This window comes from Magallana gigas, chromosome 4 (genome assembly GCF_963853765.1).
Source record: "Magallana gigas chromosome 4, xbMagGiga1.1, whole genome shotgun sequence".
Taxonomy (NCBI): domain Eukaryota; kingdom Metazoa; phylum Mollusca; class Bivalvia; order Ostreida; family Ostreidae; genus Magallana; species Magallana gigas.
In genome coordinates this window covers 3,625,022-3,697,110 of record NC_088856.1, presented here as the reverse complement: position 1 = coordinate 3,697,110, position 72,089 = coordinate 3,625,022, and the positions used below count along the sequence as shown (strand labels likewise).

The 72,089-nt window shown below is 32.3% G+C and overlaps 3 protein-coding genes across 3 annotated transcripts in view; all 3 read right to left on the bottom strand.

Annotated features, from left to right (window-relative positions):
- LOC117683127 (scavenger receptor class F member 1-like) overlaps window positions 1-22,470 on the bottom strand; it is a 38,285-nt gene extending 15,815 nt beyond the window's left edge. Inside the window, exons 1-5 of the mRNA XM_034451977.2 lie at window positions 22,275-22,470; window positions 20,196-20,330; window positions 18,960-19,097; window positions 18,335-18,475; window positions 15,598-15,735 (exon numbers count right to left, since the gene is read on the bottom strand). Coding sequence (XP_034307868.2) covers window positions 15,598-15,735; window positions 18,335-18,475; window positions 18,960-19,097; window positions 20,196-20,330; window positions 22,275-22,470 — 748 coding nt within the window. The remainder of the gene's footprint in view (window positions 1-15,597; window positions 15,736-18,334; window positions 18,476-18,959; window positions 19,098-20,195; window positions 20,331-22,274) is intronic.
- A 23,935-nt stretch (window positions 22,471-46,405) lies between these two features.
- LOC105340184 (uncharacterized) lies at window positions 46,406-49,419 on the bottom strand. The gene is made up of 4 exons (XM_011446113.4): window positions 49,259-49,419; window positions 48,801-48,909; window positions 47,574-47,728; window positions 46,406-46,733 (listed from the first exon to the last, which is right to left on the bottom strand). The coding sequence occupies exons 1-4, from the start codon at window positions 49,308-49,310 to the stop codon at window positions 46,606-46,608; spliced, it is 444 nt and encodes a 147-aa protein (XP_011444415.3). The 5' UTR covers window positions 49,311-49,419; the 3' UTR covers window positions 46,406-46,605.
- A 4,036-nt stretch (window positions 49,420-53,455) lies between these two features.
- On the bottom strand, window positions 53,456-66,727 carry LOC105340241 (ubiquitin-like modifier-activating enzyme ATG7). The gene is made up of 19 exons (XM_034449877.2): window positions 66,541-66,727; window positions 65,122-65,176; window positions 64,900-65,017; window positions 64,653-64,730; window positions 64,207-64,323; window positions 63,614-63,754; window positions 63,129-63,217; window positions 62,880-63,001; window positions 62,620-62,710; window positions 61,852-61,996; window positions 61,354-61,512; window positions 60,961-61,012; window positions 60,580-60,716; window positions 60,107-60,271; window positions 59,650-59,765; window positions 58,783-58,867; window positions 58,281-58,361; window positions 54,134-54,253; window positions 53,456-53,737 (listed from the first exon to the last, which is right to left on the bottom strand). Exons 1-19 carry the CDS (start codon window positions 66,710-66,712, stop codon window positions 53,681-53,683), a joined length of 2,100 nt encoding a protein of 699 aa, XP_034305768.2. The 5' UTR covers window positions 66,713-66,727; the 3' UTR covers window positions 53,456-53,680.
- Between the last annotated feature and the right edge of the window lie 5,362 nt (window positions 66,728-72,089).

Here is a 72,089-nt window from a genome sequence, read left to right as displayed (position 1 = left end):
CTTTGACGCTTAATTTCTCGAGAATGCCTTGATCGATTCTAAAACTAATTACATATTCTTAATCAGTAAAAGGGTCACTATAAGGTGTAAAAATTTCAAAGAAAAATATTAAAAAATAAAAAAGTCGAAAAATTTAATTTTTCAAATTTCCTTCCGGTGACGACCGGAAGTGACGGCGGACCTTCTCTTGACCGAGGTACATTAGAAAAACGGTAGATCTATAATCTCTGAAAATTTCAGCTCAATATCTTTGCTCGTTTTTGAGAAACCCGACAGACAAAATTGACTTTTTAAAATCGTAAACGGACGATAACTTTCGACCGGAAGTGTATTTTCAAAAATGGATATAAAACAATAAACTTCAGATAAAATCGCGTTAATGTGGAAAATTTGAATGAAATCGGTTGAGCCATCTCTGAGAAATCGTCTGCACAAAATCGGTAAGAAAAAAAAAGAATAATAATAATAACTAGATTCGATCTCGTTGCGAGCAACGAGTGGGTCTTCCGTCCAATTTTTGAATAGATAAGATTAAACTTATCAATTCAAAGATAAAATCATAGATCTTAGCGAAAAAAAGAGAAAAATTTTTTGCGGCACTCGAGGCTTGAACCCGGGTCGCCTGGGCCATGTCCACGACTATAACGACTGAGCTACTCGGACTCCGCTTCAGAACTTTGACGCTTAATTTCTCGAGAATGCCTTGATCGATTTTAAAACTAATTACATATTCTTAATCAGTAAAAGGGTCACTATAAGGTGTAAAAATTTCAAAGAAAAATATTAAAAAATAAAAAAGTCGAAAAATTTAATTTTTCAAATTTCCTTCCGGTGACGACCGGAAGTGACGGCGGACCTTCTCTTGACCGAGGTACATTAGAAAAACGGTAGATCTATAATCTCTGAAAATTTCAGCTCAATATCTTTGCTCGTTTTTGAGAAACCCGACAGACAAAATTGACTTTTTAAAATCGTAAACGGACGATAACTTTCGACCGGAAGTGTATTTTCAAAAATGGATATAAAACAATAAACTTCAGATAAAATCGCGTTAATGTGGAAAATTTGAATGAAATCGGTTGAGCCATCTCTGAGAAATCGTCTGCACAAAATCGGTAAGAAAAAAAAAGAATAATAACTAGATTCGATCTCGTTGCGAGCAACGAGTGGGTCTTCCGTTCGATTTTTGAATAGATAAGATCAAACTTATCAATTCAAAGATAAAAACGTAGATATAAGCGAAAAATAGAAAAAAAAAATTGGCGGCACTCGAGGCTTGAACCCGGGTCGCTTGGGCCATGTCCACGACTCTATCGACTGAGCTACTCGGACTCTCGCTTCAGAACTTTGACGCTTAATTTCTCAAGACTGCCTTGATCGCTTTTTAAACAAATTACATATTCTGAATCAGTGAAAGGGTCACTATAAGGTGTAAAAATTTCAAAAAAAAATATTAAAAAATAAAAAAGTCGAAAAAATCAATTTTTGAAATTTTCTTCCAATAACGACAGAAGGTGACGGGGGACATTTTGGTGAGTGTGTTGCACCAGAAAAACGGTAGATCTATCATCTCTAAAAAATTTCAGCTCTCTATCTTTTCTTGGTTTTGAGAAACGTCGCAGACAAAATTAACTTTTTAAAATCGTAAACGGACGATAACTTCCGACCGGAAGTGTATTTTTAGAAATTGATAAAAAACAATAAACTTCAGATAAAAACACGTTAATCCTGAAAATTTGAATGAAATCGATCGAGCCATCTCCGAGAAATCGTCTGCACAAAATCGGTAAGAAAAAAAAGAATTATAATAATAACAATAAGAAAAGTGAAAAAGAAACAATAGAATAATAGAAGGGTCTTCCGCTGAAGACGGAAGACCCTAATAATAACTAGATTCGATCTCGTTGCGAGCAACGAGTGGGTCTTCCGTCCAATTTTTGAATAGATAAAATTAAACTTATCAATTTAAAGATAAAATCATAGATCTTAGCGAAAAAAAGAGAAATTTTTTTTGCGGCACTCGAGGCTTGAACCCGGGTCGCCTTGGCCATGTCCACGACTATAACGACTGAGCTACTCGGACTCCGCTTCAGAACTTTGACGCTTAATTTCTCGAGAATGCCTTGATCGATTTTAAAACTAATTACATATTCTTAATCAGTAAAAGGGTCACTATAAGGTGTAAAAATTTCAAAGAAAAATATTAAAAAATAAAAAAGTCGAAAAATTCAATTTTTCAAATTTCCTTCCGATGACGACCGCAAGTGACGGCGGACATTCGCTATACCGAGGTACATTAGAAAAACGGTAGATCTATCATCTCTGAAAATTTCAGCTCTATATCTTTGCTCGTTTTTGAGAAACCCGACAGACAAAACTGACTTTTAAAAATCGTAAACGGACGATAACTTCCGACCGGAAGTGTATTTTCAAAAATGGATAAAAAACAATAAACTTCAGATAAAGTCGCGTTAATCTTGAAAATTTGAATGAAATCGGTTGAGCCATCTCTGAGAAATCGTCTGCACAAAATCGGTAAGAAAAAAAAAGAATAATAATAATAACTAGATTCGATCTCGTTGCGAGCAACGAGTGGGTCTTCCGCCCGATTTTTGAATAGATTAGATCAACCTTATCAAATCAAAAGATAAAACCGTAGATCTAAGCGAAAAATAGTGAAAAAAAATTTGCGGCACTCGGGGCTTGAACCCTGGCCGCCAGGGCCATGTCCACGACTCTATCGACTGAGCTACTCGGACTCTCGCTTCAGAACTTTGACGCTTAGTTTCTCGAGAATACCTTGATCGATTTTAAAACAAATTACATATTCTGAATCAGTGAAAGGGTCACTATAAGGTGTAAAAATTTCAAAGAAAAATATTAAAAAATAAAAAAGTCGAAAAAATCGATTTTTGCAATTTTTTTCCAATTACAAGATGAAGTGACGACGGACATTTTGGTGAGTGTGTTGCACCAGAAAAACGGTAGAGCTATCATCTCAGAAAATTTTAGCCCTATATCTTTTCTCGTTTTTGAGAAACGTCGCAGACAAAATTGACTTTTTAAAATCGTAAACGGACGATAACTTCCGACCGGAAGTGTATTTTCAGAAATGGATAAAAAACAATAAACTTCAGATAAAAACACGTTAATCTTGAAAATTTCATTGAAATCGATCGAGCCATCTCTGAGAAATCGTCTGCACAAAATCGGTAAGAAAAAAAAGAATTATAATAATAACAATAAGAAAAGTGAAAAAGAAACAATAGAATAATAGAAGGGTCTTCCGCTGAAGACGGAAGACCCTAATAATAAGAATAAGAAAAGTGAAAAAGAAACCGAAGAATAATAGAAGGGTCTTCCGCTGAAGACGGAAGACCCTAATAATAAGAATAAGAAAAGTGAAAAAGAAACAATAGAATAATAGAAGGGTCTTCCGCTGAAGACGGAAGACCCTAATAATAAGAATAAGAAAAGTGAAAAAGAAACAATAGAATAATAGAAGGGTCTTCCGCTGAAGACGGAAGACCCTAATAATAACTTGATTCGATCTCGTTGCGAGCAACGAGTGGGTCTTCCGTTCGATTTTTGAATAGATTAGATTAAACTTATCAATTCAAAGATAAAATCGTAGATCTAAGCGAAAATTTTGAGAAAAAAAAATTGCGTCACTCCAGGCTTGAACCCGGGTCGCCTGGGCCATGTCCACGACTATATCGACTGAGCTACTCGGACTCTCGCTTCAGGACTTTGACGCTTAATTTCTCGAGAACGCCTTGATCGATTTTGAAACAAATTACATATTCTGCATCAGTAAAAGGGTCACTATCATCTTATTGGAAAAAATATATAAAAATAAAAAGTTGAAAATTTTCATTTTTTAATTTTGCTTCCTGTGACGACCGGAAGTGACGGCCAACATTTTAGTGACCGAGGTACACGAGGATATTGCTAGATCTATCATCTCTGAAAATTTCAGTTCTCTATCTTTACTCGTTTTTGAGAAACATCGCCGACAAAATCGACTTTTAAAAATCGGAAAACGACTATAACTTCCGACCGGAAGTGAATTTTTAAAAATTGTTCCGGGGGTATAAAATTCATATGACTAGGCATCAGCCCTGCAAATTTGAAGGAAATCGAACGAGTCATCTCCGAGAAATCGCCTGCACAAAATTTGTAAGACAAAAAAAGAATAATAACTAGATTCGATCTCGTTGCGAGCAACGAGTGGGTCTTCCGTTCGATTATTGAATAGATTAGATCAAAATTATCAATTCAAAGATAAAAACGTAAATCTAAGCGAAAAATAGTTAAAAAAAAATTTGCGGCACTCGAGGCTTGAACCCGGGTCGCCTTGGCCATGTCCACGACTCTATCGACTGAGCTACTCAGACTCTCGCTTCAGAACTTTGACGCTTAATTTCTCGAGAATGCCTTGATCGATTTTAAAACAAATTACATATTCTGAATCAGTAAAAGGGTTACTATAAGGTGTAAAAATTTCAAAGAAATATATTAAAAAATAGAAAAGTCGAAAAATTCAATTTTTGAAATTTCTTTCCGGTGACGACCGGAAGTGACGGCGGACATTCTCTATACCGAGGTGCACCAGAAAAACGGTAGTTCTATCATCTCTGAAAATTTCAGTTCTCTATCTTTACTCGTTTTTGTGAAACCCGACCGACAAAATTGGCTTTTAAAAATCGTAAAACGACGATAACTTCCGACCGGAAGTGAATTTTGAAAAATTGTCGCGGCGGTACAAACTTCAGATGACGTGGCATAATCCCTGAAAATTTGACCCAAATCGAGCGGGCCATCTCCGAGAAATCGCCTGCACAAAATTTGTAAGAAAAAAAAAAAGAATAATAAGAAAAGTGAAAAAGAAACAATAGAATAATAGAAGGGTCTTCCGCTGAAGACGGAAGACCCTAATAATAACTAGATTCGATCTCGTTGCGAGCAACGAGTGGGTCTTCCGTTCGATTTTTGAATAGATTAGATTAAACTTATCAATTCAAAGATAAAATCGTAGATCTAAGCGAAAAAAATGAAAAAAAAATTTGCGGCACTCCAGGCTTGAACCCGGGTCGCCTGGGCCATGTCCACGACTATATCGACTGAGCTACTCGGACTCTCGCTTCAGGACTTTGACGCTTAATTTCTCGAGAACGCCTTGATCGATTTTGAAACAAATTACATATTCTGAATCAGTAAAAGGGTCACTATCATCTTATTGGAAAAAATATATAAAAATAAAAAGTTGAAAATTTTCATTTTTTAATTTTCCTTCCGGTGACGACCGGAAGTGACGGCCAACATTCTCGTGACCGAGGTACACGAGGATATTGCTAGATCTATCATCTCTGAAAATTTCAGTTCTCTATCTTTACTCGTTTTTGAGAAACATCGCCGACAAAATTGACTTTTAAAAATTGTAAAACGACGATAACTTCCGACCGGAAGTGAATTTTTCAAAATTGTTCCGGGGGTATAAAATTCATATGACAAGGCATCAGCCCTGCAAATTTGAAGGAAATCGAACGAGTCATCTCTGAGAAATCGCCTGCACAAAATTTGTAAGACAAAAAAAGAATAATAACTAGATTCGATCTCGTTGCGAGCAACGAGTGGGTCTTCCGTTCGATTATTGAATAGATTAGATCAAAATTATCAATTCAAAGATAAAAACGTAAATCTAAGCGAAAAATAGTTAAAAAAAAATTTGCGGCACTCGAGGCTTGAACCCGGGTCGCCTTGGCCATGTCCACGACTCTATCGACTGAGCTACTCGGACTCTCGCTTCAGAACTTTGACGCTTAATTTCTCGAGAATGCCTTGATCGATTTTAAAACAAATTACATATTCTGAATCAGTGAAAGGGTCACTATAAGGTGTAAAAATTTCAAAGAAATATATTAAAAAATAAAAAAGTCGAAAAATTCAATTTTTGAAATTTCTTTCCGGTGACGACCGGAAGTGACGGCGGACATTCTCTATACCGAGGTGCACCAGAAAAACGGTAGTTCTATCATCTCTGAAAATTTCAGTTCTCTATCTTTACTCGTTTTTGTGAAACCCGACCGACAAAATTAACTTTAAAAAATCGTAAAACGACGATAACTTCCGACCGGAAGTGAATTTTGAAAAAATTGTCGCGGCGGTACAAACTTCAGATGACGTGGCATCATCCCTGAAAATTTGACCCAAATCGAGCGGGCCATCTCCGAGAAATCGCCTGCACAAAATTTGTAAGAAAAAAAAAAAAGAATAATAAGAAAAGTGAAAAAGAAACAATAGAATAATAGAAGGGTCTTCCGCTGAAGACGGAAGACCCTAATAATAAGAAAAGTGAAAAAGAAACATTACAATAATAGAAGGGTCTTCCGCTGAAGACGGAAGACCCTAATAATAAAAGGCTGTTTTTGTCTAAATCTTAAAGGAAGAGTGTTTTTCAACATGTACTACATTCAAACAGCCCCTTTATGTTGAATATTTTAGTTAGAAAATCTCCCCCCAAAAAAAAAATGGAAAGAAAGAAATAGAGAGAAAGAAGAAATCTTAGCTCCGGCGAGGCCTTTGCAGGTGTCATAGCAGTATTTCAGCAAAGGTTCACGTCAAAACATGGCTGACGCGAAATAATTCCCGAATTTCTCTTTGAATTTGGGGCGTTTCCGCCCGGGAGAGGAGCTGAATTTTTGTATGAGATGAGGAACGATGTGTGAGATGTCTGACCACACAGGTTTGGTAACAGTGCGATGTCATTTGAAATATTGATGCGTGTTTTTGTCTGGAGGGGGGTGAAAAGACCCGAGCTTGATTTTCGTCGTAAATAAATCGAAAGTAGAATTTTGAGGTGTGGATCTCGGATTCGGTTAACGACAATTAGGGGAAGTAAAGTCCTAAAACAATGACTGATGCATTTTACACATTTATTTCAGTGTTGAGATTTTTTTTCGTGTCGTTTATTATTGTGTTTGACTGTTTTATTTCAACAGGATTGGTAAAAATAATTATAAATGGAGAAATAATGAAATCAGTAACACGTAATTTTATTCGGTAAAAATTTGATGACAGTAATTTCCACAGTTCTAACATTCATAAGTAGTTCACACGCTATCGTAGATACAGACTAAACGGAAAACAAGAAATATACATGCAACAGAAATATTACGCGGCTGCTTACATCCCTTGTACTGTGTAAATTTTAAGTCCTTGTACAGGCTATACTTGCCGCTTGATCTCAGGAATTTCTTCTTAATTGATCAATCCGCTGCATATTTGGCAGATAATAAGAATGGGGTCCGAGGTACATTTACACAAAATTTCATTAGGATTGAGTGAAGGGCTCGGGAATTAGAATTTTTTTCTACAGTACATGTACATGTCAAGTACGCCAATCGAAACTCAAATGTCCAAAAATTCATAACTCTCTTAAAAGTGAACGAATTGGTCTGGTAATTAGTACAGTAATCTTGAATGGTACTAGGTTGAAAATAAAGGTTCAAGATGAAAGATTCAGTAAAATCAGTCCAGAAAAACTTAATGATTTTGTGAAATGGGGTGGGTGGGGGGGGGGGGGGGTGTCGGTGTGTGTAGTGTGTAAATTTTATTTCCGCGTATAGGCTATACGCGCCGTTTGATTCTTTTTAATTGTTCAATCCGCTGCATATTTGACAGATAATAAGAATGGAGTCCGAGGTTTATTTTCACGAATTTTCATTAGAATTGAGTGAAGGGCTCGGGAGTTAGAATTTTTTTGTACAGTACACGTCAAACACGACGATTGAAACTCAAATGCCAAAAAGTTCATAATTCTGTTAATAATGAACGAATTGTTCTGGTATTTAGTACAGTAATCTAGAATGGAGCTAAGTTGGAATTAATGGTCCAAGATCAAAGATCAAGTAAAATCGGGTCAGAAAAACTAAATGATTTTATGAATTGGGGGGGGGGGGGGGGGGGGGTCGGTCAGTGACTTCTATATGAAACGGAGAATATTAAATTCTAAATATCAAATATTATGCAATTTCTATATAAAATACATACGTCAGAACAATGTATAAGCGTTGTTTTAAAGATGTAACTATTGATTTTTTTCAACATGTTAACTTTATTTCAGTATGAATACATAGCTATGGATCTCAATACACAAATACGGGGAAAAGCGCTATTATTGTAATTTCTTTACAAAATCAAAACGGAAAAGAAGAGAATCCATCATTTTTAAGATAAAAAATCAAATCTTAGCAAAAAGTAGTTAAAAAAAATTTGCGGCACTCGGGGCTTGAACCCGGGTCGCCTGTGCCATGTCCACGACTCTATCGACTGAGCTACTCAGACTCTCGCTTCAGAACTTTGACGCTTAATTTCTCGAGAAAGCCTTGATCGATTTTAAAACAAATTACATATTCTGAATCAGTGAAAGGGTCACTATCATCTAATTTGAAAAAATATATCAAAACAAAAAGTTGAAAATTTTCATTTTTTAAATTTGCTTCCGGTGACGACCGGAAGTGACGGCCAACATTCTCTTGACCGAGGTGCACGAGGATATTGCTAGATCTATCATCTCTGAAAATTTCAGTTCTCTATCTTTACTCGTTTTTGAGAAACATCGCCAACAAAATTGACTTTTAAAAATCGTAAAACGACGATAACTTCCGACTGGAAGTGAATTTTTAAAAATTGTTCCGGCGGTATAAAATTCATATGACTAGGCATCAGCCCTGAAAATTTGAAGGAAATCGAACGAGACATCTTCGAGAAATCGCCTGCACAAAATTTGTAAGACAAAAAAAGAATAATAATAATAACTAGAGCAAAGCTCGTTGCAAAGCAACGAGTGGGTCTTCCGTTAATGTCGAGAGAAAAGCTAGAAGTACCTGTAAGAAGCAGTGATCTTAAGCCAAGAACAAGAGTAACTAAAACAATAAGAAAAAAATCGAATAATTCTTGGAACGACTTAACAAAAATCCGAATGATTTTTAGTACGGCTTAACAAAAACCTTTCCGATTTCAAGAATGACTTAACAAAATAAACCCGAATGTGTTCATGTACGACTTGACACGATTATTTTTGGTACGAATTATTTTTTAAACCAAGAACGCGGAATCAAAATTTTCGGAAAAATCAAATTTCAAACCCCAATTTCTCTGTAGTGCATGGTCAGATTTTAAAACGAATTTCAGCGTTAGATTAAGCTTAAAAAGTTCCTTGTTTTTGCTAAATGAAAAATATCAAATTATTGCTTATAAAAAAGTTATCATAAAAAGACTTACTAGCCCTTTTAGTCCCTAATTAGAGGGGCGAGCCCTTTTTTTCTTTATATCAAATAAAAGGATAAACAGCTGTACAGTGAACATTTTTGCTTTTATAATTTATAACAAATTTTTGTTCAGTAAAGAGTTATTGTAAGAAGATTTTAGAGCCCTCTTGGCCCCTAATTTGAGGGGCCAGCCCCTTTTTCTTGATATCAAATTAAAGGTCTTGCAAATATAAACATATTTAGTTCAACAAGTGTTCACAAAGTGTTAACCGTTCTCGAGATATCTGTATAAATGTGTTTAAGGGGCCAACCCTTAAAATCCTTAGTTGGGCCATCATCAAAAATTTAAGGTGGCATATTGTACAGAACATCATTTTGAGCAAATTTTGTTCTACATTGCTTTTCAAAATGTTTCTCTTTTTTTCCGATATAAATGATCAAAGTTTTGAACTTCTGGCCCCTTGAAACCTCTAATTACGTCATATATGACTAAGCTATGGTACTGTACAGATAAACAGTTGTACGATTAACATTTTTGCTTCTATGATTGATAACAAATTGTTGTTCAGTAAAAGGTTATTGTAAGAAGACTTTAGAGCCCTCTAGGCCCCTAATTTGAGGGGCCAGCCCCTTTTCCTTTATATCAAATTAAAGGTCTTGCAAGAATAAAATCTTTTGCATTACATTTTTTCACAAAATATGTATACATGAAAAGATATTTCAGAAAATGTTCAAAAATTTCGTGGAAAAATTTGGTGCTTATTTTCAGGTTCAGGCGAGCTTCGAAGCCTAACACAATTTTCATAAGTGAAGTCAATGGGGTACATCTACATACATTTATCTACAATCCCTGAAAATTTCAAGCTTCTATCTTGATTAGTTTCGGAGGAGATGCGTGGACAAAATGACCCTTAAAATTTTACAAAATCGTCAATTTCTGAAACCGGAAGTGACTTCATAAGTTTAGATTTTAATAACCTCGAGTGTTTACGATACCAAATAAGTTCTGAAAATTTCATGGAAATCGGTTGAATAGTTTTTGAGATATAAGCCACAAAAAAAGTCAGAGGAAGAATAATAATAATGAAAAAGAATCCGAAGAAAAACAATAGGGTCTTCCGTTGGAAACGGAAGACCCTAACTAGATTCGATCTCGTTGCGAGCAACGAGTGGGTCTTCCGTTCGATTATTGAATAGATAAGATCAAAATTATCAATTCAAAGATAAAAACGTAAATCTAAGCGAAAAATAGTTTTAAAAAATTTGCGGCACTCGAGGCTTGAACCCGGGTCGCCTTGGCCATGTCCACGACTCTATCGACTGAGCTACTCGGACTCTCGCTTCAGAACTTTGACGCTTAATTTCTCGAGAATGCCTTGATCGATTTTAAAACAAATTGCATATTCTAAATCAGTGAAAGGGTCACTATAAGGTGTAAAAATTTCAAAGAAATATATTAAAAAATAAAAAAATCGAAAAATTCAATTTTTGAAATTTCTTTCCGGTGACGACCGGAAGTGACGGTGGACATTCTCTATACCAAGGTGCACCAGAAAAACGGTAGTTCTATCATCTCTGAAAATTTCAGTTCTCTATCTTTACTCGTTTTTGTGAAACCCGACCGACAAAATTGGCTTTTAAAAATCGTAAAACGACGATAACTTCCGACCGGAAGTATATTTTTAAAAATTGTCGCGGCGGTACAAACTTCAGATGACGTGGCATCATCCCTGAAAAGTTGACTCAAATCGAGCGGGCCATCTCCGAGAAATCGCCTGCACAAAATTTGTAAGAAAAAAAAAAAGAATAATAAGAAAAGTGAAAAAGAAACAATAGAATAATAGAAGGGTCTTCCGCTGAAGACGGAAGACCCTAATAATAAGAAAAGTGAAAAAGAAACATTACAATAATAGAAGGGTCTTCCGCTGAAGACGGAAGACCCTAATAATAAGAAAAGTGAAAAAGAAACATTACAATAATAGAAGGGTCTTCCGCTGAAGACGGAAGACCCTAATAATAACTAGACACGATCTCGTTGCGAGCAACGAGGAGGTCTTCCGTCCGATTTTTAGAACAGGAAATGACCTTGCCTTTTATCTTCATCAACGAAACATATCAGGAAATGCAGATGTGATCTAAAAGAGCGATGGATGAAGGATTATACACCTGTAGGATCCTTAATTTTAAGGACCAGTCCCATTTTATTTCATATTAAATAAGAGGTCTATTGACTTAATAACAGGTCTGATAACCTGTAATAAAAAGAAACCGAAGAAAAAAAGAGGGCCTTCCTTTGTAAACGGAAGACCCTAATAACAATAAGAATAGAAGTGTCTTCCGCTGAAGACGGAAGACCCTAATAATAAAAGACTGTATTTGTCTAAATCTTAATTGAAGAGTGTTTTTCAACTTGTACTACAGTCCAACAACCCTTTTATGTTGATTATTTTAGTTAGAAAATTAAATAAAAAGCAGAGAAAGAAATAGAGAGAAAGAACAAATCTTGGCTCCGGCGAGATTAGAACACACAGCCTTTGCAGTTGTCTCAAAACATGGCTGACGCCATATAATTCCCGAATTTGTGTTTGAATTTGGGGCGTTTTCGCCCGGGAGAAGAGCTGAGTTTTTGTATGAGATGAAAAACAAAGTGTAAGATGTCTGACTATTTAGGTTTGGTAACAGTGCGAGGTCATTTGAAATATTGACGCGTTTTTGTCTGGAGGGGGGTGAAAAGACCCGAGCTTGATTTTCGTCGTAAATAAATCGAAAATAGAATTTTGAGGTGTGGATCTCGGGTTCGTGTAACAACTATTAGGGGAAGTCCTAAAACAATGACTGATGCAGTTTACCCATGTATTTCAGTGTTGAGAATTTTTGTTCGTGTCGTTTACTATTATCTTTGACTGTTTTATTTCAGCAGGATTGATAGAATCTTTATAAATGTAGAAATAACGAAATTAGTAACACGTAAATTTATTCGGTAAAAATTTGATGCAGTAATTTCCACAGTTCTTACATTCATAAGTAGTTCACACGCTATCGTAGATTCAGACTAAACGGAAAAAAAGAAATATACATGCAACAGAAATATTTCGTGGCTGCACAGGGGCCACGCCCATTTCAACATTAATTTCAATGAAACCATACATAAAGAAAGAGGTCGAACTCTGACCCAGATAGAAAACTATCAGCTCGCTTCAAAATCCTAAAAAATCAATTAATCTTTAAAAACACTCGCAACGTGCATGTATTTTTCATAAAAGTAATGTTTGAGATACACTCCTGCCGAATTTTAAGTTGATGGGTCTTACAATAGGGGAGATATACGCATTATTCTCTCGAAGTCGCCAGTTTATTTTTACTTGGACATTTACCGGTCCAGAGCTCACGATGGGATTTTGCCTATGACAACAGCAGTATTGCTCAAACGCAATTTATGGATTTACTTTTTACTTTTAAAGTTTTCAGAAATAAAATATATAAAATGCCATAACATTTACATGCTACACACTACATATGTATGATGAGAGAGAGAGAGAGAGAGAGAGAGAGAGAGAGAGAGAGAGATTAATCAGAAATCGATTTGATCAGAGACATAAATAACATTTACGTCTCTGATTTGATAAAGAAATTTATAATTGTTTTATCTGCTTTTTCATATGTATTATATTTCTTTTTGTCTCAAGTTTTTCTTTGCCGACAATAACTGCATAACAAAAAATTCTGGTAAGTCAGCAAATAAAATAACCTACATCATTAGAAATATAGTATGATTATTTATTCCCCATTTTCCCGAATCCAAACGATACCCAAGTGTTATGTCTAAATGACCAATGTTAAGCATTCAGTTGATAATAAAAATCGTTTTTTTTTAATCCCAGACAGTCAATAGATTTGTTATTAAATCATTGAACAGTGAATTTCAAAAAATAACATCCGTAGACAATATCCCGTAACTAGAAAAAAATACGTATTTACTTTTTTGGACGTCAAATGTACATTAGCCTCTAGCCTCATTACTCCATGTTACCTGTAGTAGATCTTTTAGAGAGAGAGAGAGAGAGAGAGAGAGAGAGAGAGAGAGAGAGAGAGAGAGAGAGGGAGAGAGAGAGAGAGAGAGATTTTAGTGTTCAGGAATTCAATATAAACGCAACATTTGTCAATAAACGCATGTATACATGCATACATGTACATATCTAAATGTTTGAATAAATACAAAACAACCTTTCTTTTTAAGCTATGTAAAATACTAAAAACGTTGGTGCATTGCTAAATGTTGTGTGTATACAATCATTGAAATGGCGGCATTTCTTTGATGCCGGCAAAGCGATCCAGTGAACTCTAATGCGGTCGAACTGCAGGGGTGCTTCGGCGGCATGTCTTTGATGCCGGCAATGCGACAATCGTCCGAATTTAGCGAGCAGTTGACAGAAAAGAGCTCTATATTTGTACTGAAAAAAAGCCGCTATTATTTTTATTTATGACAAAAAGAAAACGGAAAACATTCAAATCCATCATTATAAAGATAAAATCGTTAAACAAAACACAGTTAAGCAAGAACAAATAATCGGCACTCGGGGACTGAACCCGGGTCGCCTGGACACAAGTCCACCACTCTAACGACTGAGCTACGCGGACTCTCGCTTCAGAACTTTGGAGCCCAAAATCTCGAGAATGCATGGATCGATTTTAAAACAGATTTCATATTCAGAGGTTTTTAGAGTGTCTCTATCGAATAGTAACATAAAAAAAATTCAAGTTCAAAAAATTGAAAAATTAAGGTTTTTCATTTCCTTCCGCTGACGACCGGAAGTGACGGCAGACGTTCGGATATGCGTAGTACACTGCGGCCGTTCACTCTCTACGATCTCTGAAAATTTAAAAGTTCTATCTTAAATACTTTTGGAGAAAACTCGTGAACAAGCAAAAACATAAAATCTTTAATATCTCGGGACCGGAAGTGACGACCAAAAAAATCCCATGTACTTTTCTTACAAATGTTGTCATAAACAAGATCTAAAATTTTTATCAAAATCGACTGAAGCGTTTTCGAGAAAACGTGGGAGAAAAAAAAATAATAATAATAATAGAGGAAAAGAAACAAAGCAAAAACAATAAGGTCTTCCGTTTCCAACGGAAGACCTTAATAAGAAACATTACAATCACTATAAGGTCTTCCGTTGGAAACGGAAGACCTTAATGACCATAAGAATATTAAATACGTCTGTAATCAAAACGTTATCATGATGTAAAATAAATTAAATAAAACAATACAAGTCTTTCAAAAACCTAGGATATTATGCTGGAATCAAGTAATAACTTAGAGTTTAAGCAATATTATAGGATAGGGTTCAATGGGGATAGCTTTCAAGACAATAAATAATCATTGTCTCCCTTATTTTGTAAACAGCTCTCTGTGTAATGTCAATTCAATATGTAGATTGTTAGCTACTTTATGTAAAGAGCTGCCGATGAACGAAAAACTAACAAAGAGCGCTTATGGGTTTAAAGGGGCATGGTAACGATTTTGGCCGAATTCTATGATCAAATGAAATTTGAGAGTCTTTCATGGACTTATAAGAAAGATACAGAGCTCACAATTCTTTGTCATGTAAACAAGGCTCGTGCCCTGTATCTGTTTACATAGGTTCAACATACCAGTTAAAAATATTTTTAAGCTGATTTGGTAAATATTTGTATTCATTTTAATCATAGATAAACAGTTCCTAACGTTTAACACATTCATTTTTGGTCTTAAACAGGAATTTTCACTTCATCATTCAAAATGTAAACAAACACTTTATTTACATAGCGAAGAATGTTATGCGCTCTAACTCGCTTATAACTCAACGAATGACACTAAAATTGTGATTGACTATTAGAAATGCCTTACCAAAGCATTGTTAACATTAAAATCGTACAAATAATTTTTGACCAAAATCGTGACCATGCCCCTTTAATGTTTTAAACCATGACATCTTAACTATTTTGCAAGATTTGAAATAAATGTACAAACAGTTGTTTACTGATCACAGATTGTAATCACTAAATCAATAAACAAAGGCTTTTCAACTTCGTAATTGACCTCTACTTAAAATTGAGCCTGTTATAGAATCATCGATGCGTTATATTAACGCTTGGGTTTATAACAATTTCAGCAGAACTGAATTCATATCACCTAACAGTTCAAAACAAAATTATAATGTTATTAGTAAAAGCATAGCAAACAATTTCATTTTTTGCAGAAGCTTTAAAAGTTTCCTAATCTTATTTGAATGTTTTGAAGATTTCCTCTACGATCAAAATCTTCAATAATAATACTAACTTTCGTTACATGTCACACCCAAGAATCCAGGTGCACATCCAAATTCACAGATCCCATTGATGTTGTTACATTGAGTAATATTGATGCATTCTCCACATTTATGACCACATCCTGGTCCAAATGTTCTATTGTCACACTCTATTTAAAAAGAAAAATCAAATATGGTCACTCAAACCTTAAAGGGTCATGGTCACGATTTGGTTAAATTTTATTTTCTGTTTTTATTATTTACAGTGCTTTAGGAATGCATTTCTAATGACCAAATGAAATTTAGATGCCAGTCGATGAGTTTTAAGCATGATACAGGGCTCACAATTCCTCGTCATGTAAACAAGGCTCATGCCCTGTTTTTGTTTACATAGGTTCAATATACCAGTAAAAAAAACGTTTTCAAGCTTATTTGTCTATCTTTGTATTCATTTTAAGCATAAATAAACAGTTTCTAACGATTAACACATTCATTTGAGGTCTAAAACTGGAATTTTCACTTCAACATTCAAAATGTAAACAAAAGTTTTGTTTACATAGCGAAGAATTGTAAGCTCTAGAACTTGCTTATAACTCAAGAAATGGCAATCAAATTTTGGTTGCCTATTAAAAATGTCTTACTGAAGCATTGTTAACATTAAAATCGAAAGAATAATTTTTGACCAAAATCGTGACCATGCCCCTTTAAGATGCCAATTTAATTCCAACAAATACCGTGAACCATAAATCTTCAGTCTTTTAATTGTGCTGATCTGCGCTAATTTTAAGACTTTTGGATTCAAGATAACTGTCCTGGCGCTCGTAATTTAAACGGTACTTAAGTCAAAGACTGTGTTTAAGAAGGACTTGTTCTTAGTTTTGAGTAAGTAGAAGAGTGTCTTAAGGTGCCTTAAACTTATTTTCAAGTATATATTTTTTATATTTAAGTTTAACACAAATTTAGAAGTTGTGTGTTAATTATTTCAATTCAGCATTTAAATACAGTGTATCAATAACATATCTTAAACACAATTAATATCTTGATATTCACCAATATCAAAGGTTTGATTTAATCAATATAGATAATAACAGTGCTCATATTGAGCTGTAACATTTTCAATATAGTAAGTGAGCGGCCTGCTGAATAGGTTGTTAACACATAATGGTCAGTTTACAAGAAGTACATGTGATTATTTATATAAAATCGTGAAACCTGAGAAAATCATCTGAATTCAGACCAAAAAAAACAACTCTCAGTGATGTTACAGACAAGGGTTGCCTCGGTTAAATATTTCGACTTAATGGACAAATTATTTTCAGAGTATGTGAAATGCTTTATTGATGAGGTAAAATGTAGAACAAACCATAAAAAGAAATTCACTATATTATTCCATCAAGTTCTAACGGCATCACGATATTACGACACGGGCAGTGTTCGAGAACGCCAAAACAAAACAAACAATGGACTGAGGCTCGTAACATAAAGCATGTTAAGCCTTTGACTTAAATTAGGTCATAAGTGGGACTTAGGCGGATTCTTAGGACCTGCCTGAGTCCTACACTAAGTATGTCTTAAGCCCCTTTCACCATTTGCAAATGAACACCTCACCACACTTTGCGATCGGAATTTTTTGGCGTTGCACGAGCTCTCGCGATCGGTGCATGCGTTTTTTTGTGGTCGCATCAATCTCCTTAAAATGTGGACATGCACACTATTCAAATGCGCCCGAATGCGATCCAAATTATTGCACTACAACGCATAGACATTAGTACGAACATTTTACAACGTTTTAAGTACTCGTAAAAGTGATGCACGACTTTTAAAGATCCTAAGATAAATCGCAACTGTTTATGCGTATTCTGTGCGACCATAAGACTGTAGCTCAACGTTTGCCATGTAATTTTGCAACATCTCACTATCATTGCAAGATTAATCCATGCTTTGCGACAATACTGGATATAGGATTTGTTTCGTCCTGTGATATTTTCGCTTCTACTGACGGTTTTGTCTCGTCTTGAATTCGCTCCAACAATGCTGTGGTTACCGTAAAAGAGATATAATACGAGACATTGGAACTCGCCAAGTCTAAATCTGCTAACTGACAAAAAGAACGAAATGAGTAAAAAAAAAACGGTGCGACTAGTTCCCTTATACAGTATACAGGTTATAAGTATATCTGTTTCAGGCCACAATTGCCTTGATTTTGGTTGTTGCTTTTATTATCGTCTTGGGTGGTATCTTCTCTTATATTCAACTATTTCTTTTGAAGAGCATCAAAAACAGGCGGTATATATACCCCCTTCTGACTCGTACGAACATTAGTAGGATGAAACTCGTGATCATTTTATCGCATTGGCGCTCATTCAATCTTCCGATCATCTGGTCTTTCGTGCGATCCTATCGCATTATCTAGCAACACTTGCTTTCATTGTACAACAGTCGCATATAGGTGTCATGTTGTAAATTTTGAATTTACCGGGTTGCGGTAAATACAGAATTTACAACATGATAACTGTCATGTTTCGTACATGTACTCTTCCTTGTGCAATTTTTTGGCAACATTTTTCGAACCATATCTTTTTTTTTTCTGTCGCAAGAATATGTTGTCCCTTCTGCTCGTGCGCCAATTGTGAAAGGGGCTTTATATGGTAACAGGGAGCAAAGTTAGCAATGTCTTAGCTGAGTCATGTTTATGTTAAAAAGTAAAAATTTTAACATAATTGTTCATTTTTTATTAAAGTGAGAGAATAATATGTTAATTTTTCTCACTCTGATCACAATGAAATTCTTTCCATCCAGGCTGACACCCGTCCACACACTCCCCTGTGGTTCTGCTACAGTTGTATAGTGATTTACAGGCTGCACTACAGTTATATTGACAATTGATTCCATATTTACCAAAAGGACATCCTACAATAAATCATATTATGTTTAACTAATTTTTACAACATTTGTCAAAATGTAATAAAATACTATATACTTATTTACTGGCTATTAGGACGATAGCAAGTTCAATTTCCCCCAAGACACCGACTATTTCACGGGGTGAAGCTACCGTCGGAATAGTCAGTAGGTAGGTATTTTATTATACCAAAGAAGGTTTTACTTTTCGGAAATGCCGATTTTTCTTCATGGTAAACAGATTAGAATTATCAGACTTTGACTTAAACGTAGCGATTCAGATTATACCAGAAGTATTCCAGAAGTCAAATGAGGGAAATTAAGTGCCGCCGGTGAATAGTTGCGATGACTGTTCACTGTTGGCATATAGCACTGGAACTAATTCACGGTTAGTTAGAGCCGAATGTGACAAAATATTGGACCAGCCCATGAAGATACGCTTTATTATTGATTTAATTAAATGATGAACCATGTTCAATTGTAATAAACAAACCTTCATCACACTTTCGACCATAAAATCCCGGACCACACCCCTGTAGACAGCTCCCGTTGATGTGGTGACACTGTGTGTTGTTGATACAGACTCCGCAGGTCAGACTACACCCTGGTCCGTACATGCCACTGTCACACTCTTCAATGAAACATAGAATTATGCTTGATAATTTTCAATATATTAGAAAAATATGAGCACAATGAAATATGTATATATTAACTTATAAGTATTGACTGGGATTAGGGCCAATATTGATTATATCTCCATCGCGAGACAATATATTGCCCGATGCGAAACGGAAGGCAATATGTTCGTCCCGAGGGGGGCTTCTATATAATCAAAGTTGCCCGAAAACACAGTCAACATTTGTTATATAAAGAAACAAACCAAAAATCAAAAAGGATTTGAAAGCAAATCGTTATAATTTTTCTGCTGAACAAAAGTTGTACCAGTTTAATTTTGCGTCAAAGCTGATAACAACTCGTATAAAAGGCAATGTCCACCATATTCTCTTTTATCTCCGCTATTCATACAACCCCTATGTAAGCCGCAGGCCTCTTAACAATTTAAATTATCTCGCTGTAGAGGTCTCATCTTTGTGGACGAACAGTTACTCGCTATCAAAATCAACGCACTTTCACCGAGCCAGAAAGATACTAACATCAAATAAACAGGTCAATGAACTATCATTAAACAGAATATACACCAAAAGAGATAATTGCATAACATTCAAAGACCACGAAAGCCTATTTACAAGCGGTGTGGCAACGCACTTTGAAATTTTTTTTATTTCAATAAATCAAATCCACTGCACCGAAAACTAACTATTTGTATTACAATACGGTACAGACTCAGAAATGACATCACACAACATAAAGGATATGATATTCATATATTCATAAAAACTTCTTGATATGCCATCCGTGATTTATGGACCTTGCAGCAGTGTAACGTGACTAAGACAGGTTCAGAAATTTTGAACAAAAGTCTTCACAACCCAAAACATTAAGACAAAAAACTATCACTTTATCTTAAAACAAAATACTTCATTGATCATGATATTGTAACAAACACATAGTGGCTCCTAATGAGGCAATAAAAGCAACAAGATTAGTACTCGGATAATTTAACAAAGATTTTTTTTCTTCAATTTTTAAAGAGATACAATGACTCGTGTAATATAATTTAATAAATCAGTCAGGCATTGGAAATCTTATCATCAATATATTAACTTACCTAAATCACAATGAGGCTCTCTATAGCCAACATCACACTCGAAACACGTTCCTGAATTAATATCACAAGTATCATTTACACAGTTCTCACGGCATTTTTCTGTGCAATTTTCCCCGTATTGTCCTCGAAAGCATCCTTCAAAATTATCGTATAAACCATCATTTATTGTCTACTTTCTATGTATGGTGTGTGTGTTAATTACAAATAAGAAATTTCATGACAGAAATGAAACCAGATTGGAAAAAATGTTTGATACTTATTTTGATACATGTATGAATATGGCCAAATATATTATTAATAGGTTACCGTTAACCTCAAGCTCACATAACTCAATAATTGCTTCGTCTGAATAATAGTGTGGTTGTCCTTCTTTCCGCTCGTTGTAGTATATGACATATCTCCCGTGCATGATACATTCTAATGTTAAGATAGCTGGGATTGTCGTTAAGTTATAGAATGAGTTATCATGGAAACAAAGCCATCCGTCTTCTTTCATTGTCGTATTGGAGATAAAAATGGAGAAACCAAGAAATCGTGAAGTATGACCATTATTCTCACCTACTCCAATAAACGAAAAGTATTTTGAAATCATTTTAAAATAGTCAAGAATGTACATTTATGTGAATAACTCGTCTAGAAAATATATACCATACCACAAAAGTGAATCAACACAAGACTTTCTGTTTTTAACATTGCTAAGTATTTAATTTGCATCTATTTTTTCTTGATAAGAAAAGAAATTAACATTATATTGACAATTACATAATATTTGATACAAAATGCTTAATAACATTTACAGTGTATGCATTTCACGTTGTTTTAATAACAAACGCCACAAATGACAAATGTTAGAAGATCTCGGAACTGCTCATGATTTAGGTTTAGATACGAGGTGATGTGAGTCGATACATTCTTCATTAATTGGTGGCGCTTTGATACGGTAAAGTCACTCTAAACATATTTCATTTTACCCAATCTGTTAGAATTTTATCTCCGGCTTGATACGATCACATACGTTCTGATAGCATTGTCCCAATCGAGTTCACGATTTAAACTCGATCTGCTCCGAACAATTTATTACGATCATCTCTATATTTTGTGTAACTCAATGTGTTTTATGATCTTGTTCTAGTCTTTTTCACACTTTGATGAGCTAGAAGATCAAGCAACGTTCTAAAACAGCAAAATATTTATGCCACAGATTATCCGCTTGGAGATGCCGGAAGCGGGTATGTATTTGTTTGTGGTATGTTTTTGTTTAAATAGAATTGATTTTTCATTTCGTTGAAGTCTAACCCTACCAAAATATTTTTGAAACATTTCACCTATTTGGTTCATGGTGTTTTTAATACATTGTTAATAACATAAATTTTGCTTATAGATTTTGTGTTCCGATTAGGTTTTGTTCCAAGTACTGTGTTCATTGTTATCTTTTTAAATCAGAATCTCTCCCTCTATCTATCTATCTATCTATCTATCTATCTATCTATCTATCTATCTATCTATCTATCTATCATCTATCTATCTATCTATCTATCTATCTATCTATCTATCTATCTATCTATCTATCTCTGTCTGTCTGTCTGTCTGCACAAAGATTCACAGTGTTAAGTAGATAAAGAGTTTAAATGAACAACACTGGTTCATGATCATAATAGCTATACAGACCTGACCACTTTCTGACTGCCAGAAACAAAAACGAAACTTGTTAAAAATATTTAAATTATCTTTATCGTACAAATTTTTTTTGAAATGTTGAACATAATGTTTGCATTTCAACATCTATTAATGTAGTTATATCGTACATTTTCTGAAATATTTTTACTGAACTTAAACGTTCTGTATTGATTTTATATTTTTCTTACAAAACTCATTTCATAATTAGAAGACGATAAGCTAAATCAGAATGCTCTAATGAACACATCTTGATATTGTGTATTCTCTTTAATTTTTCAAATAAAGATTGTGTGATCTCATCTTTAATTACGTTTTGGGGTTCTATATTGAACAAATGAAGACATGGTGATATTTGGAATTTTTTGATAACTTATTGATATACATTTAGATTCATTTGATTACCCCATGGTGAATTCTCCGTCCTAAAGTAGATTGTAATGTTACTGATGCTGCTGAGATTCTCGAGGTCCACCCTCCATTCAACTGTTTTATATCCATGTTTTGATATGGCACACTGACCCCCACTGTATGACAAATCTGTTTTCTGACCGTCCACGGCTTTATTTGAGCTGGTAAAATTACTGAAGGTACTAGACATGTAAGTAGTTTTGTTTAGAGCAATATTTGCTGGGAAAAAAAGAAAAATAGCTAAGATATGAGAATACAAACATGTATCAAACATATTGCAAAAGAACATAATGATAAAGTTAGGAAAATAATATACAGTCATTGAAGTTTAAAGCATTGTTTGATAACGTCCCATCCTATCAATTTTGAATCTAAACGTCTAGATGTCATTAAAAGACAAAACAAATTACAAATGAATTCAAATCAATTCCTATTTAATAAAAACACATTTTTATGTTATCAAAAGATGTCATAAAATCACAAACAATGAAGTCAAGCAACAATAGATCTAGGGCATAGTTTCGATTTGATCTGAAAAATTAATGTGAGAATTTCACTTTTTGATTGTTTATATTTTGGGGTTATTTTTGTTGTTAATGTTTGTGATCACCGTTATAATCATTATTATTATTTCTTAACATATTGAATGCTGAATATAAAATGTTAAGTTTCAAACAAATTTATATAATGTGACAAAACTAAACATAAACTGTTTATTGTGTTCATAACTAACTAGCAATGAGAAAAATTCTTTGAAAACAGACTATCAAAAATGCCACAAGCTTTGCTTGCATACAATTGTAACATTGATTTTTTTAGCTCCGCATTTATTAAATAGCTCGAAAACTGATATTGAAATGTTGACTGACAATCCAAAAGGCTAAAAAAAAGAAAGCGTTATAAGCATTTGAACTAGAAAAATATATTTCAGTTTAAATCATGATCACGTCCATTGATATTTCAATGCAAGTAACATATAAGCCTTAAGACAGAAACGTACAGTCATTTAGAGTATTCAGAATCTCTTTTTTACAATTAGTTTGCAAAATATGTAAAACACTCATTTTTAATTAATTTTTTGGCATTAAGAAAAAGGCGAAAATGTCAAAAAACAGATCGTTGTCATAAAATATTTCTATTTTTGAAGTAGCCTCTTTGACAGGAAATCCTATGACACCACCACTTTAGTGTAATGTTGATCACTTCCGGGTAGCCAAACTGACACAAATCAGGCTGATAAAAAATATTTCTAAAAAATTAGGTTTACTGACCATACAGTCTAAAAAAAAAAGTAGAAAAAAATAACGCTCTATCTACCCATTGCAAAAAATACATATAATATGGCGGTATGTCATTCAGTGTTTATGTGAAATTAAACAACAACAACTCCCTTGTGGAAACAGTCATGTATTACGGAGCAGGGATCTGGGGAACTAAAATCCGCAGTAAAATCGAGTCTGTGCAATATAAGGCCGCTTGATATTTCCTCGGTGTCAAAAGAACGCCTTTGTTATCACAACCCTTGTGGACCTGGGATGGAGTACAGCTCTCACAAAACAATGACTTGAAGTTTTTAGACTCTTTTTGTCATACAGTATACAACATGTTAATGATAACAGGTTGATTAAAAATAAACATGGTGGTCATGTACAGTTAAACCGTCCTAAGAGTATAGAGTTTAAAATATAGAAAAATGTAATTCCAGTACTATAGTTGAATCAAATTATAAGACGAAATTGAGACTTGTTCATATTCAAAAATGGTATTTGAAATTGATGAAAAAGAGGGGCATGAGCAGTAACATAATGATAAGAACAAACCAAATGGTAACAAATTAAAAACTTATCGATTGTATAAAAATAATCTAGTCACATGTTATTAGGCTGGAAATGTACGTAGTAGAAATGAGAAAAATATATTATCAAACTTTTTCAATGGTTCCTTCACTCTAGAGATAGAAAAAGGCAGATATACCAAGCCAGTTACTCCATTAAGTTTTAGATCTTGTAATTTAAAATGTTTTAGAGAATGAAAAACACTTTTTAATACATTTTGAATATCAGTTATACATTGCGATTTGACCTATTTGCACAGTACAACAACTGTTATAATTTACATTTTGGTATACTGTATAAAAAAGAGTTTAAAACTTCAAGCCATTGGCATGTGACTTGTTCGTAAACAATTAATTAGTTATTTTCTAGTCTATGCTTTTGACTACTTTCAATATAAAAAAAACCTATGCATCGCTTTGTATTTGCTATCTGATCAAACACAGAGGAAACTTGAAAAGGCCAGCTTATAAAAAACTCGTCTTTCATGGGTCTGGCATTATACTTTTCATTGCTTTGCATAAACAAAAACAATTCAACAAAAAAATTCAATGATATGTGTGGTAAGCCTTGATTTTTTTGGATGCAGAACACACGTGGTGATTCGATTTACCCAAAGCTGAAGGGGCTGAATATTCATGAATAAGGTCTACATTTAGTAAGTTTTGTTAAAAACATTTACAATTCGTGAAAGCTAATAACATTTTCGATTTATCAATATACTGTTTGTCATTTTTTTTCGATTTTTGAGAGCTGGAGCATAAAATATTGAATAGCGTTTCCACCATGAAAACTTCCTTCATTGAGGTGAGCAGGAACATCAAATGAATCACGAACCATTTTTTCAATGTACGATATTTTCTCTGTATATAAATAGCTTAAAATTTATTTTGACGATTGAAGGGTAGTTTTAGTTATTGATTTTTTTGTACATTTTTGTACATTTCAGCATAAAACTTTGAAAACCGAAACGCAAGGTGATTCGATATACCCTTAATTTCATGTGCATGCAGTCATGTTAATCTGACATACCTTGATGTCAGATTGAAATATGAAATACTAATTATGAAAATAACAGGTGCATAAACTCACAACGTAAAGGTGAACGAATCTTAAAGATTCTGTTCAAACACCATGCATGCATTCACAAAATATATAAGCAATATATAAACACATACAAAATATACTCACGCAATAAAAGCGGAGATATTGGATTAAGCATTATCAACCACAAACTCGTTTGAAAAAACAAAGTCTTCATTTTTGTCTTGTAATTTTGGATCGATTTAAAAGTAAGTGAAATTTCTGATGCTTACAGCAGATAAAAAATATATGATTCAGTTAATAAATCAATTGAAAAATTATTCTAGTTTTACCTTTTTTTATTGTATTATTACTGATTTATTGGCTTTTAGCAAACATAATAAATTTCTTGAATATAAACTGGGAGATATTAAACGGATGCATGTGTCAGAGTTAAAGAATGTTGAAAATGCTGATAAAATTGTGCATAATAACATAAACTTAACTTCACATAATTAAGATTAGAATTGTAAAAACTCATTAAACAATACAACAAATATGTTCGTGATGCTACACGTACATTTGACGATTTGTCGCCAGTTGTTTTTCTATAATGCATGCTTACAAAATTATTCAGAAACTGCAATAAAATTTGCTAAGCCAACAAATTCTGTTTACCTTTCTCTTGAGAATCAACATGAGTAATACTAAATTGGACTAGGAAGTAGGTTTTTTTTTGTTAAAGTTTTTGTTAAATAAACAACACCTGACATCCTTAAGTCTAGGATCTGATATATAGTTACCTAATCAGGAGAAAGAATATAGAAAAAAAATAATGAAGTGACAAACTTGAAAATGTCAAATTCAAATCACACTTTTTAAAACAGAAGTAACGCTGACAATGGCCTTATAAAACAGGACAGAAATGGTCGCACAATCTAAGATATTAATTAACCTCGCTGAATATAAGTGTTACGTCTGTTGAAATGCATTTGTTTTAGCAATAAAATTATTTCTTTAGTGATTCGTATTCAAAACTGTTTTTTTTAAATATTAACGAATTTCTCAAAATTAGTAGGTAAAAATTAACTAAATCATTGTTATTCAATTCAGATGGAAGAAAATGCAGTATAGGGATTTGAGTCTGACGTCATTTCAACATTACGCTAGAATTCCATTTATCTAAGATATGGACGTTGAGTTTTAATGATGAACCTTTTTTTTCAAATGTGAGGCAGGCCCTTGACAAATTTAAATAAAGCATCATAGGTAAAAGTTTTACAAATTCTTCTTACAAACAAATACCCGTTAAATCGGATATAAAAAATATTCTTCATATAAAAATACGATGGTTTAATTTTTAATAATTTGCGGGTATATGGATTGATATATCTAACGGTTTTTTAAAAAGTGTCATCTTTTATTTTCATGTTTTTTAGAACTTAAATGAACATTTTTTCATCGATAGAAACTTAAGATTGTGGAATTATTATAAATGGTTTATTATGACCGGTGTAAATGATTGAATGAAAACCTTTTAACTGAACATTTGTGCTTCTGTGTGCTTTGTAGAACAAATCTTTAAGTCTTGAAACTAGCTTATGAATATGAATTAAAAGGTTTTCTGGAAGTCAACAGTTTTGGATTTAGTAAAAAAGTATATCAGAGGTTAAGGTGTTTACTCTTTTTATTTATTGAAAGTTAACTTTTAAAAAATAATTGTTAGATTGCTATAAAACACATTAAACAGGTCGTACAAATCTAAAAAAAAAAACACAATTGAATGGTTTTTCTTCTACATAATATTTTATAATGTATAACATGTGTTAACAATTTAAACTTGATACAGGTAAACGTAATTAAATTCTGTGTAACTTCAATAAATCGATCGTTCCTATTACAAGAATGAACTTCAACGGAGTTTCCGGGTCATGAATAACAAAATGGTAAGAGGTAGTTTATACTCATTATAAAAAGAATCAGTGAAAGCTACATAGATATTACACAATCTTACAAAGGTATCGAAATTAGTATAACATATATTATGTTATATGTAATTACATAATAACTTAATTATATTTTACATTATCTCAGAAATGTATCTTCAACTGGGTTTAAAATGTTTGATTGTGGGGATTTATACATCCCTTTCATTAGCCCAAAGCAAATTTTTGGGTCTTTGAAATCAACACTGAAACTTTAAGACTGAGGGATATTGTTTGTTTTGTATAAGTACTTTAATTGCATTTTACTACATGTAGCACAGATGAAAACAATAAAACCATTCTTATTATAATCTTGGTTTGATGCAACTTGTAAATCTTTAAACAGATCCTGTAAAACTAATTTCATAAATATGTATTTTTTATGGTTGGTCATGAAATGTAAGTGTTTATAGCAAAACGTGGGCTTTAAAAGAAGTCCAATAAATGAATTATCGAAATATGTTGGTCCGACTTAACGAACAACGATTTATACATTGTATTCTGTTGAAGTCTGTGAGGCCATGAGCAACTTGTTCTTAAGACCTTTTGACTTCTTTTAGTGTTGGAAAATAACTTGTGTTCTTTATTAAACATATCATTACTTTCAAAATAGTTCAATTTGTGATATCTCTATTACACCCCTGTTTATTCAACGGAATGTCTCACTACGGTAATTTTGCTCATTCAAAGTTATAAATGCAACACTTGTAAATGAAGAAATGTTGGCCAATATTATGCTTTAAAAATTGTCAGTGTGATTTACTGCAATGGTAGATCAAAAATGTATCAAAATATTTTAGCAAATTCCTATTTGTTATAAAAGTGCGTCTCCAAATTGACTGATTGTTTGGTATCTCTTTGCTTGCTATTTTATACAAAAAATAACGATGCTAAATACATATAACATGCAAATAAAACAATATCTGAGGTAGATTAAAACAACTTGTGTCAAGCTAACTTACATTCATCAATTTAAAAAAAACCGTTTTGATTTTAGACCTACTAATAAACTACAACATGCGTTATACATTCGTCGTCTATTAAAAGACAGATTAAGAAAACAATAAATAGATTTATCTTACACTTAAATGAAAGAATTACCTATGGATAACAATGGATATGAATGTACACAGAACAACATATGAGGTTTTATTTTCAGGAATGTTACATTCGGAAATTGTCAATATTTTTTATCATGTTATTTTTGACAAATTGTTTAAATAAGAGAACATTAATATTCCATATACATTATCTTTAAAACAATACTGCTTGGCAACTACACACAAGGCGAGCAAAATCACTTAGAATCGTAAAGTACAGTATAGTATTATCAATTGTATTGCTTGTATCTGTTTGAGCTAATTTATCGGAGATTTTAAGTTTCATGGCCTTAAACCTTGTTTATCGAATCTTGAATTTCAAGTAACTTTTTTTCCCACAAACAGTTAACATTAAATAGGTTTTAGACATATATAAAACATGCACACATATAGAAAAAGTCTTTGATAAAATTAGGCAAATTTAGCAAGAAGCTATCTAAAATGGATGTCACTGATCCCTTTGCTTTGCAATACATATGTAAACTATACATATATTGAAAACCGATTTAGATAGAATAAGGTTCTTATCCTGTTTCTGGCAGTTCATTGACATGGTAATACCGGCCTGTCCGCCACCGTCTTACACAATACCAATCCTACTTATCTCCAGTCCGTTTCCTCCCAGGGTGGCCAATTTTCAGTGACAATGCTGGAGACCTTTAGGAATTTTTGTCGATGGCGTGTATAGACTTTATATATTTGATTATTTTTATGTTTTATGAAAAAATTGTGAATAGAAATCAGATCGTTTTCTGTTTGCCTGAACATTCACCATAGCTGTCGTGACAGTGCAAAAAGGGCAAATTAAAAATGTTATTGCTCAGTGGGAAGACTGACGCCCCTATTTTCTTTGTTTTGTAAGTACATCGTGTCAACAGATTTCAAAAGTATGCGTCTCAAACGATTTTTGATACAATAGATGTTTCAATGCAATGAACTTTGGTCATATAATCTTCTAAAATTTTGTTTATACTTTAACTTCATTTTCAGAATAAACATGTTTCCGTGCTGATTTTTTAACCGCCAAATCATAGTCGTGTGCATAAATCTATTAATGAGCAACACATACAATCTACATGCGTTTCATCACATACACGAATTAATAATTAAGTAAATCTGGATTAGACGAGCAGTTTTTGACTGAGTGTTACAAAAGTGGATATGCCCATTTTCAGTTAAGTCGACTGAAAAATTGAACAATTCAGCTTATTCAAAAAATCTATTCTAGCTATAGCTACAAGTGTTCTAAAAATGCTAATTGCTCTAAAGGGAAATGAATGTACAAGATTACAAATGATTTTAATTTTCAAAAATTAGAAAATCTATATCAATCTCTAATGAATTATACATTTACTATTTTTCGAATAGTTGCTATTTATAATTGCCCTTAAGGGTTTTTTTTGTTGACACTTTTTACTTTATTTACTTTATTTTTTATTTTATTTTCTAACTTCTACTATCGATAACGACTTTAAAGGCTGAGAATTATTTCAAAGAGATAATAAAAGATAAATGTAAACAATAAAACAATTTTTACAATTATGTTTTGCATGTATTGTTGAAGGTTATTGAATCGTTTAAGTGTTGTCTGTCCATTTTAAGTCGGTAAAATTCGCTATGAATTATAAAAAAGTGCCTTTTAAATTGTTTTATATTCGCACAGGTGGTGTGAAATTGGCAAGCGGTCGAATGCTTTTTGTCAATATTTTAAAGTGCAAGATATATAACATGTGTCAAATATTTAATCCAAATTTTCTATCCAGGTAAAATGTCATTAAGTTTTTTTTTTTAATTTATAAAATCATTTGCTCCTATGATGTATTTTCGGGTCTTAAATGACAATATCTTGTATAAAATAGGTTACATTTGTTATATAAAAAAACAACTTTGCTTAGATGAATTAAGTTTACATGGGATATTTTTATGACACAGTTTGACAAAGATTTAGATAATTTTTCATTCGTCATCGATGTGATTTTTTTTATATCAGCTCTTAAGTGCCAATACTGAAAGGTCTAAGACTGATTATAATATTTTGTGATGAACAACATTGATAACATTTTAACAAAGCAAACAAAGAACAAAACAAAACATTTTAACATCCTTACCACCTATCAAACCTAATATTCCAACAGTTTCTATAATCTAAACATTGAAATATTATAAAAATGGAAAGGGGAAGAGTTTTGTTGGTTAGCCATGTAATGTACTTGCAAAAAATAAAAATAAATGAGTTCAAATAGTAAATTAAAAATGAACTGTTGAAATATACTGGTCTCCCTTAACAAACCATATTAATTTTTGTTCAAGCATTAAAGATCAGGAGCAAATTGTCCTTGGTCCCTATTGACGTCTTTAGATTTTGAAAATAATTTCTTTTTCACTGAATGTATGATTATCTTCAAAGTAGTTTATTTTTGGATATCTTCATTGTTTCCATGTTTGCTCATATGAATGTCTCGCAATGGTGATTTTGATTGCTTATTCCAAGGAATAACTGTAATTGAAAAAAGGTATAACAGAAATTACGCTTAACATCTTTTTTTATGTAAAAAACCAAAATGGTATATCAGAAATGTAAATAGAATTTATAGCAATTTCCTATTTGATATAAAAGTGAGTCTCCAAAATGTCTGATTAATTAATAGAACTATAAACATCATTCAACCGAATGTTAATGATGTAAAATGATGAAGCAAAAACGCAGACTATTTTTTAACTTGTGTCAAGTTTTCTTGTTTTCATTGGAGAACAAATATGCTGTGCCTATTTAAAAGCACGTTAATAAACGACAAAATTAACATCTATATATATGGAAACAGAATAAGAGAACTACAATTTCTTTCCTCTACTCTTCTAAATTGATTCATTATAAAGGTCAATGATGAAGAAATTGCTAATTACTATAAATATCAGACAAAGTACATAGAACTAATCATTAAGGTGTATTCTCATGATAGATAATACTAGGTCATTTTTGTTTTTTGGTCACAATGTCAAGGTTGTTTCAAATAACAAGGTGTTTAAAAAGCATTAAAAACTCAATTTCTTTCACATTACATACTTTATCACATCTAAAAAATCATGCATTATCTCATTTGATGCGACTTGGTTTACCCATACATGTAACTCAAATATTTTCAGAAATTTACATCATCAATTATTGTCTTTTGCAAAATGAAACTAGAGTCTCAAAAAGTCAATAAAAAAATGGAAATGATAAAATACACCATATATCCGGTTTTTTCGCGTATCACAAAGTTTGCGAAAATGGGGGTAAATCTTTTACATTTTTAATTTGCTTCAGTCATTTTTTGCGATTTAAAAAGTTTCTTATAGAAAATGTTACAGGATATAATATCTGCGTATTCAATTATACATAGGAAAATAAGATCATCGCGAAAATTACCGGATATACGGTACAATAAAAAGCAATGTTATCTTTAGAATGACATTCCAGGAACGACCAGGGTAATACTGTTGTTGAAGATAGGTTAGGACAGGTTTGCAGATCTCCGAAATGTTCTGGTACATCCATAGACTGACATTCATAACAGCCACAGCTGTATTTCAAGCTGTTTTTACGTGACAGGTACATGTACGTGAATATCCACTATTTCTACGTATATAATGCACCGGCTCATATGGTACATCTTACCTGTTAATAGCTAGCATATTAAAAATAAAAAGGTTCAAGGTAAAACTAATCGGTTCATACCTCAATGGAACTAATCAAATATTGTAAAACAGACAAACAATTGAATTTTCTTAATATACTGCTATCGTAAATCTCGACTATAATTGCTCTGTCCAACAAATCTTGCGATGATAGATAAAACCTTTGCAGAATAAAAATATTGAATAGAAATTTTTATCTTTGCGATCTCGGTCTTTATTTTCTGTAGAATATTATTTGAGCTTGAAAGTACAACAACCATATTTCCTGATCATACTTAAGAAAAACCCTTAGTGTGATTTGTCGATTTTCAACGTTTCCTCCTAAACCGACATTGCACAAGTAACTTAATCATCTCTTAAATTATAACACTTTTAACAGTGGAAACAGCAATTCCTTTTTTTTTCTTTTTTCATTCTTTACCTACACTTTTTTAAATAAGATATTTTATATGTTATTATCATCATCATCTTTTTTATTTTTTTTGTATGAATATAGATCGTGAAACAGATGCATCTGCTTTGAACATTTTTAATTATCTTACTGCAAAAAATAAACTCGCAACTGCGTGCATTTTTCAAAATTAATCCTACATGATCTAACATTTTGAAAAATGCATAAAGCATCCTTCTAAATGTCCTCGAAACCCTGTGACCTTTAGTTTAAATGACAGTGCAATAGAACGTTCCGGTTTTAACTCATTATGAATATGTTTCTTTCGCCCAACTTAGCTGTCTGTCTCCGTGGCGCAATGAGAATAGGTTTACACAACCGACACGCAGTCCCTGAGTCCTAATACAGCAAACAATTTTGCTTTTAAGGTTAGAGATATAATTTTTAAAATCTAAATTTTCTCTTTAAAATATCAGTTTGTTATTTGCAAATAGAAAGCAAGATATAATACATAATAAACATACTAGCAGCCGTAAAGGAGAAACGTCAAGAAAACGGTGCAATAGCGTGTTGAAGAAGCGGTGTAAATTAGATGTGGATCCTTAAAAATTCCAAGGAGCTTTTAAATCCAAAATTTACTAAAATCAATACTATTTTTCTACACTTATACAGCCATATCCCACAATACATTAAGGACAATGCTTTTTGATATCATTAATAGCTTTTTTTCAATACAAAGGGGTCGCGTAAATTACCTTGTCATCGGTCATTTGAAAACTATTTCGTTAAAAAATATTCATATTGTGCATACAATTACACTGAAGTTAAAAAGATGCAAGTGTTTCTGATAGACAACATTTATGTAGTAAAAAGAGTTATTGTCACAATTTCTTGGATTCCCATGGGTAACAATGCTACCCCAATGTTAGCAATCCTATTTTTGTATTCAAATGAAGGAGATTTCATTCAAAAATGTGTACGGTAAAAAAGTATATCACTCGCTGTAACCTTCAACTCATTCAGTTATATCGTCTGTTGTGTACATGTGTGCACTGTAGAGCTACTCTGTAAATGTTGAAAAAAGGCCTATTGAATATAAATTGCTGTTTCGAATGTCAACATTTTTTTTTCATTTAGCATGAAAGGAAAAATGGTGTACGAGTGTTTACTCTGATCGTCCATCGTCATTTCATAAAACTAGCTTTGAATTTAAAAGAAATTCTGTCAGATTGCTGATAAACAAATTTAAATGTTTCTTCAAAGCTGACAAACAGCTGAAAAAATTTCTTTAATTATTCAAAAGTGCATGATAGAACATGTGTTAACTAATCAAACTCAATGCAGGTAAAATTTAACTAGTTATATTGAACAATTACTAGTAATCGATCGTTTCTACATGTTCAATAAGAATCCACTTTAATGGTTTTTAGGTCACAAAAAATGTTAAAAGGTAGATAACATTCATTTCAAAAAATAATCAATAAACGCTACATACAAATAACATAACTCGGATTTGACTTATCATACAGCTTGACAAGAGTATAGAAATTTATAAAATATATTTTAGTATCACATTTAATTACATACTTAATCATATTTCTACTTTTTCTCCGAAATGTATCATCAACTGGGTTTGAACGGTTTGATGGTTGGAATTTGAATATCCCTTTCAATATGCCCTGTGATATTCTGTGACTCTTAAATCAACACTTAAAACCATAAGACTTGGTGACAAGTTTGTTTAAGAAAGATTGCATTTTACAGGCACAAAAAAAATTATAACATTTAATCATAATCTATGTTTGATACACGTTTAATTTTTTTTAAACAAATCCTGTATAACAAATTTAATAAATCGAAAAATAACAGGCAATAACTTTTCAGTGTAGTCATGAAGTGGAAATGCAGATAAGAAGAACAGTATACCATTTAAAAAAGTATATAACACAAAATTGAAATATGCTGGTCTGTTTTTACAAATAAAATATATACATTATGTATTATCAAAGCATCAACGGCTATGAACAAATCGAAATCTTTTGACTTCTTTCAATTCTAAAAAATAACTTGTCTTCTCTAAAATATGATACCTTTCAAAGTATTTCAATTCTTATATCTCTATCATAATCATGTTTGCTCAAACACATGTCTCTCTGTGGAAATGTTGATTGCTTTTACAAAGATACAAACATAATATTCGTCACTGATGAAATGTTGACCGAAATAATGCTCAAATTGTCCATGTGAATTACTGAAACGGTTAACCAGAAAGAAATCTATAGCAAAATTTTATTTATTACTACTGCGCCTGCAAATAATCTGATCATTTGGTAAATTTACATATAGCATTTAGTCAAATACAAACGATGTTAAATAATAATGCAAATAATATAAAATTTAAGGCAACATATTTTGAACCTTTTAGGTGAAGTTTACACGGTTTCATGGGAAGACCGCTGTTTCAATTTTAGACCTACAAATGACCAACAAAATGCTTAATACATACGCTGTAAAAAAAACCCCCTATAAATGAAACTACAAAGTGATTCCTTCTACACGTCAATGTTAAGGAAGTAACCAAGAACAATGCACATCTATGTACAAAAAAGAGAGAAATAAGGTGTTTTTTTCTAGCGCATGTTAAAACTTAACAATTGTCATTATTTGATTTTATTTTTAAATGACAAAGTCCTGAAACAAGAAAGTTAAAAATAAAACAGTACATTTAACATATCAACTAATATAATGTTTTAGAAACCATGTGCTGCAAGGAAAACTACACACAGGGGCAAAATCATTCAGATTCCCCAAGGGCTCTCGTTTAATATAATTTACATGTCATGATTTTTTTTATGATGCAAACTTACAAAGTGATATATTTCGAACATATGCTCTAATAGAGGCAAATACATTATGGAAGGCAACAAAGGTTAAATTCATGCTTAATTTGGCAAAAATATAAAGAACATTTTTTTCGCATACGTTAGCTTGAATTTTACCTTCATTCGTATCTGAAATATATACTGAACACTTACTTAAACACAATACATTAAATTCATAAAAATCTTGATAGTAAAAAAGGTTTCGTTTCAAATGATGTCGTGAATATTTTTGAATGGTAAATTGTTATTTTAAGTGAAAAAAGGTCAGATAACATTTGAGCAGATATTTAAAGAGGAACTATTCTTCATCTCTCTATTCAATATGATCATTGTGCATAATTCAATGAAATTCTTGCTCAATTTAAATGTGAGCCGGTTGAAGTATGAGTTTAGGTGCAAGTCAGGTCAAATTAGATGCCCTATACCTCAGAGAGAGAGCACCCACACCCCTTTTGTGTATTGTTCGATAAATTGTGTCAACAGATTTCAATGATTAAAAAAATGATACAACAACTTTGAGTAATGAGATACCTTTAATCCAATGAAAGTCGGTCATTTATACAATACTGTTATAGAAAGTAGCTTTGGGACCAAATGAACACAGAATATTACTCGCAAAATTTTCATTCAATATTAAAAGATACAAATCATCTTTACTTATTTATTTTTGAAAATAAAATCAATATGTTTTTGAAATCATAAAACACATATAGCACTTGATTTCGAATGTATACCTGTTTATTATGCTGACTTATTGTCAAATCAACATAATTTTACATAATGTTATCTATGAGAGACACATACAATTGAAGTGTTATATGGAATCATTAATTAACATGCATTTTTGACAAACAACAGGCGAACCAATCAAGATTATGATTTTCCAATTTTCAGTCATTTATAATAAAGGCTCTGACAATAAAACTCTTTTGATAAATGAACAGGAGGGACTGAATTAAAAAAAACAGCTTAGCTACAAGGATTGTAAAAATGAAATTTGCTCACGATAAAAACAAGCGAGAATTTACCTTATTACATGTAATATATGATAATATATAAAACGATTAATTTTGTTAAATAAAAAAAACCCGAAGGTGTATATCAATATCTTTGTTTTTAAATTCATCGATCTACTTTTGATAGATAGTTTTTATTTTATTTTTTACGCAATCGTTTTGCTGACACTTTTCATGTTAGTATGGATAAACTACATTTCATTTCAGAATTTTTTTCATCGATAATCACGTTCGGGGCTAATATAGAATTAATAACTTAAATGCCGTAAAAGGAGATTATAAAGAATATTAACAATTTGAACAATAATTTTTCTTTATGCATTGTGGAACGAATCTTTAGTATGGAAAAATAGTTCTTTTTCAAGAACTTAAATGCCTTAAAGAAAATTATCAACAGCGGTTTTCAATCTTTTAATAAAATTCACGTAAAAATACATAAATATTTTTTGGAAAAGGTATAAAAGTAAATTTGCTGTTCAAATATTTACTTCATATGTCTTTTATCAGTCGGTATAATAAGCCATCAGTTGGGAAAATCTTTTCAAATTAGCAATATTCACCAAACTGAAAAGCAGATGAATGGGATTAGTATTTAGAAATGCATGATATTTGACATATGTAACTTATTTTAAAACTTGATCCAGGCACAAGAAAATAAATTGTTTTGAACTTTATTCAATCAGTTGTTTTATTCAAGGATAAATTTTTGGGTCTAAAATAGCTTTTTACAATACAAGGCATGTTATATTTTTTATGATGGTTGCTAAGATGTGTATAGCTTTGGTGGTTTTTATCACACTTTGACAACGAGTTAAAAACTTCTTTCATCGTCGTTGATGTGATTAGTATAAATTCTCGACACTTAGAACTTAGGCTGAATATAATTATCTTCATAAAATACTTGCATTTCAAAAAAAGAAAATAGTCTTATGGTTACCCAATTTTTAAACTGTTTCTACAACCTAAGCATCAAAAACATTAATATAATGGAAGGAGGAAGAATATTGCTGGTTAGCAATGCAGAGTAAGTGCACTTAGTTTCTTTCTATGGTGATATTGATTGCTTATACATAATAATATGTTATTTTAGTAATTGCAAAAATCAAACAGATATGATGCTTAACAAATTGTCACTGTGAATTACCAAAATGTAAAGAAAATTATTCCAATTTCCTATTTGATATCAAATTCTCCAAACAGTGTAATCTATTGCTAGAACCATCACATCATTCAACCGTCAAATTATTTTAGTACAAAAAAACCCCACATAATATAATTTCATTAATGATACAAAATATATTCTGCCGGTTTTAGGCCAAACAAAAGAAGACAAAACATGTTGCTCAAACACTTCTTCGATAGAAACGGATTAATGAATAACGAAAAATGTCTTTTTCTACTCTTCTGAAGAGATTCTTCTAAACGTCAATTATACATAAATTACAAAAAAACCTACAAATATCAGTCAATAGTCAGTACTAAGAGCAAAACATAATGTGTATTTTCGTAAACGTTCATGCTCAAACTGTTATTATGTGGTCACATTATCAAGGTTTACTTCACAGAAAAGATCACATCAAAAACTATATCACATTTTATAAACAGCACGTTACTTATCATCTTTTGCGAAATGGAGCCAGAGCTTCAAAAAGTCCATCGATGAATGGAAACGATAGAAGACGGTCAGAGGAAATATTATCTTTAAAATGACATTCCAGGAAGGACCAGTGTAATACTGCTGTTGAAGATAGGTGAAAACTGGTTCTCGGATCTCAGCAATGCTCCCGTACATCCATAGACCGAAATTCATAACAGCAAGAGCGAAACAGCTGTGTTTCAGGCTGTTTTTAGCGTGGCAGGTACATCCACTATCTCTACTAATGTTGTGCACCTGCTCATTTGTTACCTCGTATCTGTTGATTGCCAACAGAAACCAGGTTTGCAAAAACGCAAGACTTAGTCCAAGGATATTTTGACCAAATGTAATCGTTTTATGTGTCAACGAAATTGATTCAAGCTCAACTACTGCAATTGCGTTCAGAAGATGGTATAGATTGTTTCCAAAAGCAGTTACCAACAACGTAAAATTTTCAATATGTATGCTATGATCGTTAGATCTCTTCAACTTGGACATGCGTTTTAAAATAATACAAGCAATAAGAAGCCCGATCATTGCCGCAAATAGAATTGCAACGAGGACTACATAAAATGTAAATTCAAGAGGAACACCATTCGAATCATCAATAAAGGTACATTTCAAAACCACTTGCAAGGAAAATACGAGCACACCAGCCTCATAAATGATCAGAAATGCACTGATCAGGACGGTCATCTTCCAGCTTCGACTGTATCTGACATCTTCCAAAGCCACTGGGAAAAGGAACCCGATAGCCATCATTGTATATTCAATTGTAACGGGTGCAAATATAACTTCCACGATATCTGCATTTTCAAAGCATTTGTCCTCGGTAAGATTGCTCGAAACAGTTTTGTTTTCATTGATGTCGTGTCTTTCAAATATTTCAGAAGACTCAAAAAAGTAAGCATTTAACCAGCTACAAGCATTTGTTATGATGATAATCATTCGCAGTACTTTTCCTCCATTGGAGATCTTTTTGTCATAATATTGTAGAAAAATAAGAACAATCACTTGCGCCCAAATGAAAAATATGGAAACAGCTAAATATGACGTTATAAAAGACGACTTAACTCGATCAGAGTGTAAGTGTTCGGCATACGTAAAAGTGTTGTGTGTGTAACCACTGGCAAAAAGGATGAAAAGAAGAAAGCGTATTATCATTCCCGCATTAGTTTTTGGAATCTGCTTTTGGTATAACTCCTTTATAAACTTCAACATCTGAGAGTCCCCCTTCATCGTGAAATCTACAGCATTTAAAATCAAGTCGACGAAGAAGGCAATGATTGCAATAGATCCAATGGAGAAATAAACAACCATCGTTATTATCACTTCGACATTGTCTTGAAATGCAATGTTGGCCCATCCCGATCCAAATATTACAAGAGGCACGGCAATGAACAACAAGCTCAAAGACATTAAAATAGGTCCACTTCCTGAAAATAAGAATATTATTATTATTTTTAATAACACAAGGATTGTAGATATATAAGACATACATGAAAGATGAAATGTAATATATTTAATACCTGTTGAAGGATCAATACTATTTTTTTCATCATCTTGATGGTCTGTACGTAAACAAAATAAAAGAAATTCAAATGAAATATCAAAGTACGAAATGATATCAATGTAATAATAAGAATTCTTCCCTTTTTGGTATAAACCATATTATCTTTATACGTGTTATACACTGCCCATTTTAAACAATGGGATTGCTTTATTTCACATACCTTTTTCAACAGTCAAATTGTTATTGGAAACAGTATCTCCATCAACAACAGTCATATGAATTGAAGACATCCGGGTGGTCTTTTGGGAATTCAAATCATTATGTGACTGAGACATTCCGTTGCTGTCCACTTTAAAACCAAAAACATTAGAATAAACTGAATTAATTCTTTTTTCCCTCCACATTCTTCTTTTCTCTCCTTAATGCAAATGTATAGCCTTTTAATATTATCAAACATTAAATATAGTCTAAGAGATAATGGGAAAGCGCAATGTAATACATGATTGTATCTATAAAAACAAAAGGACAAAATATTGCAAAATATTCTATTTTCTTTTACACTTAGATGCTTAAATATTGTTAATATGTAATATGGGAAATCGGAAAGCTAGCTTTGATTTCAGATTATCAAAAAAGAAAAGTCTTAATGTGTTTTAATGCTGGCAAGCAGTTTAAAACCGACCAATTGAAATAAATTTGGTCCCTAAAGTATCTTTGTGTTTCATGCAATTATTTAATAAGGTTTTATTGAATTGTTTTAACTGCTTTAATTGAGTTGATTTGTGTTGTCATTGAACATACCATTCTTTTGAAGTTACCTTTTATGAAAACAATAAAAGCTTTTTTGTAATGATATTTCTATGTTAAACTTTATTGGCATATGTTTATCTTACATGTACTCTTTTTCATGTAGATACTCTACACGTTCACATAAAATAATGACATAAAATATATCCATGTTGATCAATATTCAAAAGAGTCGTGAAAAGACTTTATCTAATAACATAGAATTAAATTATGTGGAAGAAATGTTTTTTTTATCTCAAAATATTAAAAAGGAAACCAGATAATTATATTATCAGTAGATGTTTCTGACAGAGGTAAGTTCATCTGTACTTTCGTTGAATTAAATTAATACCTCAATTGTATTTACTAAGGTGAAAAGTTTTCAGTCAAGTATTTTCACAGTAAATACAGGGCATATATTTCCTTTGAATTTATCATATCTCTCTTTATACATTATGGCTTATAGGTAAAACAGGATCTTGAATGCTGGAGGCAAATATGTTTCAGCAGAAACTCAAAAAGGTAGATAAAAGGTAGATAAAAAGAGTCAAGCGCGGTCAAATTGAAAGGTGTATAGATGTCCTACAAAGATTAAAGCTATAATTTAAAGTTATAATTGGAAAAGTTTAATGCCTAAAAACCATTATTTAACAGAAAAGTATTGATTTATCGAATGGCTTTGTACGTCAGAATTAGGAGAACTAGTTGGACTTTATTGTATTGGAATCCAACAAACACGAGGCATGAAATTAGTTTTAAAAAAGACACAATGGACGAGTTTACCATCGTTGTGAGAATGTGTATTTCTATATTGTTCAAACATTGTTTAAGTAGCACAACTGACATCTGGTCTTTTCAAACATCTTAAAATTTCGTGTGTTCTGCGGTGAGAAATTTTTTGAGTTTAAGCGAAATAACATCCAGCTTTACATCATGGATGCTTTATTCAAACTTGATTTCTGTTGTAAAGGTTTTTCTTTTCAACAAAATAAATGCTTACTTTTTATCCTTTTTTTCTACTAAGCCTCATTAATTATTCAAATAGTTGGGTTTTCTTTTTTAATTTTAGTAACAAGACTTAGATTTATAATCTAACGTTCTGAAACCAGGCTCCGATTTCACAAAAAAAAACTTTAGTTTTTACTTAAGTTTAATATCAAATCTTGAGAATTTACTCAGCTAAGATTTTTCTCAAATTGCATTTCACAAATCAAACTTAGTCATATCTCAGCTGAATTGAATTTTTTACTTATCTGAGTCAAGAATGTTCATTGTCACAAGTGGCCCCTTAAAACTTCTCCTGGTTTTTTTTTTAATTTATTCTCAATAAAAACAATCGTCTGCTTATGTTTTCAACAGAGGAAAATCGGAATAAATTAACAAAAGTCATTAAATGTAAATCAGACATGAAATGTTCACTTTGTTATGCTAAGTATAGATGACATATCTACATGATATTTTATATTATATAGCAAACAAAGACCGAATAAATAAATTATGGTTACCTTAAAATCATTAGAAAGTAGAATCACTGCACAGTTATTCCATTTAACACAAACAAGTGAAAAAGTTCCCATTGTTAACATTTTTGTCAAGGGAGATAACTCCGCCAAAATTATTATTTTTTAATGAAAAAAATATTTATCAAACCTGCATGAAATATTGCATATACGTCGATTATTGAGTGGGGCAGATCTAAGAAATGAAGATTACAGACAATATAATACTGTATTAATGATGTTTATGGCATATTCATATTTAAGATTTGACTTTTGTCTGCTATGGAAGTTTTTGCTCAAATAAAGTAAAAAACACGACTGAGATTTTTTTGTGAAATGCAGAGATTTGAGTTTCCTCAAATTTGAAAAAAAAAACTCAAATATTTGAGAAAAAACTCAGACTTAAGTCTGAATTTTAACTTAAGTTTTTTGTTTTTTTTTGTTTTTTTTTTTTTGTAAAATCGGAGACAAATCTGAATAAACTGAAATAAAGGATTTTAATATACGTTATCAAATACCAATTTCCCTGCATAAATATCCATATATTTGGTGATGATGCAAATACATATTAAGTTAGAAATCGTAATATGATACTGTACTAACAATTTATCTTTGATGAGAGAAAAGGGGGAAGATACACTAAACATTCATTTTTCATTTGTTTAAAAAAAGGAAAAGGGTATGTATTCACCCAAAAGTTCAAAAAACGATGGTTGCTTGACTAAAATTATCATTAATTTCTTTCCTTATTAATTTAATTAAGTGCTTTAAATTTCATTCCTAGGTTAAATGTTTACATGCAAATCTTATCTGTTACCCAATGCATCAGAACTTTTAGCTAATTTTTATGTTTTTTGCACTTCAAACATTTTTCAGAAATTAAAAGACGAGTGATCTACAACGAATTGTAAAATATATGATTTCAAAACAATATTTCATAAATATAAACAAATCTTTTCAAATAGCAAGCAAATATTAATAAACAAAATAATTCCTTACTTGTGATATCCATCACTTCCAGAGTAAAGGGACGGGTAATATTGAAGTTCTGATCATTGCAGAATACACATTCTATACTTATACAAAACTAATGTTTGCTCAGTTTGCTAAAAGGGAATAAAAAAAAAAGGCGGCATTTAACAAACCCTTACGTAATCCCAACTGAGAATTAATAAAATCTTGTGGAAATATTAATCCATAAAGTCTCTTATTTTCTTTGGCTATATTATTCTGAGCAACTGTATATCATTGATAATAAAATATACGATTCTTTTTGACAAAGTTGGATTCTCTGTTGGGATCCATTTATTTGGATATAGACTAAAGTTTTTTTTAAAAAATGAAATTTTCTCTTTGCAACATTGGTTTTCGATATTTAAATTACATTTCACAATTCAAAAAACGTGATTAAAGAGCCTAAAGTTGTCTTTATAAAAGGAAGAGGTGGTAACCTCAGCGATAACGCTTCTTGATGAAAACTTTTGAGCAAACAAAAGTTGAAGAAAGAAATTTCTCGATATTTGTAAAATGATTCAAACGGCCTTGAATTCGAGTTATGAGTTTGTGGTAAAAATAAAATTGGCCTACATTCCCACACATAAGAAAATGAAGAAAGATTGAGTACAAGTATTGTTAAAAAAAATCAATCATGTCAATAATAAGATTGATCGAGTTCATATACTTCTCGGTCAATTTATGATAATTGAACCAGCTCTCAATAATGTTGCGAAAGGTTTAAATGCGATTCAACATAGTGGATCGATTACTTTTTAATTATATAAAATCGGGGGGGGGGGGGTTCTCCTGCAAAATATGTTTGTCAATGATGAGCCATGCCTATGGTTATTTGATTTATTATAATAAACTAAGCTTCATACTATGAATAACGCAAATTTTTATGATGTTTTGTACTTGCACCTGCTAATTCTTATTTTGAGTGAGAATACATGTGAAAGAATCAAGTGTAAAATTGTAAACTATTCATTCAAGTTTGCTAATCAAATCATGTAAGACGAATCCTTTTTTCATCAAAATGTCATTTTTGTAGCATTATTTGACAAAATCGTAGCAATCGTTAAAACGATCTTCATGCCATGAGCGTTATATTGCAATTGCAAATATAATTATGTATATAAAACACACCATGATCATGATAATTATGTGCAAATCTGCAAATCTCAATACACTACACATGATATTAAAAGAAAAAAATGGCATTTATTACATTGAAAGGTATTTATAATTTCATGTAAAAAAAAAATCGAATTCATAATAATTTTGTATGCAAATTTTAAAGGCACCTGAACATGAATTGAACTCAAATTTTTCAATTTTTTTCTTTCATTTTTACGATGGTCAATATGGGAGATTTGGTATAAAATTTGCAAGTCGTATATTGAGTTATAATAGGGCTACAGTCTACAGAGGTTACAAGTCTTTGTTTTGTTAACAATGCTCGTCCTGTTACTTTACTTTTGTGTTGTATTGGTATAAAGTTCAATCAAATGTTGCTTTTTTGTTGATGATAAAATTATTTATAAACATATAAAATCAGCTTATCTTGTTTGTCACAGGTTATTTTGTCAAAGAAATGTTAATTTACTTTACAATATTTGTAAACATATGCATGACTCGAGTTCTGTTTACATAACAACGACTTCTTTCCTCTGTATCTCACTTGTAACTTGATTTCTTACATTCCAGTTTTGGTAAATCCTTGAATACACAGGTAATCTGTTATATACATAAGAATAACAAAATAAAGTTTTTATCTCAAATCGTGTTTAAGTCCCTTTGATAACAAAGATTTGCAAAATTTCCCGAGATATATCAAGTTTTAAATCATTCAATATACGTCATTACAATTTATTATTATTTCTGTAAGAAAGACAATAAACTTTTTAAGTATATTAGTATGAATATAAACAGAGTTTATATCTGGGTTTTCTTTTCTGAGTTTTATTTTTATCCCGCAGATTGTTGTTTCTGATTATTTAAAATGTTCAGCATTTATGTTATTTCTCTTGTAACTTTTACAAATTGATAGCTGTAACAGCTACATCACCCAATGTATTTTTATTAAGCTTTCTAAAACATAACTAACCCTTAGATTGCTAAAATACCAAGCTGTGTAAGACTCTAACATCACGTTTAATATCCTATTAAACCTGCTATGATATAAAGCTAATGCTATATACATGTATCATATATACCTATTTAGTAGATATACGGACGATAGCAAGTATATTGTCCCCAAAGACACATCCGAGAGTATAAGTTGATGATGAAGGGAGTTATAAACTTACTACCGTCCAAATAGTCATTAAAAAAGACATTTTCTTACACAAGAGGAATTTACTAATTGGCGATCCGCAGTTTTCCGAATGATAAGCAAATTAAAGTTCTCTAACTTTGAATTTAACTTAGCGACTCGGATAACAACAAAAAATAGAGAAATCAAAAGCTGGAAGTAAACAGTTTTGATGACTAATTACATTGGGCAGATAGCACAGGAAATAGTTCACGGTTAGATAGGATAGTTTGTTCATTCGTTGTAATTATTTTTATAGAAACCGTTTACTGAGGTATAATAAGACCTGGTTATATAATCAGTCTGATGCTATACACGTATCTAACCTGCTATATAATCATGATAATGAAATATATCTAACCTGCTATTGTATTATTATATTACTTGCAATGATATCTAAATATGAAATAAAATCACAGTTGATAGTATCTAAATGATATAATGGATTACACAAGACATATTTGTCCATTAGCTTGAAAAAAGCTACAAATATTACATAAACAAATAAACCGATCAATTTGCACTTTTGTCCATATAATAGAGAACATCAAGATACAAAAGCAATTCCAAAAATCTGCACTCGTGAAAACTTAAAAGGGGAGAGCCACTAAAAATGTACTTTCTAAAAACATTCTTGTTTGTTGGTTTCCAAAATCATCAATGACATGAATTCATTACAACTGAATTACATGTACTAGATAGAAATGATTTCAGGATGAAAATTGCCGTGTTTTGCCTGCAAATTACATATTCAATATTTACATTACAACAAAATTTGACAGCCTTTTGGCAAACAGTTGACTACTTCCATTAAGGAGAGAGGACAAGCGGAATGTATGGGTTATATAATCTATATTTATTGAAAAATAATTTATGTGATGCTAGTATTTAATTTCAAAGAAGCAGAACCATGCTTATAGAGATACATTTATTTGCTGAGTATCATAAGACAGATTAATGTCAAAGTATATTTAAGATTATTACAGAGACCCATTGTAGTCAAAGTATATTCAAGATTATTTCCGAGACCAATTGTAGTCAAAGTATATTTAAGATTATTACCGAGATCCATTGTAGTCAAAGTATATTTAAGATTATTACCGAGACCCATTTTAGTCAAAGTATATTTAAGATTATTACCGAGATCCATTGTAGTCAAAGTATATTTAAGATTATTACAGAAACCCATTATATTAAAGAATTTTGAGGAAATCTCAATTTCTTTCACATATTTCTTAAACTATGACAAAGTTTTCTTTTTTAACTCCAATTATTTGACATCACAATTACAAGCTCTCATCAATCTCTGTTCTGTGCAATGTTGACACTGTGATAGGACCGAAGGCCTCAATGTGTAATCTGTAAGGTAATGACAATTCTTTTGCTTTTCTTGCACAGTTTTTCCCCGTAGGAATTACAATATTGAACAACAAAAAAGGCTTATACTACCATTATGGTAACATTGTTTAATTTAAAAAAAAAACTTTAAGTTTAAGGCTGTGTATTTTCATTTCACAATTTGTATCAGTTAATTACATGTCATAACATATATACGGTTCATCATGCCATCACTTACAACAAAACATAATTAATAAACTTACATAGATGTGAATAGTATACAATTTTATAATTCATTATTTTCATAAAATATATATCATATCGTCATTTTTTTTATTATGCCTCGTTTTCGAACTGTGAGTATTTGACCTTTCCTGATGCTGACGCCATTGATTCCTCGTAAGATGGGGGATATCTTGACATCTCGGTGGCAGACGAACTCAGCGATATGTTTGTCATCCTTTCTGTTAAATGAACGTAGACATAAATGCTTCAAAGTAAAAAAAAAAAGCATATTTACACATACCCCAAAACAATAACTTTGCATATTTGGGGGGTTTTGAGTACACAGTATTTCAATTAGCAGAAAGAAGAAGGTAGAGATTCTTTCAATATTTGCCCTAAAATTCAAAAGTTTTTAATCGTGAGCGCCGGCTGCAGAAACCACTAAGGAACAGGCTCCACCGTAACCATCTTTCCTCAAGTCAATACTCGGTCTTAAGTCTGTGTTTTGATCTCAAATCCATGCACTGTTTCTTTAAGGAATTGAGTTGAGGACTGAGTTGAGGGATTTGTTTATGACTAATCAGGTAACTATCTATAGGTTCTTAATTTATGAGTGTTTTCGTGTAAATAACCTTTCCATTTCAATTTTTGTGATATTTTTAAAAATCAGGGCAAAATATGACCAAAAATTACGTAGTTCTTTCATTAATTTTTTTCCGGTTAGTATAGCGTTAAATGAAGAACGAATGTAAGTCCCAAACTCTCTTATCTATAACTTATGTTCTTTATCACAACATTTCATTATTAAGTTTGAATGGTCAATTTAATCAAAATTAAGATAGAGAATATCAAATTTTTTCTTTAAGTGTTTTTTCGAATGTCCTCTCATTACCCTGCAGTTTACTATTCCAGTTATCATTTCCGTTTTATCATTGCCCCTATAAAACATTATTAACCCGGAGACTGAATTAAAAATTAAAATTGTTATAATTATATGCCTACAAATTTTTGTAGAACTTATTTCTGTAATAAACCTAGGAATCGTGTGGTTCTATGTAATAAACAAAACAATAGCGTACCGTCACTGATGATAGCAATTGTTCTTCCAGATCTTGATGAGTAAACTGGCCGCGATTTGTGGCAGTAATTCCTTACAACATAGATAATTACTAAGACTAGAATAGTGCCGCCCAGAAGGGTTCCAATGACCGCCCCCGCAATCTGGTCACTGTCCCTGAAACAGGTCAAACAATCAAATAATTAATACCTGGTATTAAAAAGCATTTGGAATAAGATTTTTTAAATCAAAAACAAATATTTGTATATACTGTTAAAAAAAGGTCTAAGTGAAGATATTATCAGCTGTTAAGTTTAATATATATTATATCAAAAAAGAATTCAATCAACCTGATAAATTTCAGAAATGAAAATTCAAAAAAACATTCCTACAAAACCCCAAACACACAGCATCAAGTCAACTCATCAATGAGTAAAGTCGTCATATGTTACATATCATTGAGTTAACTCATTATTGATATATCCATTGCATGCGATACAACATTGAGTCAACTCACCAATTAATGTAGTTGTCATACATCATACAACATTGAGTTAACTCACTGATAAAAAAAATCATTATATGCGATATATAACATCGAATCAACTCACCAATGAGTGTAGACGTCATACGCCTCAAAGCATTGAGTTAACTCATTATTTATATAGTCATTATACCAAACACAATGATTCACACAACATTAAGGAACTCACTGATAAAGTTCACGTCACACAACATTGAGTCTACTCACCAATGAGTTTTATCGCCATACGTCTCACAACACTGAGTCAACACACCAATGAGTGTAATCGTCATATGTTACACAACATTAAGTTAAATCACTAATAAACAAATTATACGTCACACAACATTGAGTCTACTCACCAATGAGTTTTATCGCCATACGTCTCACAGCATTGAGTCAACTCACCAATGAGTGTAATCGTCATATGTTACACAACATTAAGTTACATCACTAATATATAAATTATACGTCACACAATATTGAGTCCACTCACCAATGAGTTTTATCGCCATACGTCTCACAACATTGGGTCAACTCATCAATGAGTGTAATCGTCATATGTTACACAACATTAAGTTAAATCACTAATAAATTAATTAATTATACGCCATACAACATTGAGTCAACTCACCAATGAGTGTTATCGTCATATGTTATACAACATTAAGTTAACTCACTAATAAATTAATTAATTATGCGTCATACAACATTGAGTCAACTCACCAATGAGTATAGTCGTCATACGTCACACAACAGTGGTCATCACAGCACCGAGCCTGGCAGAAGAAGGTGTTGCCTGTAGCCTCATTGAAACACAGATCCCCGACAACATCTTAATTTTGAAAAATAGCTTGTCACATTTCAAAGGAAATTCGGAACTTTAAATATAAGTCAATGAAATCAAATGTGAATTAAAAAAAAATCGAAGACTTAAAAAAAGAATGTCATTACATTGTACATTTAAACCTGTGAGCTAATTAAGTTACATAAATATGATGAGGCATAAGGGACATTAAAGGTGTACACTGCACAAAATTTACGTACCATATCTTATCAAAATAAACAAATACACAAGTTGAAATTATACTCATGTTATTTTTAAAACACAATATGAAACTACATGTACATTCATAATCTATTCGTTAAATACAAAAAACCACACAACACCGACGTTCACTTACTTCCTATGTAGAACAATAAGAATAAGAAGACTTCCATTCTAGCATTGAGCATTGCTCATCTCGTCCCGTGGGTACCCGTCAGAGCCTGCTGTCACCAGCTCTTTGTGTTTGTACACGGCCAGTGATAGTAAGATTACCGACCTTATCAGGTAACATGTTGCAATACAGGTGTTATAGTTTGCTCCCGATAAAAGATATCGGGAGCAAACTGGTGCATGAACATTTACATGTAAATATACTAGTACATTTTTTTTTTCGTTTTCAACATCATTACTTTAAAACAACAGTTGGGCTCTTATATTTTTAAAAAGGGGGATTGGATTGGAGAGGTGGTAGTGGGTTAATGACCAGGTCAATTTGCGCTAGAGAGAGAGAGAGAGAGAGAGAGAGAGAGAGAGAGAGAGAGAGAGAGAGAGAGAGAGAGAGAGAGAGAGAAGGTTACACGTGAAATAATATTATCTATTTTCTAGTTCGAAATATCTGACGTTTCCCTGGCTTTTTTGACGATTTGGTTCCGGGTCGAGTATGCCAGTTTTCGTAAAGGCGCCTGTTCCATGGATGTAAAATATCAAAACCGTTAAAAAACCAGGAAAACATCAGATGTTTCGGACTTAAAGTAATCGCTAACAATAGTAATTTAATATTAAATCAACCTTTAATATAAAGTTTCAGTTTGGTAAAAATGCTCATAATTAAATGTATCCACTAATTAATTAGGAACGACATGCAAGCCATAGCTTAACCATAAAAGCCTTTTATACGATTATAAGGCATAGACAATCAAAAACATTTTTATTCAGATCAAACGAAATTAAATCCCCTTCATTTTTATTTCAAAGAATAAATATGATATCGTATTATATGTAGTAATTGTTTACAAAGGAACACGAGGGTGTTTTAATAAAAGTATACAAAAAGATCGTAAAATTTGTCATTCTTTATTGTACAAAAGGGTTCCATATTTTATTGAAATCTTAAATAATTGTGAAATGAGACCTTCGGTACAGTAAGAGACCAAGGTCATTTTTGTAAAGAATGTCCATGGGAAAATCTGTATCTTCTATTTCTTTAGTTAAAAAGAATCCCTCAATGGTAGATTCAGTGGGAGAAAAAGGTTTGACGATAAATACAATGAGAAGAGCTTACAAAGCCTGTCAAATCCCCCGCTCCGATGATATTTAAACGGCTTATGCACATCTCATATAAAGAAATCCTACATTTCAAGGCGTGCATCACTGCATGTATAATATAAAACTAAATTATCTGGCCATTAACAAACATATATCTACTAGACTTTAAACTTTTCTCCTTAATATTATTTTTATGTTTATTTTCTTAACATTACAACATGTTTTCAAACAATCTCTGACTGTGCAAGCACTGTTGTTATTTGACATTATTTGTACTGAGCAAGAACATTATCATGTACTTTTTGTCGCTATCTAAAAGGTTTTCATTATTTTCCAAAATAATTCCATGAAAAAAATGAAAACAAATGTTTAACTTAAAAGGAAGTAAAAGCGTGAAAATGAAAAAGAAAACGCCCACTACGATTTGAACACCCTCCCAGCGAAGAGGGAATGTCGACATTCCTCCTCCTATCACAATGAACTATCTTGACAAACAAAACAAGAACTTTACCGTGAGAAAATTTTATAGTTCGACAATTATATATAAAGTTGGAAGATTGTTTGTGAAAACCACGAATTTTGACCCAATTAAACTGTGTCTAGACTCCACTTTAATAAATTATATGATAATCAAAAAGATTGAAAACTTATCCTTTCAATAAAATTATTTTTGGGTAGAATCTAAAGCTAGACCCGTTCATGCAAAAAAAATTACAAGTTAGCTCAGTAAATGGTCAAGATGGAAATGTCACGTGCCTTATTTTGGAAACTTATATCTCCTTTGTTTACAGAAAGATAATACGTTATTGAAATGCATCGTGAAATAAATAGTGTTCAACAAAGTATAAAAGCCAAAATAAATAGTTTTAATTAGCAACATTTGAAAAAACAAATCTTTATATTGCTCGAAATATTGCTCGGGATATACATGCATTAACACATTGTAGGCCTCTGTCCAAAACAGTTCATGACTATAGTACCATTTACACATCCATCGTGTTTCAATCTCACTAAAGGCGGTGTTCCCTTGATACATATCCAACAGTCTGCATGATGCATGCCAAGAAAAACGTAGGAAGTACGGGTGTACCGATATGCAAAAATGGAATCTTTATTTTCGTAAATGACAAACAGAAAAAGAATTTTGACTTACAAAAATATAATGCTCTCGTGATGTATAAATTGAGAGATTATATTGACGTTCGTTGGAGAAAATTACAAATTAAAGAGATTTATTCAAAATTATTGTTTTTGATCTATCTTTAAATTACTGCATGGTTCCTTAACAATTGAAATCGCTAAACATCTAATAAAAATAGATAAGATTTAAACCCTTTTTTTAATACTTTTAAATGTTAACTCTGATCCTGAAAAAGTTAAGTAAGATAATTTTTTTAACTTTTAAATTAAACTCCTCTTAGTACTTTGTCGGTTTTCATTGTGACATTAAACGAACTAAGAATGTGTCATAACTAAAATAACAATTATATACAATGGGGATAAGAAAAAAAGCCTGATTAAACAAACAGAAATAGAAATGTAATTCAGATGGTGATATTTATCAAGTTTTTATTTCTGAATTTATATATTATTTAAAGCTCGTGGTGTTATCGTTAATTTAAAGAGGGAGGGGGACCGCCATTTTTTTTTATTACCGATCGCCAATCCGTCTAAAATCTTTCTGTTATAATAGCTCTTTTACCTGAACTATGAAATTACTACAGTGCGGAATACTATTCAGATCTTAAGAGAATTTTTTTTTAAGATGTCAAGTGCATTTGCGCCTGCAGTCGCCTACATTTCACACATGAGTGTTGGTAAACCATTGCATTTCTAAAACTGGTAAATAAACAGAGCTTGCCGCACAAATCAATCAGTTGTGTAAAAGATGGGCGTGTCTGTATATTGATTTAGTGTCTGAATGCAAACAGCTAATAGTTGTGAACAAATGCATACGCTATAAATATAGAAAAGGCATTAGTGTGAATTTGAATCTTAATTTTTTTTTTCACTTGCTTGAATTTTCCAGTCTGAGCAAGTAAATATGACATCCACATGATTCAAATATATGTTTGTAAAACACACAAAAGCATTGACAAGCGATTGTCATTCTAATTAAGGGCGCTTTCCATTTACGTTGCCTCGCCGGCGACGTTATCGGGAAACGGCGACGTTAATGGAACGGTTGGCAACGTCACAATGATCTAACGATGACGATTACAGCTTAAAACTGATACCTATCTTAAAATTTGATCCAAAAATGTTGGCTATTTGCAGTTTTAATGTATTTCAATGTAGTACGACAAATTGTAGTTTTAGAAATACTAGTCTTGTAGAATATGATAACATCGACGCCATATTGTTTCCTAATCAGCAACGGTATATTGCGTTGCCACAATCGCTCGCCGGCGACGCGCGTTCCAGCAATCGGCGACGAAGGCAACACCGGCAAATCCGGCGATGCCGTTTAAATGGAAAGCACCCTAAGTCTATGACGTATATCAAATATTTAAAAAAAATTGATTTATATGTATATTTTAAACAATAAAATGCTTTTTTGTTGACTCGTGCAGGATATATATGAAGGTGGCGACATTGCAGAAAATAAATAAATAGCCCGCATTTTAACTTTTTTCTGCAGTGATCGCAACCTTCATGAATCATCAAAGAATGTATTTCATTGTTTATTTTTACATTTCTCTACATGTATTAACAGATTGATAAAATTGATAAAATTGTCGGAAAAAGTCACCAAAAAAACCTAAATTGTTGTTATTTGATGTGCATCAGTACATTATATAAAAGAAACAGCCAAATCGTCTTCTATGGGAAACGGGGCGTTTAGATTTCAGTCCTATCAGTTTCTACTAAGCTATGAATTACGATTAATTTCCGAAAAAAATAGAGGGAATCATACATGGTAGATGTAAATACGTATATATAAACGTACATCCTTTAAATATTAACAAAATATTAGTATTTCAAACATCTAAAAAAAAATCATGTAGTTCTGCTTTCTATTAATAAACATCCACATGTCATTGAATAATATTAAGGATTCGAAAAACAGAGTTAAAGCATTTTTAATGTCATATTACTCAATGTATAATATAATGATTCATAACCTGAATCGGAATATCACAAATTTACGCTACAATGTACTTATTACATGTAATACAAAAGTACATTACATGTAATACCATGAAAAGCTTATAACACTGATAAATGTCTGATTGATAAATAAATAAAATAAAAATGAAAGTCTTCCGTTGGGTCACAATTTAAAACTGGGTCAAGAGCTGGAGACTTCCATGCTGCTACATTCCTCGTCATCACTGAACCCCCACACCTTAAAAGCAGAGCAAACTTAATACTACCATGTTAAATAGTAAACAATAAAGAAAAACAATTTATACAAAAACAGTACAATATGTTCAATGTAAATGTGATTCTACTCCTTTGAACAGACAAACACATCTTCTAGCATTGAAAGAAACTACCGAGGAATTAATGATATTCATTAGAGCTCAACTTTTTGGATATGATGGGTATCCCTTATTCATTAACAGAACAAACATCCCCATCGGTCTTCAGTCATTGTTTACTTTTAAGCTAGTCAACAAAATAACACCCAAATACACATTTAAAAAACTGACACTCAACAAATAATGGCCCCCTGGAATTTAATTGATTTCCCTCCCCCTTGGTCCCTGACAAACACTAACTAGCATTATTTACGCATTACCTCAGCGTCGAGGGTTTCCTGATGCATCTGTGTGAGCCCTGTAAGATCCTCCAGGTAGGACGGGTCATTGAACGCCCGCCTCAGGAAGTCAAAGCCGTCCCGCCGGAACTGTTCTATCACCTACAGAAAGTACACAAGTATTAGCAGCTTATTGTCTAAACTGATGTGTCTCCAATAGAACAATGAAGTTTAACAAGAAAGAGAATAGAAATATAGATTGCGGCAGAACGTAAACCCCTGTCACAATTGAGCTGCGTCCTCAGGGCGATCCCGCTGCGTCCTTAAACAACGTAGAACGCCAAGGTGCACGCAAGATACAGCGCCGTAACAACGCAACGGCATTTGTCGCGGTGGGATCGCTTTGAACATTATAGAACTCCATGCGCTGGCGCGCATTTTGAACATACACAAAGTACGCACCATGGCTCTGCGTTCTGATAAACACGCAGTAGAAACGAAGTGAGGTAGCCGTGACAGCGTCGTAAAGTCTCCAACAGCGCCACGAGTGTTCCGTTGACGCGCTCAGAGAACACAGCTAATCGCAATGTCGATTGCACTTGCACAGAGACCTGTCGGAGGGGACGTACTAAAGACCTGAAATACTAATGACCTGAAAGACCTGAAAGACCTGAAATTTTATATAAATGATACTTTTCTAAGATTTTTATCAAATGAAATTATTTTGTGGGGGTTTAAATCATATTTCCAGGTATAATTTTGTTTAAAAAAATATCATAATGACCAGTTATTCATGCAGAAATATGAAAGACCTGAGAATTTGAATTGACCTGAAATTTTCAAATGACCTGAAATTTTAAATGATTGATACATTTCTATGTTCTGTGTCAATATTAATGTCTATTTGTAAGTTTTTATCATATTTCCAGGTATATAAGTGTTAAAATATATCATACTGATCAATTATTTATGCAGGAGTACGAAAGACTTGAAAATTTGAATTGACCTGAAAATTTCAAATGACCTGAAATTGTATATAATTGATACATTTCTATGTTCTGTGTCAATATTAATGTCTATTTGTAAGTTTTCATCATATTTCCAGGTATATAAGTGTTAAAATATATCATACTGATCAATTATTTATGCAGGAGTACGAAAGACCTTAAAATTTGAATTGACCTGAAAATTTGAGCTGACCTGAAATTATATATAATTGAAACATTTCTAAGTTCTGTGTCAGTTTTAATGTCTATTTGTGAGTTTTTAATCATATTTTCAGGTATATAATTGTTAAAATATATCATACTGATCAATTATTTACGCAGGAATACGAAAGACCTGAAACTCTGGGCTGACCTGAAATTATATATAATTGACACATTCTATATGTTCTGTATCAGTTTTAATGTTTATTTGTGAGTTTTTATTATATTTCCAGGTATATAAGTGTTAAAATATATTATTTACACAGGAATATGAAAAACCTGAATATTTGAATTGACCTGAAAATTTGGGCTGACCTGAAATTTTGTGATGGTGTAGTTTGATGGTTTCAGGTCAATTCAAATTTTCAGGTCTTTCATATTTCTGCGTAAATAACAGCTCATTATAATATTTTTCAACACAATTGGAAATATGATGTAAACCCCCACAAAGTAATTTCATTAGACCAAAATCTTATAAAAGTATCATTTATATCAATTGATCATTTGATATAAAATTTCAGGTCATTTAAAATTTCAGGTCAATTCAAATTTTCAGGTCTTTCATATTTCTGCTTGAATAACTGATCATTATGATATTTTTTTAAACAAAATTATACCTGGAAATATGATTTAAACCCCCACAAAGTAATTTCATTTGACCAAAATCTTATAAAAGTATCATCTATATCAATTATATAAAATTTCAGGTCATTTGAAATTTTCAGGTCAATTCAAATTTTCAGGTCTTTCATATTTCTGCTTGAATAACTGATCATTATGATATTTTTTTAAACAAAATTATACCTGGAAATATGATTTAAACCCCCACAAAATAATTTCATTTGACTAAAATCTTATAAAAGTATCATTTATATAAAATTTCAGGTCTTTCAGGTCTTTCAGGTCATTAGTATTTCAGGTCTTTAGTATGTTCCCTGTCGGAGTCCTTTGTGGCGCCTTAGCGTCCCTGTCACGCTCCCACTGTGTATCCACAGCGTTTGAACCAACAAGTAGTTTTTTTTCATTTGGCTGCATTCACACAGCAAGCCCATTGATAACATTTTGCTGTCGTACATTGTAATACTTACAATCTTACATCAGGCCATACAGTTATCTCATATATTACACTACACTGTTGTAATACAGTCTTTAAACAAGCCATACATAGATTAAACTACATTGTTGTAATACTTGCAGTCTTTGAGCGAACCATACATTTATTTCTCAGATTACACTAAATTGCTGTAGAACTTACCACCTTTGAACAAGCCGTACATCTATCTCATATATTACATTACTATGTTGTAATACTTACAGTCTTTGAACAAGATTTACATTTATCTCATATACAGCTTACTCCACTTATATTGAACTCGCTTATTTTGAAATTCCGCTTATTTTGAAATAGAAATAAATCCCCAGTTTTTACCTCTCATATTCTTTGCATTGATTTCACGGATATAATGAAATCGGTTATTTTGAAATATCGCTTATATTGAAGCCACTGGTCGGTCCCCAAAGGTGATAATTAGTTGTTTTTATAACGGTTATATTGAAGTTCTCCCTGGCGGCTGTCGTCACGGTTGGTGACAGTAATTGTGCCAGACTGACCGGTTGATATACAAAGGTGTGAATTGATAAGTTCTCTTCATGTGTGTTTTTATACTTTTATCAAAAAGTAAAATTTATTCACTGTTTAATTTTTTGTTTTTACGAATACGGATGTATTGAGGCTAGACGTAATATGGAAACCCCACGGAAAATAAAAACCTTATCTCCGGACGCTAAATACAAACAAGTTATGGCTGTTGATGAAAGAACAAAGCCTAAATTCGAAATAGCTAAGGATTTTGAGATTATCGCGTGTACACTGACGATGATATACAAGCAGCGTTCAGCAATATTTGAAGCGTTTGAATGTGGTGATTTTTCTCTAACGTTTTTCTAAAACGTAAAGGAATGCGATCCGAGATTATGATGAGGTTTAAGATAGTAACAAAACGAAACTTACAAAACTTTCGGATATAATTTTATCAAACTTTCAAAGACTAATGTTCCATGTAATCCGTTTATTGTAATAGATAAATGATGATCTAATAATTTGTTCGGGTTTGGTTTTCTATGCTTACATCGGGATTGAACTTTCAAAAATGGCGGCTTCACATCAGTCAATTTCGCTTATATTGAAATACGGATATATTGAAATAATTTGCATGGTCCCCTGAATTTCAATATATCCGGAGTAGGCTGTATTACTCTACACTGTTGGAATAGTTACAGTCTCTGAACAAGGTGTACATTTATATCATTATGTTAGATTACTTAAGAAACAAGAGATGTTTGTTAAACACTTATACCCCCCTCCCTTGGAAACATTCACAAAGAAAATGAACGAAAACTGCAAATATTTCGATTTTTTTATAAGTCCAAGGGGCATAACTCTGTCGAAAATTGCTCTATCATACCCAAAATCATGATAAACCTGTATACCAAATTTCATTTCAATATGTTCATCCTCTGCAAAGGAAATGAACAGAAACTGTTGGTGGACCGACCGACAGAACAACAGACAGCAGCAAAGCATAAGCCCTCCCTTCTTTGAAGGGGGCATAATAAACAGCAATGTTAAAAAGTTCATCAGGATATGAACTTGGTTGGACACATGATCAAATCCTCAGAAGCCCGAAAGGGCTTCTCAGAAGACTTGATCGCCTACCAACAAAGTTCATATTTCAATGAACTTTTTGATATTGCTGTTTATAACTTACATTTACGTTTGAGAATAACAAATTGTTCAAAATCGTCAATATAACAATGTTTTATGTTTATAATAATGCAACCATCCAACGATAAGCGTGTGGGATTATCTTTGGGACGTCATGAAATAGTTCACAAAAAATTGAACATTTTTGCTATCCTATAGGTTCATATAAGGAAGCATATTTGCAAATGTAAATATATTACATTGTTGTAATACTTACAGTCTTTGAACAAGCTGTACATTTATCAAATGCCTTACAGGCCGGTAACACTTGCTGGAAACGGGACACAAAGCATCGAATCTGTAATATATAAACTAGGATAATTGGATCTGAGGAAACAAAATTTGATTCGATTGGTTTTTTTTCATACATATAACATATTAAGTTGGATTAATATTTTGTAAGAGTTAAAAAGAAAGATTTTCTATCAGTTTTCTTTTTAAAAAATTGGTCTAAAAACCAGCAAATACACATGTACATGTAAAATATATATATATTTTTTTTGAATTTTTAAGGAATGAAAATGCTTATTTGTTATTAACTGGTACTGTTAATATTCCATGTAAAAAGGAATGGTAAAATATATGATTTCAAATACTTATTTAAAAGCAATCCATAAAACAAAAATCACATGCTTCATAGAACTTCAGTTACTTTAATCAGTAAGTTAATCAGAGGAATCAGTATGAATCTATTGGAGACAGCAGTACAATGGCCTCACCTGGTGAGGGACCAGCCCTAGGGGGCAAACAAAGTCTTTACTCAGGTGCTCATCACTAGCGCTTGTATCCGCCGGGGCTTTCCCTCTGTCGTAATACAAGAACAACTTTACTGAGTATATACATAGAAGATAACATTATTTCACAAATTAAAAAAAAAAAAAATAGATGTTTCTAAAACACTTATGCCCCCTCCCTTGGAAACATCTGTAAAGAAAATGAACTGAAACTGCAAATAATTGGAATTTTTCTACGTCCAAGAGGCATAACTCTGTCAAAAATTGCTCGTTGTACCCAAAATCAAACTTGACCTAGATATTATTATGATAAACCTGTATACCAAATTCCAATTTCAGTATGTGCATCCTCTGCAAAATAAATAAACGGAAACTGCAAATAATTGGAATTTTTCTTCGTCCAAGGGGCATAACTCTGTCGAAAATTACTCGATCGTACCAAAAATTAAACTTGACCTACATACTATTATGATAAACCTGTATACCAAATTTCATTTCAATAAGTGTATCCTCTGTGAAGAAAATGAATGGAAACTGTTGGTGAACCGACCGACCGACAGACAGCAGCAAAGCAATATGCCCTCCCTTCTTCAAATGGGGGGCATAATAAGTACTAAAAAGAAAAGTATTCCCAAAAATTTGGAAAATGATTTATCTTAAAAATACAAACGTATAGTTATCATTTTTTTGGTGTCATATCTGGAAACTGCTGCTGAGCTTGTAAAATAAATTTAGATTAACATGCAGTTTTAACTGTCTTATCTTCCTAAATCTTTGTGTAAATTTGATTATACACTAACAAATGTAGTTTCCTGAATTGTTAACACTAGGAGAGGATTTGAGTATACATACAGTTCTGGATGCTGGAGCACGGACACAAGGAGTTCTACGGCGAGCGCGGACGCCATGTAGGAGATGCCGGGCCTTGATACTGTACACTGCTGGTCCAGAGTACGGTCCTTCAAAGACTGGTAGAAAATACAAAAGCTGTCAACAGCAATATTCTCGTGCAAATATTTAGGAAATTTTCATAATTTTTGTACTTTTAGCTATTTTATTCAACATAAAAAATTATGAATACATTGACTATAAATTGTTGGTGACACTTTGATGAGAAAGACAACTCTTCCTGAATAAATCTAAATTATTGATTTTAATATATCATTCTTCAATTTTTTATATATATCAAGTTGCAGGTTAATTTGCACCTCAGCGTATGCTGAAATTGCTGAAATCATGTTAAACAGAACTGTTCCATTAAAACCAAATGAAAACCAGCTAAGGAAAAATATAAAAAAAACAAACTCACATTCCCTGGTGCCACTACATCATTGCAGAAGTAGCAGCCTAGCTGATCCCCGGGGATTGAGCTGTAAGAGGACAGGGGGGCGGGGTCAGCTCCCTCTGTGTCTGACCTCACGCCGTGGCGCATCACTAGATATGTGTCAAAGCCCAGGGCAGAGCATATCACTATCTGTAATACAGCAAGAATGATCAAACTAGGCAGAAAAAGACAACTAATGGTCTGTTTGGACAGAAACTTTATGATGAATTATAGATTATTCTGTGTAACTAGTATTATAAGTGCAAAATTGACCTTCCTTTCTTGTTGTAAAATCTGAATACTCCAGATTTTACTTTAAATTCATCAACATCAGATATCAATGAAAACAATAATAATTTTACAGGTTTCACTGAACACATTGTTTTGTATAACCCAGATTTGATTATAATGGAAAAAAGATGCACAGGTATCTGTTATCATCTTCTTTCTGTTCCTACCTTTTGTTTTTCTGCTGCCATCAATGTAGGAAGCCAACGGCTCTCCCGCGTATCCAACAATAAAAACACTGCATCATGAGAATTCACCAGATCCTGGAGGGTTTCAACGTCTTTCTTCACACCATCTATTGCACTCTCTGGAAAAAATTGATGCTTCAAGACAGCAAGATCAAAAACAAAAATCAAGAGTACTCAAGCAAACGATCTAGAATTAAAATCTCTTTAAAATCAAACCTTAATTGTTGAACTTCATTTATAACAGATGATTATACTCAAAACTCTTTTTTTCTCAATAAAACAGATTGTGAGAATGAAGATAAAACAAAAAATATTAATAACTTAATTGATAACAGTGACCAATCTAAGTATTCAGTAATTTACCAGGTACTGCATGGCCAGGCATAGGAATGGATAAACTCAAACCTTTTGCATTCTGAAAGAAAATAACTGACACATCTGTCAAACTCTACAAACATTAGTCACATAAATTCCCAATTCCCTTTTGATAAGCCTAAGGTTATATCTACAATTACATTTATTTATATACTTTTTGTGTATTCCCATATTAATGTGTGTTGTAATAGGATGTGAAAAATAATGAGATAAGAACTGGTTTGAACCCCCCCCCCCCAAGTCTCTGGTCATGTGCTTTGATAGCCTTATGACCACCTAACACTGTCGGGTAGACTTGTCAGACCATCACAGTGTTTTATATGACTGTACACTGTATTTTCCTTTTACCATAAAGAATCCATTGATCATAATTGTTCTCACCACTCCAGGGAATATCTTCTTCATGGCCTCTGCAGCAGCCTCCGCTTTTGGCATACCTCCCTTTACACAGTCTTCAAACTGAAACAAGGACTGGCGTACCGGGTTAGAGTAAGACACGCGACCATTGTCCACCAGAGTTATGGTTCTGACTCCCCAGCCCTAAAAAAAGTCAACAGGATTTTACTATACCAACTATGCTTTTTTTTTTACCCTATTTTACATATGTCAACAGGATTTTACTATACAAACTATTATTTTACATATGTATGTTTTACCTCCTGAAAATGATGGTGAAAAGGAGCAATGATAAAATGAAAGAGTTAATACCAATATAACTCAGTATACAGTAATACACACAGAGCACTGGTATTTGAACTTCATCTTTCATACTAAGATTTATATGTTGACCAAAAAAAAAAAGATATTTAGATAGAAAATTTTAAAATCTGGAAATAATTTATGACTAAGGTTTAATCTGAGATTGAGATAGCTACACACCATCAGGCACCTTGCCACATTACATCCAAGAGTCCCGGCTCCTAGCAGCAGACATTTTGTCCTTGATATAAGGTCAAGGTCAAGCTCTGGGAGCAGCCTCCATCTCATCAGCTTTAGATTGAGGTCAACAGCTGAGGCTGCCAGTCTGGTGAGTAAATCCCAGTAGATAAGATACTTATTACACTATACCATTAAAAAGTTTTTTCCACATACTTAAGTTGTGGGGCTTAGCCTGCTAGTGCTGCTCAATGAATACTGTATATTCCTTTTTTACGTGAGTACTTAATTCTGCAATTAAATGGCAAGAACATAAAATCACAAATGCCAAATTACTATCATAGTAGCATTTAGTTTACATCTGTCCGAAAAATAAAAGAAGAGATTCAAATCTGTGAGATTTTCAAAAATGCAAGATGTTCTTCTGGCGATTATACGTGGATATTAATTCCTCGTGTTTAATTAGGAATCTACAGTAACATAATATTCAATTTATATCTCTAAATAACTTATATATCCTTCCACAAAACTTGTATTTTCTAAAATTCAATTATACCAAGAAAATAAGGCTTTGTAAGTGTCACATGTTTATAAAAAAAATATTGCATTTATTAGCAATTTGTGCATTCATCTTACATGTATACTTAACATTCTAAGCATTCACCAAACTCTGTTATCAAAACCATGCCTACAATATGATCTAGAATTAAACACTTCTATTAAAGGTTTATATTTTTCCTGGTATGTTATGGCTGATTTTAACTGGAATACCTTGTGGGGTCCATGCTAGCACTGAGATTAACAAATCTTGGAGCCAGCTTTTGTTTTTCATTTTTCTCCCAACCTACACACTTTGGACATTCTACAAATAAAATATAAACAAAAAGTCTCCAAAAAAAGCTCTGTATACAAAAATCATTGGAAATATTTTGTGTAAAGTTGATGCTGATAGTTTTTAATCAGTATTCAAAGCAATATTTTTACCACTTTGTCATTTGTACAGCAGGTGAAAGTAGCCAATGATATCTTACCTGGCACATTCTTAATATCCGGGACACAAAGGGACAGCAGAAGACTGTGTGATATATCTCGTGTCCCGTCTCGACTCCTATCTCGCAAACACAGTACATTTACACCTCGCAGGTCTCCCTTCCTACAGAATAAATTAAACAAAATTTAAAGTCTTGTATAAAACAGCTTTTAATTATTACTTTGTAAGGCCCAGTTGTCCTTGTGTCATTCGATAAAACACTTATTTCCTAGATATAACTTTCACCCACCAATGATAGGATATCAACATCAGGAAATTCCTAAGAGGCCAGCCTGGATAGTCCTCAATATTACTGGGATCACAGAATCCAAAGTACACCTGTTGAAAGACATCAATGAAAAATCAAACAATAATATATGATAGGTGTAATTGATTGATCTTAAACTTTTGCTGATTGAAATCTTGACTCAAATTCTACTACAAGTAATTATATATGATTTGTAATACAGTTGAACAAAACTGTATCACAAGAAAGATTTTAGAACATTTCAAGCAAATTTTATAACTCCTACATACAGTTAATATGAAGGTTTTTTTTTAAAAAAAAAACCTTAAAATATTACACCCTATAAGTAAAGACTTCTCCAAATCATGAATAATAATTATGGAAATATTTTTTCCACAGGGCAATAATGTGATAATTAGTTTCGTGACAAATAATACTACAATAACATAAATCACATCCCCTGTATTGTGTAATATACATGCATGTACCTCCTGAGTATTTTCAAACTTGTTCATATGCTTTACATCCTCGATTACAATGTTCCCTTTAGAAAGGACAGCAACAAAGAAACCCTGATATGTTGGATGAGCATCTTGGAATGTGTCATAAGCTTGTAGAAACTGTTCCATCTAGAGGGAAAGAAAACCAGAGACATGTAATATATTGTTTATAAATTGTCACACAAAGTTTGTAAGCAATAGTCTGGTCAAACAACTTAGAATCATTTTGAATATACACAACTTGTTTTTTTACCCGCATTACACTAACCTTGACAATTCATGTTGTCAGATTTTTTTTTGGGGGGGGGGGGGGGAGGGGAGAGGTGGGATGTGATGATGGTAAAAAAAATCAGAATGTGAGTTGTTTGTAATTGATTGCTACTTCTAAACAATTTATATAAGATTGAGATTTATTTCTCTCAATCTCAGTTTCTTGCTTCTTTATTTTCTTTGGTACTAAATTTTATGGATAGAATTATATCATTTTAAGTGAATTCAATATAAAGATAATATTCACATTGACAAATTAAACATGTAAAGAATTTGAGTTCTTCATATAACAAGTATTGAAGTTGAATCACCTCCTCTGCAGTCAACTTGTCCTTGAGTTTCTTTGGTTCTTGGTCAAAGGTGATGTCAGTTGATGGACAGAGACAGGGAAAACAGAACCAGTAATAGTAATGGTACTTCTTTAAGTCCTGAAATAGAAACAGGTGGAATACAACTGGTAATAATTACAGTTGAAGTTCAATATCTCGAACACTGATATCTCGAATACAATGTATATGTCGAAGTGATTTGTAAGTCCCAACCACTTATTTTCTAACATATTTTACCCTCAATATTTCGAATACTTGGATATCTCGAAGTTTTAAAATAGTCCCATCCAGTTCGAGAAAACGAAGTTTGACTGTATAATGGTACTTCTTTAAAAGTAATGTAAAACACATTTTTTAAAAAAGATCAAAACTATGGTAGGGGGATAGATTTCTGTAAATGTATGAATAATGACAACTATTGAGCTTACTGCAAAGGTCAAAAGAAGGAAAGTAGCCAGAAGTTCAGGGGTGTCCAGCGCTTTACCACTTACAATGGAGTCCCATATCTGTAAGGAATGAATGAAGATAAATCACCTACCATAAGGCGTAGAATACCAAGCTATCACTGGATTTCTGTGAATTGCATTTGTATTTTTCGGTACATTTACAGTAACTGTGTGTTTTGTTTCAGTATCTGACTACATGTATTTGTGTGATGTGGCAGGCTATATATACCTTTTTCCCAGCTTCACTGATCATCTCTTTCTTATCACACTCCTTGAATTTGTCCACTGTGTTGGTGTTATGTAACTCTCCCAGCATGGGCAGGCATCGCTGTGGGGTTTTGTCATTTCTGAAAGATGATAAAAAGTCCATGGTGATTTTATTTACATCTACCTGATCAATTAGGCTGAACATATATCACAAGATGTTCAACACATGGTTAGACATACTTACTGGTCAAATGCAGAAAACTCAACATTCATTCTGCATGGCATTCCAACAGGGTCCCCTGAAAGAGGTCAAAGCAAAGTAAAGCTATAAATTATGTAGTAATATGCAGATAAGGGGCACTATGGGACAATGCCTATTGTATTGAACAGTCAGTGCAGTGTTGGCAACTTGACAGTCAGTCTTGTACCCCATCATGGGCATGCAGTCAAGACAGCTTGTGAGTGTAAAGTGATAAACACAAGTTGAATAAAAAGCTTTAAGATTTACTTGTTAAAATCAAATTCCATTGCCCTGAATCATCTAAATATTTGAGTCAATGTTTTCCTTGGTCATTAGCCGAATGAGTTACATGTATCAGGAATGTGATCAAATGGCAGAAGAAGAAAAAGGATCAGAAAATCATTCAATCATGGTTCTGTATTCTGATGTATATAGGTGTTTTATATATTTTAACCACATTAACTATGTTAACTGCGGATGTTATACCGAGCGCAGCGAGAGGCGGGCAAGGCCCGCCTCGCGAAGCGAGGATTAATGGTAACACGTATATATAAGAAAATCAGTGAAAAATGAAAGTTGAATCAGGGGTACTAAGGCCAAATAAATTTCTTCCCACCCTGGGCGCCGCCATATTGGCTGCCATTTTGTTTTTAAAAAGTTAGTTTGATCATTGGTTTACTGGTACTTATCGATGTTTATTGCCCCTAAACTCGATTAAAATGTTCCAGTGTTTCAACAGAAGGTAATTTGAATTAAAGAAAATAAAAGAGAACACCAGATAAGTTTCAATAGTGCTTCAATCAAGAAATACGACTTGTTCTATGTTTGTCTTATCAAATTATCAGAAGGAAAATAACATTAAGAACTGATCTTTTAGATACTGAATAAAGGATTCAATTATATTACCGCAGCATTTATATGAATTAAATTGATAAACAAGAAAAGAAAAAATATAAAAAAAAGTTCCGAATAACGTAATTCTCTTCGGCTATTTCCGAAGACAAAACGTGTACGTTTTACGTCTGAAACATGACGTCATAATGTAGACTGAGCGCGACGTTTAGTTAAACTTTGGCTGATGATTTGACTGGGCAACCAGGCGGATCCTACTGTGTGCGTTTCAAATAAATTTTGTTCTACAAAAATCAAACTCTATTGTGTTAAATCTGGGCTCGGTCCAACGGTCACACCGTTTACATATTACAGACAGACTGATAGATTGTGGGATATATAAAGAATAAAGAGGAGTTGATCATATTGTATATGTTAAAGGAAAGTGCGTCATACAATGGAGGTATCCCATTCTTCGCTAACGTGTAATAATCCCTGACGGTAGACGCACGATATCCGAATAATTTAGCGGTCCCGAATAATGAGGGCGTTTGTGTTAGAGTATCGGATAATGAGTAGTTAATTCGTTACCATTGAAGTAAAATCCTTTGATCTCCTTTTTGCTTTCATCTAAACCATACACATCAAGTTTATTTTCGGAAAGTTTATGCCAAAATCCTGCGTCTAAAAAACTATTGAATGCCACAAACTGCAGTTGTTTACGTTCCATTTTGTTTACAAGGGGCGCAGACATTTTGAACATCACGTGACAAATTGAATGTTTTAGATAATTCATTCCACTGTTTATTCTTGTAAAAAGATAATGCTCCCGATATCAATGTCTTTCCCTCCGTTTAGCAAAAAATTAATCGGAGATATACTCGATAATTTTCTGTAAACTGATTTTAACCAGCCTGAGGATATATTCATATGTACATGCATGTATAGTAAATCAAAACTCGGACAACACAATTTAATCTTATTTTTCCTATAAAACACACAAAGGTCATACCACTCGTTGGTGAGCGTTACACACCATCCAAGTTTACAAATGCTAGCTGGCAAAATGTACAGAGCTAAAATAAAAGAATACGGGGATTTTGAATTGTTTATTAATTCCCTCTTTGCAAAATTTTGAAATTCTCAATTTTCACATGGCCAACGTTTGTAATTTTCCCATCTGAGCAATTATTTACCTGCATTTACCTGTGTATAGTGATAGTCTTTTCTTATTACTAGCACACAAACTTGTAATTATTGATTGAATAATGAGTCGTAGGACAAATGAATGATGAAAAAATTTAAATAATCTCTCTCTCTCTCTCTCTCTCTCTCTCTCTCTATATATATATATTTATCTCTTGAGACTTGTACTAGTGATGCCAGCCACTAATGCCACAAGCGAGCGGACTTTCTCATCACTGCGCCGAGTGAAGACGTACTTACGTTCTACAATGACCCAGGAAAGGCTGAACCACCTGCTTATTCTCCACATTCATCGGGATGCTACAGAAGCTCTGGATCTTTGCGCTATCGGAAACGACTTTGTGTCCGCACGAAATTCAAGGAAATCCATTTTCGGAAGTTTTTAATGTGCATCTTAGACTGATAAGTTGAAGACATTACATCCAAAGTCAGTTAAAGTGCCCCAAAAATTTTCAAAAAACGGCTCAGAACAGATATCGCAAGAAATGTATAAAATTGGATAGAGCAATATCTGAATGACCAGAAAACACATACATGAGCTCTGGAAAATCAGATATTATATTTTTCAGACATATTTAACAAATCCAGTGTAATTTTAGAAGTGAATTACGTAACTTCATGGAATACTATACAAAATGTAAAATAATTTTTTATTGTAGCATTCAAAATAGTGTTTTAAGTAATAATACTTGATGCAGATAGAGTAACTATCCAATTAAAAACCATAGTTCAATGGAAAATTGACTATCAATTCTAAAATAGTCCATTTACCACATAGTATCTGTAAGGTAAAAAGTAAAAAAATGTTGTCTTATAAGAAACTTATTTTACTTATTCTTTTTTAAAACTTACATACTAAATTCAACAGAGAATTATGCATCTGCTTTCATTTGTATACCTTTTACGAAGAGATTTTTAAGTTTTTGTTATGTTGAAACTCAGAGGAAATATTTTTTTGAGACATTTTTTTTTTTGGTCTTCTTTGTAACGTAATTCACATTAATTCTTTAAAGTGCAAATCAATACGTTTTTTTATGATTAAACAGCAGTATTTTTACAAATGAAACTATGGGAAATAAAAAAAATATATTGCAATACCTATGCAAATGATAAAATATATCTCCAAAGTGTTATGATTGTTTCAAATCAGATTATGGCACATTTCACATATCTTGTTAAATATCAGGGGAATTCAAAAGCTGCATGTTCTTAAAGAACATAATAACTACTTACTTACAGATAATATAGCAATATTTTCTTGTGTCCATATAAATTTGATGGGAATGGGCAATGAATTATATTTCAAAATAAGTCTGTAGAATAAAACAAGCAACGTAACGTAATTCACAAACGAAGTTGTAAGAGTCAATATGGAAATAAAAATAAAAAGTAAATAAAGTTAACTTATTGAAGGGATTTTAATAGTTAATCACACAAACTTTGAACTTTTCTTCATATATTTCAGAAAATTTAAGCATATTTCTAGTCTCTTCCTGCTATACTGGATCGTTCAAAGAGCAAAGAACATCACTATTTCTCTGTACTAGGAATCCAAGTTTTGTCTGTCTGTTCGGGCATTTAAAGGACTTTTCCCCACCTATCATAAATGTGATATGATATCCCTGGTCTTATTCGATAATTATTTCAACATACAGTGTACTATAAACCTTCGTACATGGTGGCAACATGCACGCATCTACTTGATACTTGCGTTCACCTAATCACCAACAATATAATTATATGTTCCAGTGCTTGCTTTCTGTAAAACTGTTGGTAGGGGTGTTACCCTCACTGCCTTGCCAAGGAACAGAGCTCATACAACAAGTTACCCACTCTTTGCATGCCACATGGTACCAAATTGACGTTTTTGAAACTTGCGTCCCAGAAACATGATCTGCACGGCTATTACAACTCACAACCCCCCCCCCCCTCCCCCACCCCGTGAAATAACAGCATAATAACCTCTTTTTTGCGATAGTTTTCTCTAACCTTTGGTCTTTTTTGTTCCCAGGATTTCTTTTAAAGCTTTGCATATTTCATTCTAGTCATTATATTAAATTAAAACAGTAGTTATGTTTGTTCGTGAATTACGTTACACTGTTGTAAATTACGTTACACTCTAATATAGACTTATACCTCATTTAAACACCAAACGAATCAATATTCATCACTTTGCTTCCTATATTGGTGCTTTTAGATTATTTTTTTGTACCTAAATACGACCACTCTCGTTTGTGACATCTGGTTTTGATCAAATTTGGCTTATAAATTCTTTATTTTAGTACAGTAAATGGGATTAATACATCGTAATATCTTAGTTCATAAGTCAGTCATACCTAGATATTAAATTTAATCCCCTTAAAAAATTAAAGATGGAGAATTTTGTTTTCAAAAATCGCTTGTGACAACGAAAACTGGTTTTGGGGCACTTTAACTGGCTTTGGATGATTAGTGCTTATATATGTAGTTGAATAGACATTTAGTGCTTATACATGCATGTAAACTTCTTTGATATTAATTTTGTGAGTTGTGTTATCTTATATATATAGTTAATTTTATTGTGATGAAACGAAAATAAACAAACATCACATTCAACTTTGTTTTGTTTATTATAGGGCCATCATATAAACGGCAATATAATAAAATAATATGTTATTAAAGTTTATCTCATACGTGTGGTGTATATTACCCGTGTGATATACCTTTGCTATATCAAACGGGTGATGCTTTATCAAATACTTCCGGTCCGAACTATTTTTGACACAACCCCTCGCTTCAACGCTTCAGTGACCTATTTTCTAAGATTTGCTAGTACTTTCAACATAACTATATCTACTACAAAAATTAATATAAAATTGATTTTGTCAAAGATTTAAATTACAAATATGAAGGAAAACACATAACTGTGTTGCACAGGCGTCGGAACCGGAGGGCTATTGTGAGTGTTTGGGGGGGGGGGGTTAATTAGCCCGTAGCTACGTAGGTTTACAGATTTTAAAGATTCCCTCTATATATTCCTATGTAAAAATTTGACCCCCATTGTGGCCCCACTCTACCCCCAGGGGTCATGATTATCACAACTTTAGTTCTACACTTGCTGAGGATGCTTTTACATAAGTTTCAAATTTTCCTGGCTACTTAGTTTCTGAGAATAAATATTTTTAAAAAATTTACTCTACATATTACTTTAAAAACATTTGACCCCCATTGTGGACTCATTCTATCCTCAGGGTCATGAGTTTAACATTAAGCTTATTAATAATTATACACCGTATCACCAATTCAACCGAAACGGCCCATTACACCTGTCATCATTACAATCACCTCTCATTCTGCATCCTTAGTTTTGCGATAAATGACTTGGTGAGCTTTAAAAAAAAAGACTTCATTTATTTACAAATTTTATTTAATAATTGTAAGAATAATGATTATTATACATGTAGATTAATAGATCAATAATAACTTTTTGAATATAACTGACGTACATTTGATACTTTGGGGTGACAAACTTTGTCTTAAGATGAATATGTAAAAAATATTGAAAGAAGTGTAGAAGATTTAACTAAATTATCGAAATGTATCTGAATAATTTTCTTTTTCAGCATAATTCTAATTCTTGATTTGCACAGTATTACAGGATTTAAAACTAGTAATTTATTTCTATTTTATTAAATGAACTAATACTATAAATGTTATAAATGTTAACTGGCATTGTAATATATTATGTACAACAAGGAGAGGACTATCTAAGTTTTTAGAACTTGTGTCCGATCCTTTTGGCATTATTAGTCAATAAAATATGTTCAACTCATCAATATGAATATAACAATGGCATTATAATCTTGTGACAAAATATGATAAAGACAACTCTCCAAGTTTTCGAGATATTGTGACAGCACTAATTATCACTCGGTATAATTTCTTAATTATTTATACATCAACTTAAGTATGTGCACATGAATAATTATTTTCTCAGTTACATGTACAGTAGCTGGGGTTTTTTTAAAGCATGAAAAATGAATACATTCTTCGGATTATTTATTAACCTTTCCAAATGAAAATGAGGAAATATCTAATTTTTTTTTTTTTTTTTTTTAAGTATTAACATTGACATCGTGTATCTACATGTACACATGACTTAAGTTAAAGCGTAAAATATTTGAAACGTATAATTCTAAGTAAAAAAATATAATTTTAAACAATTTATCAAAACATGACAGCTTATTAAAAACTTGTTTTTATTGGTGTGCGTGTGGACAGGGAGGGGTGCAAATTAACATAAACATGTTTTATTTGCTACATAGGTATCCATGATATCCATAAAATATATTATTAAACTTTGGCTATCTATTTAAAAAAAATATATTAAAATTGTCATGTGAACAACAAAAGTCACATAATTCCCAGTCTCCCCTAATGTATAAACACACTTGGTCCTCTTGTTGTAAGAATGAATCAGAATGTATTTGACAAAGCCGATATAAGTACAAATAATGAAGAATAAGCCCAGCATATTGAAATGTTTACATTGTAAGATGAAATATATAGGTAATAAAAGTATATGTTAAATAACATGAGAATACTCTAGACAACTGCTCAAATACATAAACAAAATAAAACGTACTTTTGAAAGATTGTTAATGAGATAAATCTACATGTATGTCTAATAAGGTTAAAGAATCTTTAAAGACAAGCACATATTAGTTTGACAGAAAACATTACAAACAATTTTATATAAATGTAAATACAAATATCAAAAAGTTAAGAATCAAATAATCTGAATATAGATCATCTGCCAACAAGACAAGATTAATTTTACGCAACATAGAAAAACTTAAACTTTGATTTTTATTTTATATATATATATATATATATATATATATATATATATATATATATATATATATATATATATATATATATATATATCTTAT

Coding starts and splice junctions, on each gene's coding strand:
- LOC105340184 (XM_011446113.4), bottom strand. CDS start 49,310: ATGCTCAATGCTAGAATGGAAGTCTTCTTATTCTTATTGTTCTACATA. Junction 48,910..49,258: donor CTTATTGTTCTACATAGGAA/GTAAGTGAACGT, acceptor TTCAAAATTAAG/ATGTTGTCGGGGATCTGTGT. Junction 47,729..48,800: donor TATGACGACTATACTCATTG/GTGAGTTGACTC, acceptor GACCTGTTTCAG/GGACAGTGACCAGATTGCGG.
- LOC105340241 (XM_034449877.2), bottom strand. CDS start 66,712: ATGTTCAAAATGTCTGCGCCCCTTGTAAACAAAATGGAACGTAAACAA. Junction 63,755..64,206: donor ACAAGTTGACTGCAGAGGAG/GTGATTCAACTT, acceptor CTTTCCCTCTAG/ATGGAACAGTTTCTACAAGC. Junction 58,868..59,649: donor GTGCTCCAGCATCCAGAACT/GTATGTATACTC, acceptor GTATTACGACAG/AGGGAAAGCCCCGGCGGATA.